This window comes from Lemur catta, chromosome 1 (assembly GCF_020740605.2).
Source record: "Lemur catta isolate mLemCat1 chromosome 1, mLemCat1.pri, whole genome shotgun sequence".
In the NCBI taxonomy this organism is placed as follows: Eukaryota; Metazoa; Chordata; class Mammalia; order Primates; family Lemuridae; genus Lemur; species Lemur catta.
In genome coordinates, this window is record NC_059128.1 from 115,583,086 (window position 1) to 115,655,174 (window position 72,089).

Genomic DNA, 72,089 nt, shown 5'->3' on the forward strand with positions numbered 1-72,089 from the left:
AAGCAACAACTTTTAACTTTCGAGCACTGAGCCCATTTCTCTAAAGTCTGTGTTTTTCCAAATGGCCATTCTTAACTTTTCCTTTGAATAAACTCTTTAAAACTGCCTTTATTTGAAAGTTAAAAAACAAAAACAAAAAAACTGCATTCTGATCCTCTCCACTATTTCAGGTTGTCAGGACACATACAACAAACATGCCTACTGCAGCCCCTTAACTCCTGCCCCTGGTCCTGAGCCAAGCACATCTCCTGCCTCCAACTCTTCCCTCTGAACCCTCCTAACTCCCTCACTGGCCTCAGTCACTCTGGGACCCCTCAACGTACTCAAACTGGCCCCAAAAACTCTCTAGCCTGTCCCCACTATGTGGTCTGAGCCTAACCCCCTCCAGGGCGTCCCCTCACCCTCAGCCTGAACTGTCTTGGCCACGCTCTCAACTTCTTCCCGTGCCTCTCCACGCCTCCTTCCCCTCCCCCCCCACCGACGCCCCTCCCCCACATCTTCTCTAGCTGCACCCCGACCTCTCAACATCTATGTCCTCCTAAAAGAGCCACCACTCCTGGCTGCATTATGTTCCCCAACCCCGAGCCCCATCAGTGCCACGCGAAGCTCTGGAGTCATCGCGCGATCAGTCCGGAGTCCTCACCTCCGCCGGGACCCAGGCCACAGAGCCGCTTCTGCGGCGGGGCCTAGACCGCCGCTCCACGCAGTAAGAGGGGCTGCAGAGGCTGTGGCTAGAACCTGTCAATCAGGCTCCGCGTGTTCCTGTGTCCCATCGCTTCGCCTGTCACTCAGGCGTCAGGGGGCGGTGCTTGGATCCCCATCCAATGAGGGACGCAGAGGCGGGGCCTGCGAACCGTCCATTCCAACGTGCCGCGCGACTTTTAAACTCTTTACTGCGGTGTGGGCCGGTTACGCTGCGGTTCAGGTCGGGTGTTCGCTGCTCTGATAGTCCCCAAGTGCCTCCACCACAGCTTCTGTCGCGAGGTCACTTGCGCTGTGACCTGCGCTGGTCGCGAGAGCCGTAGAGAGGACGCCAGGTCACCCCGAGAGCTGGGAAATGGTGAGTGTGCGGGCCGGGGGTCCCCAGGTGCGGAGCAGGGACTGGTTGGAACCGGCCGGAACCGGCTGTGGCGGGACCCGGGCCTCCCCGCGGTCCGCTCCGGAGTCTGCAGACACGAGTCGCCGCTGGCGCAGCTCGGCCCTCGGTACCTCCGGCCAGTGGGGTGGGGCTGGGCAGGCAGCCGGGCCCCCGAACGTCCTGTCCTGTCTCTGCGCTGCGACCTCGGCTCCGACTCCGGAGCCCTGTCTGGGCAGCTCCGTCCGCAGCCCCGTGTGTCCCCAGATTGTGCGGTGACGGCGGGAGGGTCCTTGGGGGAGGGTCCCGACTCGGTGTGTGGGGGTCGTGCGTTGCGGGGCTGCGGTCTGTGAGGTCCTCAGGCCCACCCTTCTCTTGTTAAAAACTAAATTAAGGCTTTGTGGCTTGTTAACGGAAAAAGCCCAAACTCTAAAATAAATACGTTTATTCTGAGCAGAAAATGAGGGCAGAAACCTAAGAACCCAGGTGGTGAGCTTACAGATTGGTTTTGTACATTTCAGGGAGTCAGAAAGTGCAGGTAGAATCATAAATCAGTACATGGACGGTATGCATTGGTTCGGTTTAAAGCCTGGACATCTGGAAGCTGGGATTTACAAGCTATAGGTGGGTTGAGGGATTTTTTAGTTGACAATTGGTTGAGGGTGTTAAGCTTTATCTGAAAATTTGGACACCCTAGGAAATAATGCTTAAAATAAGGGATCTGTTCTCTCTCCTGTGATAGCATGCCGGCAAAAAACAAAAAGTAGTTTAACTAGGTTTTATGGCTTCTCATGCATGACTGCCACTGCCTTGCATGCCCTAGGTCTTGTTTATAATTCCATATCTTATTGCCACAGAGGATCTTTGTATTGCCAGTCTTGTGATCACTGTTTAGACATTAATGTTGGTCAATTGTATCTAAGCTCCTAAAAGGAGGGTGTATAACAAGACATGCCTGACAACCTTTCCCAATAGGTCAGGGAGCTCAGTGTTAAGGTTTTCCTGGGGTCCCCTCTTACAGCAAGGGCACGGAGAGTCGTGGCACAAGGTTTATTTGCCTGCGGGCTCAGAGAGGTCTTGCCACCAAATTCTGAGCCTCGTCTACCCGATTTTTCCCACTTTTATTAAGTTGGGGTGATCCGAGGGGTGGGGTCTCAGGTGGGTAAGGTAATAGGTTAGTTGATATGTCAAGTAATGGGTTAATATTATATTGATGCGCCAGGTAATAGATTAGTTGATGGGCCTGGTAATAAGTTAGTATTATGCTGATGCAGGTCTTCCGCGAGGGATGGCTGATGTTCCAAGTAATAGATGGGGGTTTTCCTTATCACCCCTAGGACAAGAGGGGGTCTGTTCACCCAGTTGCAGGGCTTAGGACATTTTTTTGTTTACAGGTTAAAGGAAAGGCTTTTATAAAGTGTGTGAGGAACAAATCCAAATCAAACACTTGATTGGTTACAGTTGAGCAGTCGCCTTGTTTCTACTTGTCAACCAGAAGTGAACAGATCACGATCCAATTTTAAAGACTTTATTCAAGTGAAAGACCAGGAATCACCATTTGGGAAAACACAGACTCCAGAAAAATGGATTCAGTTCTCCAAAGTCAAAAGTGAAATTCTTGCCCATATAGGCAAAACCCCCCAAAATGTAACAGGATCACAACATTTTGTATACAAGCCTCATTTATTAGGGACAAGAGTTTAATTCATTACAGTTTATGTTTTTTTTTTTTCCTGTAGCATTAAGTTTTCTAGCTGCCCAAGTTTCCCTTGGGCACTTCCTTTGGAATGAGCCACCCACAGTCAGGGTGGGTCTCAAACTTGGGAATGTCCCTGACCTATGGAAGTGATGCATGCTTGCCTGCCTGAACTGCTTCCTTTTGGTTTCCTTTGTAGAATCTTGCTGCCATATATTTGCTCTTTAGCCAGGCATTTAAGAATTGTCTTCCATAATTTGTGTATAAGAATTTTATTTACTTGTTTGAACCTGAGTGGACTGTGTGATAAGGTCTGAAGAAGCAAATAGAGTTCTTGAAATCAATTGTTTGATGCTAAGTTGAAACAATAAGAATGTAAATATCCAAGGACACACCACTCAGGGAAATCAGTAGAGCTTAAGCAGTTCTGTTGCATCTCCCTGATCTCATCTCAGTTTGGCAACCACAGATAACCAAAGTTGTGATTTGTTCTGATATTCTTTATAGCTTTATCATCTCTTATGAAGATGCAGGGTTTTACCTCTTTTGGGTTTTCAGCAACTTAATATTGCCATTTATATGCCATTAATATGCTGATACAGTTTATTTCTGTTGCAAACATGCTGCAGTCTGAAGTGGCTGGTTACCCAGTTTACTCACCCATTGCAGTGCTCATGGAACTTGGGTTGTTTCAAGTTTATTATTTGATCTTGTTGACAATGGCATTCTTGTTTCTGTCCCCAAGTGGAAATACAAAATGAATTTATTACCCATTGAGAAAAATGTGCTGTGTTGTAGGATGATGGATAAATTCAAATGTAGTAGGAATTGACCACAAAGTGTGTATGTATGAATTAACCATCTCATCTTTTATGCACATGTGTTCATTCTTGTGATTTACCAACACTTGAAATTATGGAACTCATTTCTTTTTGCCTGTCAAATGTTAAACAGGATTTCTTTGTGAATATTTATTTCTTTTTACTGGTTGCCATTCCTTCAGCATTTTTCCTATGTGATTATTCATCTTCTATGAAATAATTTACAGTCATTTTCTCACTACCAATTTGTAGATTTAGGCCTTTTTTTTAAACATACTCTGAACACTTTCATTTCTATAGTCAGAAAACATTTTCTTTCATATTGTGGTTATCTTTTCATTCCATTGTATCTTTTGGTGAACTTTCTTAATTTAAATACAGGGTGTCCAAAAAGTCACCATGTATGGGGAAAATGGGTAACTGTAGCTAAATCTATCTTTATTTCCAAAATATTCATTACAAAATTTTTTCTTTATATGGAGACTACAAAGTGGATCTATAGGCCGATAACACCTCAAGTAGTTTTTCCTAATTTCATTGAAAAACAAAAGAAAATTATTTGTCAATTTCATGGAATTTAATACATACAATACTAGATATATTTCAGAAAGGCTACATCATGGGGATATTAAGTCTCCTTTCTAAGGACATATTGTAAGGCTGGTGGCAGACACCCCTCCCCTCCCTAATGGAAAAAGAGGAAGCCCCTCCTATTCCTCAGTACCCACCTTAAAGCTGAAACAAAGAAATTCTTCATTCTTCCCCGCGGAAACCTTCCCTCCAGAGAAACTCCCATCCCCCAGCCCTAACAACGTATATAAACCCACGCAGACTTCTGGGCAGGGCAGCGTCTCTGATTCCACTCGTGGGACCATAAGGCTCACCCGGGCCCCTCTCTTGGGACCCGTTACCCCCACCCGGGAGCGTCCCAATAAAGCCTCTTTACTTATCCCTTTTAACTCTGCTCTTCTTTCTTTCTCTGGCGCCGGCCACTCCCAAAAACCTTACATTTGGTGCCGACACCTGGGAGGGTACTTTAACTTTCAGCTGCGCTGCCCCCCTCCTGTAGACTCCGGTCTTAAAACCTTACACATATGTTCATCCTTTATTTTATGAAGCATTCATTCAATGTGCACTCTTTGAATTATGATCACTTTATATCCTTCATTAGACTTTTGAGACTTTAAGAAAATTGCTTTTAATGTAAATTAGTTTGGTTTCTTTTTATAGACACTGGGTCTCGCTCTGTTACCTGGGCACAAGCTCACCAAAACCTCAAACTCCTGGGCTCAAACAATCCTCCCACCTATGCCTCCTGAATAGCTAGAACTCCAGGCAGGCCACCCTGCCTGGGTAATTCTTTTCATTTTTTTGTAGAGACAGAGACTTGAATTTTGCATTTAGGTTAATGATGAGTTAATTTTATGAATGTTTTATGTTCTATGTCTAATTCATGTCTTTGAATGGTGTAGTCCAGGTAGTCCAGGTATTCCAGTACCATTTGTTGAAAAGAATTTGCACAGAGCAAATAAGGACTCTATTAAAATTTTTATATTTTGTTTTTATGAATATTTTTCGTTAAAGGAAATCACCAATTCACTGTCTGAAATTACATTTGGTAAAATACTTATATCTTATGATTGGTGATGTTAAGTATCTTTTCCTGTGTTTTTTGACTATTTGCATATATCTCAGAGAAATGTCATTGAAATTTTTCTCCATCCTTTAATCAATTTGTTTAGTTCTTTGGAACATAATTTAAAATTGTTAATTCTCATTTAAAAAAACACTGATAAATTTACAAACTTAAGTAATTTTAAGTGTATAGATAAGTGAGTAGTGTTAACTATACTCATTTTGTTGTGTGACTGATCTCCAGAAATTTTTCATCTTGTAACGATCACATTTTATACCCATTGAACACCACTCCCCATTTCCCCTTCCTCTCAGCCATTGGCAACTACCATTCCACTTCCTGGTTTTTGAATTTAATGACTTTACACAATTTATCTAAGATGATTGATAGGCATTTTGCCTTTTGTCAATGGCTTTTCCTACTTGGCATCCCATTCTGAAGTTTTATGCATGTTATAGTATGTGCCAGGATGTTATTTTGTAAGACTCTGATTATTTCTCATTGTATGTAAATGCATAGCCATATTTTGTTTAATCATTCTTCCGTCAGTGCACATTGGGGTTGATCCACCTCTTGTCTATGTGAACAGTGGTTTTCAAATATCTTTCTTTAAGATTCTGCTTTCAATTCTTTTGAATTGAATATAAATATACTGGGAAGTAGCTTGCTGGAATACATCGTAATTTTATCATTAATTTTTGAGGAACCATCATATTGTTTTCCACAGGGCCTGAGCCATTTTACATTCCTTTGGACAGTGACATGAATCCAATTTCTTTACATCCTCATCAAAATTTTTATGTGGGGTGTTTGATTTTTTTCATAGTTGAGTTTTTGTTTTTTGGTTTTTTTGAGACAGAGTCTCATTCTGTTGCCCAGGTAGAGTACAATAAGGTGATCATAGCTCACTGCAACCTCTAACTCCTGGACTCAGGCAATCCTCCTGCATCAGCCTCCCCAGTAGCTGGGACTACAGGTATAGACCACGACATCCAACTAATTGTTTTGTTTTGTTTCGTTTTGTTTTGTTTTTTGATGTAGTTGACATTTAGGAGTTTTAAAATCAGTTCTTAATATTAAGACCTTGCCAGATATATTATTCACCAGTATTTTCTCCAATTTCATGAATTGCCTATTACCTCTGTTGATAATTTCCTCTAAATAAGAAATCTTTTGATTTTCATGAATCATATTTTCTTTTTTGTTAAGACTAGGCTCCCTAGACTTTTTTAACCTGTCAACCTTGTCCCCATTGAGCTTTCAGCAATTCAAATAGCACGATGGAGGTTTTTCTACCCCGTACCCTGTCCCACAAAAGTTTCTGCTCATGGGTTTCTCTTTAAGTTGTGACTGTCTTAGTAGTCAAGACAGTGGGGTATTGTCCAAAGTACCATCAAAGGTTAAACTTTCTGAATAATCATTATCAAAGATGCAAAGTCTCAGGATTGCTAATGCTAACTTTTCTGTACACTAACTAGTAGGGCTTTGTTATGACAGGTGCTACAGATCCACTGAACAAGGGGACATTAGGGCAACACAACTTTCTCCCTTGGGTTCACCAACAAGACACATTTTTCTATTCTGCTGTTGGTTAACTACATAGTACCATTATACTAATAGCATTAGAATTGTTGTGTAGGAAGAAGTGAGTATGGACAGATAGTTAAGAGTCTTACCACCAAGTCATGGAGAAATATTTAGAGTCCAAAACATCATGTTAACTTCTTAGCATAGAGCACAGGTCCCCAGGGCTGTGAGTCTCACCCATCCTCCTCTACACATGTGAGATGTTTCAGGACTCTGTGACCTTTGAGGATGTGGCTGTGAACTTCACCGTGGAGGAGTGGGCTTTGCTGGATCCTTCTCAGAAGAATCTGTACAGAGATGTGATGCAGGAAACCTTGAGGAACCTGGCAGCTATAGGTAAGGGTGACAATATTCCCTCACTCAGTGATTTAGAGACCAAGAGTTTCTTGCTCATAAGTGCTTTCAGTGATTTGTAACATGGACAGGGGATACTTTGGTGCATAAATGAAATATGGCTGTGTGAACCATGAACATAGAATCTAATTGTTTTTTCATAATTGTAATAATTCAGGACTGTATTTCTGGGTCTGTATTTTAGGAAAAAAGTGGAAAGGACAGAATATTGAAGATGAGTATAAAAATCCCAGGATAAATCTAAGGTAATTTGTACTCTGAAGACAAATAAATATCTCTGGAGAGAATTTTAAAATGTCTAGAAATGTTTAAAAAAAAAAACACTAATAATCCCATTATTTTAATTTACTCTTAGAAAAATTGCTCTGAAAATACATACTTAAATTTGACACAGATATTTGATATTTTTTAAATAGTTTACTTGGAGATAGTATTAAGAAACCCTACATAAATGTCATTTCACTACAATTGGTATGGACTAGCTGTCTTACAGAGCAGGTGGTCCATGTTGGAACAATTCAGACAAGACCCAAAAGCCTACCCTTTCCTTGAGAAAGTTAAAAATGCAAGTACAATGCTTATTAATAAATAAAAAATCATTTATAAACAAAGACTTAATAATGTGCTTCTTATTTTCCACAGAAGTGTTGTCGGAGAGAGACTATTTACAAGTAAAGAAGGTAGTCAGCATGGAGAAATGTTGAATCAGATTTCAGATCACACGCTGAAAAAGAAAACTGGATTAAAATCCTGTCAAAGCAGTGTGTGCCAAAAAGTCTCCATTGGTCATTCAACTTTTAATAGTCCCATCAGAGCTGACACAGGACACAAACCATCTGAGTATGATGAGTGTAGACAAAGGCCATATACACATAAGCAATGTGAGAAAGCCTTCAGTTATCAGCTATCCTTTGGAACATGTGAAAGATCTCCCAGTGGAAAGAAACTCTATGATTGTGAGGAATGTGGGAAAACCTTCAGTTCTCTCAAAGGCTTTCAAGGACACATGGGAATGCACAGTAGAGATGGACCTCATAAATGTATGTTTTGTGGAAAAGCATTTGCTTTTCTTAGTTTATGTCGTAAACATGAAAGAATTCACACTGGAAAGAAACCATATGAATGTAAGCAATATGGGAAAGCATTCATTCATTTCAGTTCCTTTCATAAACATGAAAGGACACACGGTGGAGAAAAACCTTATGAATGTGAGCAATGTGGGAAAGCATTTGCTCAGCGGAGGAGCATTCAGTGGCACATGAGAATGCACACTGGAGACAGACCTCATGAATGTAAGATATGTGGGAAAGCCTTTTACTCTCCTGGTTCACTTCAAAGACATGAAAGAAGTCACACTAGAGAGAAACTGTATGAATGTCAACAATGTGGTAAAGCCTTAAGTTCTTCCACTTGCTTGCGGTATCATGAAAGGATTCACACTGGAGAAAAACCCTATGAATGTAAGCACTGTGGTAAAGCCTTCAGGACTGCCAAGAGCATTCGAATACATGAAAGGACTCACACTGGAGAGAAGCCCTATGAATGTAAGCAATGTGGAAATGCCTTCCATTGTGTCCGCTCCTTTCGTAGACATGAAAGGATTCACACTGGAGAGAAACCCTATGAATGTAAGCAATGCGGTAAAGCCTTTACTTCTTCCACTTCCTTTCAAATACATGAAAGAATTCACACTGGAGAGAAACCCTATGAATGTAAGCATTGTGGAAAAGCCTTCAGGTCTGCCAGGCGCATTCGAATACATGAAAGGACTCACACTGGTGAGAAGCCCTATGAATGTAAACAATGTGGGAAAGCCTTCCATTGTGACAGTTCCTTTCGATATCATAAAAGGACTCACACTAGCAAGAAACACTATGAATGTAAACAATGCGGTAAAGTCTTCAGTTCTACTTGCTTTCAAATACATGAAAGAATTCACACTGGAGAGAAATCCTATGAATGTAAGGGATGTGGTAAAGTATTCCCTTCTGTTAGGTCCTTTCTCAGACATGAAAGGACTCATACTGAGAGAAACCCTATAAATGTAAGCAGTATGGTGATGCCTTTAAGTCTGCCAAGAGCCTTTAAATACAATACATGAGAAAATTCACACTGGAGAGAAACCCTGTAAACGTAAGGAATGGGGGAAGGCCTTCTTTCATCCTAGTTTCCATCAAAGACATGAGAGGACTCCTTAATATATGAGACAAATCCCATTACTGTGTTGAACTGGGACAGCATTCAGTTGTCCTTGTTGCTATTGAATGCAGTAAGATAGAGTGGACAAAGAGCCTATGAAATAATTGACTTTTAATTTCAGAAGAGAGACCTGCACTACAACAATAAAATCTAGAGTTGGAGTTGTATGATTCTGTGATAACATTCACCAATAGGCTATCTTACATGAGATTTCAAAGACAGAAATGAAGATATTCATTAGTTTTAGGGGTACCATACAGTGCTACAGCCTGATTCATAAAGGCTGTGTGGACCCCTGCTTCAAGCCCATTTTCCTGATTCCTTCCCCTTCCAAGCAAGCATAGCTTCAGAATCACTTGACATTTATTTTCATAGAGTTTTGCATTTCCAAAGATGTTCCTAGCAGCTGTATATTAAAGATCCATCTATGGTAGAAAGGAAGTTTAGGAGAATTAAATGAATAGGAGAAATAACAACAATGTGCAGTTTGGTCTTTCTTCGGTCATTATGTCTTTGCAAACTATCATGGGTGAGAATATTCTCTAGTCTATTGCTTGAAGTGGTGTTAGTGATAATTTGTATTGCAAAGACCTTTGTTGTTGTTGTTGTTTTTTTTTTTGGTTGTTTTTGTTTGTTTGTTTTGAGACAGAGTAGCACTCTGTTGCCCAGGCTAGAGTGCCATAGTGTCAGACTAGCTCACAGCAACCTCAAAATCCCAGGCTCAAGCGATCCTCCTGCCTCAGCCTCCCAAGTAGCTAAGACTACAGGCATGTGCCACCAAAGATCTTTGTTCTTACTGGTAGTGACTTGAATCAACATGAACCCTACATTGCCATCATCAAAGCCAACTGGATGGGAACTTGTTCTCCTGCTGTATTGTGCAGTGGCTGGTCTCCTCCAGAACTTTTATATGAGAATAAGCACCTTCCTCTTGTCAGGAAATTTCAGGTGTTTCCTGATATTCCCAGCTGAATATAAGGCCTCAGTTCATTTCAAATTATGTTTGATTTTATGTGAATAAAATCATTATGTATTTTTGTTTGTTTGCTTTTTTGCACAGTTCCTGGTACATTTATGTATTTTTTAAGCCACCAAGATTTCTGTACATGTTTCTTAAAAATAGATTCTTAACCATTTTTAACAACTTGTATAATAACAAATGTTATGCTTTTTTTTTTTTTTTTTTTAGACAGTCTCACTCTGTGGCCCAGGCTAGAGTGCTGTGTCATCACCCTAGCTCACAGCAACCTCAAACTCCTGGGCTCAAGTGATCCTCCTGCCTCAGCCTCCTGAGTAGCTGGGAGTACAGGCGTGCACCACCACACCTGGGTAATTTTTCTATTTTTAGTGGAGAGAGGGTCTTGCTCTTGCTCGGGCTGGTCTTAAACTTCTGATCTCAAGCAATCCTCCAGCCTTGGCCTCCCAGAGTACTAGGATTACAGGGATAAGCCACTGCATTCAGCCTATGCTCTTTTTTAATTACTGAGATGATATATTAAAATGTATTCCTATCATGGATTAGATCAAGTTATAGTGGTGCCAAGTTATTCAAATTATCATGTGCTTCAGTCATTTTTTATCTTCTAAATTTTACTTTTCATGTTAATATACTTAAATTTTTATCATGTCCTAATTTTCCTTCACTCATAATCCCAGCATCTAAGCCATGCTATTGTCAAACATCACAAGCACCACACCTGTTGTCAAAGAGGTATAATAAATTGTACCAGTAAATATGACTGTGAACCATAAATGACTGGATGACTGGGATATATCAGTAAGCGTGTTCTCAGTAGAATTTCTTACAGGATTTGTGTTTTAGGAGCACTGGTTGCTATTCAGGGAATTGAGTCATTTCCATCTATTGAATGCTGTCAGGACTTGTACTTAATTCTAGCCTTGCTATTCATAATAATTCTTCCTTAGAAGGCAGATAAATGGAGTGGAGGTAATCCTAACTGATTAGTATTCCCAGTCATGTCACCTCATGAGAACAGGGTAATTATCATTTGTATGATTTGGAATGTTCTCTCTTATTAAATTTCAAGACATACTTACAGAATGTCCTTGTTTTTGTCTTGATCCATCTTGGTCACTGAGGAGGGTTGTCTCGTGGCAGGTACATAATGTGCTTCTCTCCAACAGCAGGTAATATTTCCAAAAATGTATTGACATTTTTGCATAAAATATCTCAGTTGAAATATACAAATTCACTTTCTCCTTAGGACAGTATATAATTCTTTCTAAAAATCTCCTGTTGAGTCAAATGAGTCCAACATGTATATGTAATGGTCTGGTGAATGGAAGCCTTGGTAGGAAAAAAAAAATCAGTATCGCTATTCCAAGCAAGGCTTTCTTGCATATGTAATATGCTCCTGATGTAATTTCTACACAGCCCTCTTAATGCCAGCACTGCAGAGTAAAATGCAACATGGAAAAGTTAGTTTTGTATAATATACAGTGGCCTGCAACAATCCACTCATGTCCTTGAAGGTGTCAGACAAGCTCCTCTTCAGAAAAGCCTGTTTGAGGCCGGGCACGGTGGCTCACGCCTGTAATCCCAGCACTCTGGGAGGCCGAGGCGGGCGGATTGTTTGAGCTCAGGAGTTCGAGACCAGCCTGAGCAAGAGTGAGACCCCGTCTCTACTAAAAATAGAAAGAAATTATCTGGCCAACTAAAATATATATAGAAAAAATTAGCCGGGCATGGTGGCGCATGCCTGTAGTCCCAGCTACCCGGGAGGCTGAGGCAGGAGGATCGCTTAAGCCCAGGAGTTTGAGGTTGCTGTGAGCTAGGCTGACGCCACGGCACTCACTCTAGCCCGGGCAACAGAGCAAGACTCTGTCTAAAAAAAAAAAAAAAAAAAAGAAAAGAAAAGCCTGTTTGAAACAACCTAGAGTTAAAACCCAGGTACCACAGGACAGAGCAGCAATCAGTGACCAAACCTTCAATGTGTATACAGATGACAAGTCCAGCCCCCGATGATGTATCCTCATGAATGAAGGGTTGAGGCATTGACTGTAAGATCCTAGAGAGTATATAACTTGGATCCATGAAGAGATGGCAGTAGAGACTTAGGTGCTCCAGAACCTAACCACATCCTCATCCTTCTCACTCGAAGGCCGAATTTACAGGGGTAGTTTTGGCTAAAGAGGAGAAACATCAGCATCAACATGACTCTAAGTGTGATTTTTCCGAAGCATGCACTGTGTTGGGATGGCTGATGTGGGTAAAGGACACTGGAAGGACAGGGTGAGGGAGGTGAACAGGACAAAGCTGATCAGGCCTGGTTATTGGCCTTGAGCACGGAAGTTTCTTGATGCTTCACAAAGAGCCAATGATCACCCCAGAGAGGAAATAGTAGCATAGTTCCAAAAGCTGTTGATGAACCAGCAAGGCCACTGCTTCTGGAAAGCAGAAGGTGTTGTCCTGTCTGGTTCCTGATGCTTTGTCTATGATGACATACAGTTTTGTGCATCTGATTAGAAATGGAAAGTTGCCATTTGTGAGTTTCAGCAATTTAGAAATAACAGCTACTTAACTATCTAGGACTCACTGTTCATTCTGGAACTACCTTTAGACACAGAGGTACAGATAGTGAATATCAATATTTTCAAGGTTGCACTGCCCCATGTTTAATGGAGAAAACAAAATGTATATCTATATTCCTTATTCCCATAGGAGGAAGTCTTTTACCTTTCACAATTCAATTTTATACAATTAATGAGTGGTTTTGTTTTGTTTTGTTTTTTGTGACAGAGTCTTGCTCTGTCACTCTGGCTGGAGTGCAGTGGTGGCATCATAGGTCACTGCAGCATCAAACTCCTGGGCTCAAGCATCAGCCTTCCAAGTAGCTGAGACTACAGACATGTGCCCGCATGCCCGGCTAATTTTTTCTGTTTTTAGTAGTGATGGGGTCTCGCTCTTGCCCAGGCTGCTCTTAAACTCCTGACCTCGAGCGATCCTCCTCCCTCGGTGTCCCAGAGTGCTAGGATTACAGGTATGAGCCACCTCGCCTGGCCAATTAGTTTTCAGTATCACTCAATTGATATTAGGGAATTTTTAGTTATAGATATGATACTCTGATTATACAGGGAAAACACCTTGATTTTCACGATATGAAAACTTTTAGTTATGGCATGTTTTATATTTGCACTTTTTCATAAAGCAAGGTTGAAAAAGAAGAAAAGACATTCCCTTTTAGGATAAATGACCTTAAACTGAGAAACTATTTCTTTTTTTTTTTTTTTTTTTGAGACAGAGTCTCACTCTGTTGCCCGGGCTAGAGTGAGTGCCGTGGCGTCAGCCTAGCTCACAGCAACCTCAGACTCCTGGGCTTAAGCGATCCTCCTGCCTCAGCCTCTCGAGTAGCTGGGACTACAGGCATGCGCCACCATGCCCGGCTAATTTTTTCTATATATACTTTTAGTTGTCCAGATAATTTCTTTCTTTCTTTCTTTTTTTTTTTTAAGTAGAGACGGGGTCTCGCTCAGGCTGGTCTCGAACTCCTGACCTCGAGCGATCCACCCGCCTTGGCCTCCCAGAGTGCTAGGATTACAGGCGTGAGCCACCGCGCCTGGCCGAGAAACTATTTCTGATCCAAAAAATTATCACCCAATTCGTTTGAAATTGCATGAAGTGTTATTTAAAATACTTAGAAATTTCAAATGTGAACATAAATTATATTCTTTCCCATTTACTGTCTCTGTCCTGAGCCAGAAGCCTTTTAAATCTTTTACACACTGTATTTGTCAGACCACGTTCAAATAAAATAAAGCATACACAAAAATCTTTTCAACACCATTTTTAACTTTTCAATAAAAATCAAATTTAATTCTAAAGAACCGTTGTAATAATAATAAGGAACTGAGGTGTACACAGTAAAGAGAAGTATGGCAACTTGTGAATAACTGAATGGCAAAAAAGATGAAATAATGGCTTCTGTTGTGATACTCTATGGAGAGCAGCAGAAACTCTAATGAGGCCATAATATGATGCATGAAGCTGCCTTGGAAGTCACGTGGCCATATATCTTGGTTTGCCAATGATAGTTTTTTATTATTTCTTTTTCTCAGCACAATGTTTGCTAGGAGGCACTCTGTTTTTCATGGCTGTGTGTAAACAAATATATATGAACATCATTACATATAACCTAATTTTAAGGTTTTTATTTTTATTTGTTTTTTTTTTTTTTGAGACAGAGCCTCCCTCTATTGCCCAGGCTAGAGTGAGTGCCGTGGCGTCAGCCTAGCTCACAGCAACCTCAAACTCCCGGGCTCAAGCAATCCTCCTGCCTCAGCCTCCCGAGTAGCTGGGACCACAGGCATGCGCCACCATGCCTGGCTAATTTTTCCCATTTTTAGTAGAGATGGGGTCTCGCTCTTGCTCAGGCTGGTCTCGAACTCCTGACCTCGAGCGATCCTCCTGCCTGGGCCTCCCAGAGTGCTAGGATTACAGGCGTGAGCCACCATGCCCAGCCAAGTTTTAATTTTTTTAAATGATATTATGATGGAAGTTCACAATTCACAGCATCTCTGTCATCAAAAGATTGGGCCATGCTCATTTCTCCAGCCAGCGTTCACTGAACATCTTTTGTAAGGGGTGGAGTAATAAAGATGCCCAAGATGTAATTTCTTTTTTTTTTTTTTTGAGACAGAGTCTCACTCTGTTGCCCCGGCTAGAGTGCCGTGGCATCAGCCTTGCCCACAGCAACCTCAAACTCTTGGGCTCGAGCAATCCTCCTGCCTCAGCCTCCTGAGTAGCTGGGACTACAGGCATGTGCCACCATGCCCGGCTAATTTTTTCTATATATTTTTAGTTGTCCAGCTAATTTCTTTCTATTTTTAGTAGAGACGGGGTCTCGCTCTTGCTCAGGCTGGTCTCGAACTCCTGAGCTCAAACGATCTGCCCACCTCGGCCTCCCAGAGTGCTAGGATTACAGGCACGAGCCACCGTGCCCGGCCCAAGAAGTAATTTCTGTCATGATAGAATTTCTTAATTTTCCAGGAAAGTAACGTTGCTTTCATGTCTTAAAATCCACTCATGCAATCCACCAAGGTAACAGAATCAACATCAAAAACAAGTACATCCTGTGGTCGCTTTGGCAGCACATGTACTAAAATTGGAACAATACAGAGATTAGCATGGCCCCTGCGCAAGGATGACATGCAAATTCGTGAAGTGTTCCATATTAAAAAAAAAAAAACCTAGATTTGGGGATATTAGATAACAATCTGTATGAAGGATTATCTATGCTACTGGTATTGTTTAAACACTTGGCTGCAGAACACTTATACACAGGAGTCAAGTATGTGTCATCATGGTGGTTTCACTTCAAGATGGTGTCACTCTTGCCATGCACCAGGCTGTTTTCCTACACTCCACTCCTGGAAATGAGCTCTTACAATCTCTCCTGCTCACCTCTTCCACAGTCGTCTGTCCCTGGGCTTAGAGGGAGGGTGCTTGATATTGTATAGCTTTAAGAGCAGTGTGTTGGCTCCACTGGAGACAGATGCTGCAACAATAGTTAAAATGAAAACAAATTTGCCTCCCTGAGAAGCTCTGGGCTAGGGGTTTTAAGGGAAATCTGGCCAGCAGGGGGCTTAGGGAATTGGTGGCATTGCTGATTGGTTGGGTCAGGGGGTGAAATCATAGGCATGTAGAAACTTCATCTTGTGCTGAGTCACTATCTTGATAAGGGGAATAGGACCTATTGAGTCTTTTCCAAGGTATGGATCGCTGATCTGGTCTGTGTCACAAGGCCCACAGGAACACAGGGTCTGGGAAACCTCTTTAAAGGAAGTCTCAGGTTTTACAGTCTCAGGTTTTATGGGTAGAAGCGATTAAGGGAAGTTATAAATCTTGTGACCAAACTCCTAAGCAGTAAGCAGTTACAGGGAAGGAGGCTAGGGGCAGAAGCTGGTCAGTTCTTAACTATAGCTGTCCCTTGTCAAGCTTTACCTCTAGCAAAGTTTTAGCCCCTTGGTTGCAGTAGATTTTACAGGGACAGTTTCAGACCCCATGGTCTTGATTACTCCTCAATCCTGAGGTGTGGACTAAGGTGGGAGACAGCTTATGGCTGATCTCGCTTCTTCCTTCTGACAAGGGACGTAGCTGGGTTTGAGCTCAGGATGGGAGTAATGAAACTATTTTGCAATTGTTTGCAAGTATTCAGCAGTGCCTGGTTAGGGACCTAGAAGTTACTTGATAGAAACATTAGTACTTTTATCCATAGTTTCTACATAATATTTAAGTGAACAGTGAATTATGAGGTAAGTAATGATTCCCACTTTGAATAGTGAAAGCCCTAATTTTAGGAGTCCCTACAGAGCTAATGGGAAACCCTGAAGCCAAGTGAATAACCCCAAAACCCAGTCAGACATGAGATCACCAACGGGGACCTTTTGTAGCCAAACAGCTTGCTGGGAAGTTTGTTTGTTTTTAATCTGGGTTTCCATATCTTCTAGGGTATTTATACAGATGCAGCAAGTAGTATTTAAGACCACACAAGTTCTCCTTTGTTTTCCAAACAGGAAATCTAGTGCAGCTTGATTATTTAAATCTACTTGAGCTAACGAGTTAAGGGATGATTGCTCGGCCTTAAGGCTCTTTGCAATATTCTCTGCAATCAGTCCTAAAGTGGCAGGTTCTTTCTTTCTTTTCTTTCTTTCTTTCTTTCTTTTTCTTTCTTTCTTTCTTTCTTTCTTCCTTTCTTCCTTTCTTCCTTTCTTTCTTTTCTTTCCTTTCTTTCCTTTCTTTGCTTTCTTTCTTCTTTCTTTCTTTCTTTCTTTTTTTTTTGAGACCGGGTCTTGCTCTGATGCCCTGGATAGAGTGCAGTGGTGTCATCATAGCTCACAGCAACCACAACTCCTGGGCTCAAGCAATCCTCCGTCCTTAGCCTCCCAAGTAGCTGGGACTACAGCCATGTGCCACTATGCCCGGCTGATTTTTCTATTTTTTGTAGAGACGGGGGTCTCACTCTTGCTCAGGTGGGTCTTGAACTCCTGAGCTCAAGCGATCCTCCTGCCTCAGCCTCCCAGAGTGCTAGAATTACAGGTGGGAGCCACCGTGCCTGGCCACAGATTTCTAATTATGTCCCTGTTGGCATATACCTCATAACTAAGGACTAGCACTCCTAGCAGACTGCCACCAAGTGTCCTGGTATCCTCCTGGTAACCTCCTCTCTTAAGTTGATGAGAGAAAGGTTTGAGCCTCTCATTATTGGGGAGGATAGAAAAAGGAGTTATAAAGTGGTGTAACAGGCAGGAACCCTCTGTGTGCAGGCTGTCTATACAACGGTAGATTGTCTTCTAAGCCAGTGAACCAGTCTCTCAGTCCTGAAAATAGGCCAGTCCAGCTAAAGAGTTAATAATTGTGTCAAGCAGTGGTGTTGCAGATGGGCTTTCACCAAGGTCAGGCCTCTATGATTTAAGCAATCCAGTATTTAATAAGATGTATTTCTACGGAAACAAAAGGAAAACAAAGGTTAGAACAAACTATAAACTCAGTCTTTGAGTCCAGAAGAGAGCCAGTAGAGTAGATTTTTAGATAATAGGACTTGAAGCATCTTTAGATAAATTAAGAGCAGATAGATAGTGGCAATTTGTCAGATTTTTTCCTGGTTTGCAGTTTTCAGCAGGTGTTCCAGCGAATTTTCTGTGAAGTCCATATATCAGCAGGCATGAGGGCTGTTTATATATAAGTTGCTGGTTTTTTCTCCCAAAGTCTTAGCTGTTCAGCTTCAGTTTGTAGAGCTTAAGGAAAACACAGTTTTTTACTACTAGTGATTTTAAGTCAGAAAAATGAAAGAAAAATTTGAAAATGCTAGTTTGGAGACTTGTAGCCAGGGAAGGATTCAAGACTCAGTCCAAATTGTAGGTAAATCATAAAACCTTAAAAGCAGTGAACAAAGATAGAATCTTATAACAGGTGTATTGTATTTTCTTTTCAAACATAATTTTCTATCTCTGGACGCCCATTTTTACTGAAGACAAACCATTGTAGGACTAATTCATTTACACAATAAATTTTAGTCTCATTATACTTGGCCTGAGTATTTGCATAAAGTACAGTAAGAATAATTATTGGCTATATAGGTTTTCTTTTTTTAATTGACTTTGCTCCTTTGCTGGAACCTTTTTTTTTTAATTTTTTGTAAGGACAAGATCTCACTCTATCGCCCAGGCTGGAGTGCAGTAGTGCAATCATAGCTCAGTGTAAACTGGAACTCCTGGACTCAAGTGATCCTCCTGCCTCAGCCTCCTGAGTAGCTGGAACTACAGGCACATGCCACCACACCCACCTAAGTTTTTGAAAATTTTTTGTAGAGATGGAATGCCACTATGTTACCCAGGCTATTCTTGAACTCCTGTCCACAAGTGATCCTCTCACCTTGGCCTCCCAATATGCTGGGAGTACAGACATCAGCCACCATGCCTGGCCAGCTGGAACCTTTTTATAAGGAATCTCAGATTAGACTTTTAAAAAGCTTTTCAAGGCTAGCAAAGCCAAAGATTGGCCAGACTGTCTCCATTACCTATATGAATTGGGTAAATTCCTGTCCTCTGAGGGTCCCAAAATAGCAAGTTTCTTTAATGTGCTGGAAAGTGACATTCTTTACCTATTAGAACCTTGTAAAGATGAGGTACCAGGCAAGTCTTTCCATAAGGCTTTTTATCAGCTCTGTAAAGTCAACCTTAATTCCTGAAAGCAATCTGGGCATATCTGAAAATATGCCATTCCAGTCAAAGCCTTGGTAAATAACTGGTGTCTCCAATTGTGTACTGTTATAAAAGAAAGCAGATTCCTATTGACCTTATGCAAATAACTATATTACCATAAATGAAGAAGACTCACAAATAGTTTCTAAATTCTGGAGATACCAAGTAGAGAGAAAAATAAATGGTTCAAATTCTGCTCACAAGAAATATACTTTAATAATTTGTTGTAAGCTATAAATAGCCCAAAAGAAGAAAAAAAATTCATGACTTCTGGAAAACAAAACACAAAAAGAATAAAAATTATTTCAACCTATTATAAGTTTAGTTCCATGTAATTAATTTTTTGCTCTCTTTGAGGATGTATTAGCAATCCTCATGAACACATCAGCTTTTTGATTAAGTCTTGGAAGTTTTCCTAGTTCAAATTGCATAATGTCCAAAATTATCAGAAACCTGTACTCCAGAGTACCCATCAGAATACTTTTTGTAAATTTTCTTGAAGAAGCAAATTTTGGACTGTAGCCAGTTAAAAAATTCTTTAACATAAAACAGTAATTATCAATGAGAAAAAGTCTTAGAATCACCATGGTTAAAGAGACAATTGACAAAAAACTTGGTTATTCCTGTAGCATACAACAATTTAACATAGTGATAATCATTACTGATAACATATATCAAGACATATCAGAAGTTTTAGGAATTTCATGCAATTTTGGAGCACATACTTACATAAATATAACCTAAATAACGTTAAACTTCATTTCATTTTTGACAATGCTTTCTGTAACTTTGCATATCAAATAAGCCAACTATGTTTCTCTTGGACTTCTAGAGGCCCTAATATAATTTGAGCTTTTGATTTTGGAATGTTTGTGAAATACCAAAGGTTTAAAACACTCCATATCACAAAATAGAATCACAAGTCATCGTAAAACAAGTCATTCATTTAACCAAAACAATAATTCAAAGATTTTAAAAAACAAAAATCTTTATTCTTTAGTAAAGAAGAGATTCAGTTTCCCAAACAATCATAAGACCTAATAAAGACAAACTGAAACGGAAAGCTAATGAAAAGGTAAACTGAATCTCTTTCCCCTTCTTTTTACAGTTTATTCAAAAGGCGAACAAAAATCTTTTACCACCTGTATTAATATTATATGAAAGTCTTTTTCAATTCAAATTGTACCTTTGTGTTAGTGTATTATTACTGTTAAAAGCTATTTTTTTTTTTTGAGACAGTCTTACTCTGTCACCCTGGCTAGCGTGCAGCGGCGTCATTGTAGCTCACTGCAACCTCCAGCTCCTGACCTCAAGCAATCCTCCCACCATGGCCTCCCAGAGTGCTAGGTTTATGACAATTTTTTTTACCATATTTTTCTTTCCCAACTTTTTATATCTATTTAGTTTCATTTGTCATTTTTTATTCCTTTAATTTAAAACAATTCTGAAAACCTCTTAACTGAGCAAAATTTAACCAAAATTACATCCTTTTGTCTTTTTATAACCTTTTTAAAGGTTGTATATAAAGTTATTTTATTTATATCTAGTAGTTTTTAATTACACATATTAGTTATAATAAATCTTACTAACCCTTATTTTAGGGAAAAACCTAGGAAGTTCAGGTAACTTTGAACTATTGTCACTCTCCAATTTTTTATTAGAAATCTGAATATAGTTACATTTCGTTTTTTTTTTTTTTTTTTTTGAGACAGAGTCTCACTCTGTTCCCCCAGCTAGAGTGCTGTGGTGTCAGCCTAGCTCACAGCAACCTCAAACTCCTGGGCTCAAGCAATCCTTCTGCCTCAGCCTCCCAAGTAGCTGGGACTACAGGCATGTGCCACCATGCCCAGGTAATTTTTTATACATATTTTTAGTTGCCCAGCTAATTTCTTTCTATTTTTAGTAGAGATGGGGCGGGGGGGGGGGTCTCTCACTCTTGCTCAGGCTGGTCTCGAACTCCTGAGCTCAAATGATCCACCTGCCTCGGCCTCCCAGAGTGCTAGGATTACAGGTGTGAGCCACCATACCCAGCCTAGTTACATTTCTGTAAAAGATGCCAAAGTATACTAACTTAAACTTGCGTGTCTGAAGTATACGAAGTTAAACTTACACTTAATAGTTATTTCAGTATTTTAATTTGCCTAAAAATGATTCATCTTATGATTATCTATTACTTACTTTAACATGAGTTTAAGATTTCAAACTACTGCAGAAAACAATTTTGAAACTGACCTACATACCCTCACTACTGTCTTCATCAGTCATGCTGGGTTCCAAGTAGGCACATGCACCCAGGGAATGGTATGAAGGGCTCATCTGGGTCCTGAATTTATATGTCACTGTTGATTTCAAGACTAAGGACAAAGCCATGGAGATAATGTCTAACCCTTCCCAGCCTAGCCATGAGGAACAACTGGGCCAGGGAGAATTTCACATGACCCCAGGCCTTACCCCAGCCATTTGTTTAGAGCCTAGAATCTAATGACTCTAAGACTAATCAACCAAGTATCAAAAATATCACAGAAGCAGCAGTTCTATGACCTTAAAACACCTAGCAGATATTGTCTAAATTTACCTGACCGGACATAATGTCTAAATTAAAATTCAAAGATATTTTTATTTTACCAACAATTTTAAAACTATATTTACCAATGATTACCAAAATCACATGAACTTGAAAAGCATAGTTTATGAGTACTCATATTTTTAAGTTAATTTGGTACCACGTGTAGGCAATATTTAAACATATATAGACATATACATCTATGTAGATACAGCATAAAATATTCACATGTACACACAAAGACTTTATAGTTTTGGGTTTAGAATTTTAGCCATAAGACAGATAGAACTTACCAGTTTAAAAGAACAGTTAAATTCAAACTACGCTTTTGTGAATGAAAAAAAATAGCTTTTATGTGTTTCACTTGGCCTGAAACCCTCGTGGAGTTTTAGAGAAAACAAGATAACAATTTACATCTCAAAGCACAGAGAGAGAATCTAAACCTTCTTTTTCTTTTTACAACTGTAAATTTTCTTTTTACTCAAAAACAGGTTTGAATGTGTCAGTTAAAGCTGTGGTCCCCAACCTTTTTGGCACCAGGGACCGGTTTCATGGAAGACAATTTTTCCACGGATAGAGGGGGGGTGGGGCAAAAATCAGGTGGTGATGCGAGTGATGGGGAGGGGAGCAGCTGTAAATAGGGATGAAGCTATGCTTGACCCACCGCTCACTTCCTGCTGTGGTGGGGGGAACCCCCTTCCTAAATTTCATGGAAGGCCAGTTTTTCCACTGGGGAGGAGTGGGGGACAGGGGAAGGAATTCTGCTGCCAGGTCCCTAACAGGCTGGTAGGTCCGAGGGGGACCAGGGTTGGGGACCGCAGAGTTAAAGAAAGATTAAAAATGGATATGAAGGCCAAGCACAGTGACGTAATCCTAGCACTTGGGGAGGCGGAGGCTGCAGGATCACTTGAGCTTAGGAGTTCGAGACCAGCCTGAGCAAAAGGAGACCCCCGTCTGTACAAAATATGGAAAAATCAGCTAGGTGTGGTAGTGCACACCTGTAGTCCCAGCTACTTGGGAGGCTGAAGAAGGAGGATCCCTTGACCCAGGATTGTGAAGTTGCAATGAGCTATCGTGTTGCCACTGCACTCTAGCCAGGGTGACAGAATGAGACTTTGTCTCAAAAATAATGATAATAATAAATGAGTACCTCAAAAAGTCAAATGTTATATAAATATAAAACTGAAACAGATTCATTGCCTGACTAGGAATCAAACCCAGGATGTTAGGATGAAAGCACAGACTTTTAACCACTAGGAGAGGGGGCAAGCCATGCTTTGAACTTCACCCAGTGTCTGGCCACGCACCCTACCCCCAACTGACCCTCCTGCCCCCATACACACCTTCCCCTCCTTCCTCCCCAACTACTCAGCCTGTACATGCTCCTTGAGGCCTCTCTGCTCCAGGCTCACATCAGCTCCCCCTGCCCTGGCCACATTCATGCCACTGCCCCTCCCTCCCCCAGCCCACAGTGAGTGGGGAGTTTTCTCAGGAGCTGCCTGTCTCAGGAGCGCCCACCTCCTTCGTTCTGGGGACCCTGGCCATAGAGCCAGATCTGCTGCAGAGCCCCCCGCCCCACCAAACTAGTTCTTTCCCCCTCACACACACACCCTGCCTGGCACTGCCCCTGTGTCACTCCTGGGTTCCTCAGCTGCCCCCTTATCAGAGGTATGGTTGGAAAAAGGGCAATGGAATGCTTTATGAGTTGTCTCTCGTAAAACACCCTTTTTGGGAATTAAAACTTGCATTCCATCCTAAGGCCAGTGATCAAAGGGGCAGAAAAATGTTCTTTGTTGTTTGTTCTTTATTATCTTAAAATTATGTTATAATTCACAACACTGAGTAAATTCCAGATGACTGGAGGACATCGGGCCCTCTGTCCTGTTCCAGTCTTGCTTGGCCTGGTCTGGGCTCCCCTCCTGCTCTGAGGTGACCAGATCCCTCCACTGGACACTGAGTCTGTGAATGGTTGGTTCCTAAGCAGCGGGAGGAGGAGGAGGAGGCGGCGACTTTAACTTCTGTGCCCTCCCCTGTGGATGGTGCCCCTGTGCTCTGGGTCCAGTCTTGGCTCCTCCGAGAGGCCCCAGGTGCCTCTGCCGCGGCTTCTGTCGTGCAGTCTCCTGTTCTGTGACCTCTACTTGTGACAGGAGCCGTAGGGAGGACGCCGGGAGACCCGAAAGTCGAGAAATGGTGAATGTGCGGGGTCTGGGGTCCCCAGATACGGAGCAGGGGCCGTTTGGGACCGGCCGGAACCGACTGTCGCTCCGGAGTCTGCGGACCCGAGTCGCCGCTGGGGCAGCTTGGCCCTCGGTCCCTCCGGCCCGCCGGGTGGCGCTGGGCCGGCAGCTGGGCCCCCGGGCGTCCTGTCCGGTCCCCGGACTGTGTGGTGACGGCGGGAGGGTCATCAGGAGAAGATCCCAACTCCTGGGGTTGTGCGTGGGAGGGGCTGCGGTCTGTGGGGTCCCCGGTCCCTTCTTTCTCCTGTTAAAAACTAAATTAAGGGCGGGCGCGGTGGCTCACGCCTGTAATCCTAGCACCCTGGGAGGCCGAGGCGGGTGGATCGCTCGAGGTCAGGAGTTCGAGACCAGCCTCAGCAAGAGCGAGACCCCGTCTCTACTAAAAATAGAAAGAAATTATCTGGCCAACTAAAATATATATATATATAGAAAAAATTAGCCGGGCACGGTGGCGCATGCCTGTAGTCCCAGCTACTCGGGAGGCGGAGGCAGTAGGATCGCTTGAGTTTGAGGTTGCTGTGAGCTAGGCTGATGCCACGTCACTCACTCTAGCCCGGGCAACAAAGTGAGACTCTGTCTCAAAAAAAAAAAAAAAAAACTAAATTAAGTCCTTGTGGTTTGTTAATGGAAAAAACCCAACTATCTAAAATAAATGGGCTTATTCTGGGCAGAATATGAGTGACAGGAACCCAAGAAGCTTTGAGTAAGGGGTCCCGAGGCAGTCAGATTACAGTTTGGTTTGATACATTTCAGGGAAACAGAAAGTGCAGATAAAGTCATAAACCAATAGTGGACGGCACATTGTTTGGCCCCAAAAGGCGGGACAGCTAGAAGCAGGGACTTGCACGTTATAGGTGGGTTTAGGGATTCTTTAGTTGGCAATTGGTTGAGAGTGCACCTCTGTGTAAAAAATTGGAGTCAGTAGAAAGGAATTCGTAAATTAAAATAAGGGTGGATTTGCTACGTGTCATGTGATCACACTCGGGCATTAAAAAAAACAAACCTGTTTAACTAGGTTTTGTGGCTTGTGGAGCCTGACTTGCATGTCTGTCCTTAGATCTTGTTTATAATTTGGTATCTTATTGCCACAGAGAATTTTTGTTTTGTCAGTCTTGTGATCTGTATTTTAATATTATTTTTGGTCAGTTGTGTCTAAACTCAGGAGGGGTTATAACATGTCGTCTCCCTTGCCATCAAGATGGAGAACTCATTTTTAAAGTTTTTCTGCGGTCCCTTTGGCCAAGAGGGGGTTCCGCTAAGTCAGTTGGGTGGCTTAGGATTTTATTCTTAGTTTACATCTTGAAGGAAAGGCTTTATAAGGTTCGTGATGAGACAATCCAGATTAAATGATTGATTACGTTATGTAGTTGTCTTATTTGGACTTGTCAAGTATCACAGTCCCCTTTAAAGACTTTATTCAGTCAAGAGGCTGTGAATGGCCATTTGGGAAAACACAGACTCCAGGCAACAGAGAGAGGCTCTGTCTCAAAAAAAAAAAAAAAAAAAGATAAATAAAAAACCAAAACAAAACATTTTTTTTAAATAAAGAAAGAAAAGGCTCTTCTTTGTTGATTCCAGTTTTTGCCCATTATGAATAAGACTGCTAAAAGTGTTGGTCTGAAGACTTTGGTGGGGAAATCAGATTGAAACTTATTTTACCTCAGAGTGCAATTGCTGTATCAACTGTTAAGACCATGCTTACCTTAAGAGCATGCCAGACTATCTCCCCAAGTCACTGTAATGTTTTCTATTCACATCAACAGTGAATGAGAGTTCCTGTTGCTTCCCATTTTTGCCAGCATTGAGTGGTGTCAGATTTTTGGGTTTTAGTCACTCTACTGGGTTGGGTAGGACCTCATTGTGGTTTTAATTTGCCCTTCACTAATGACATGCAATGTTGAACATGTTGTCTTGTTGGTTTGCTATACCTATGTCTTCTTTGCGGAGGTATATTTTCAGAGCTTTTGCTCATTTTTAACACGGGTTGATCACCCTGTCATTCTATTAACAATGTATTTTTTGCCAAACAAAGTTTTCATTTGAATGAAGTTCAATTTCTCAGTTTTCTCATTCACAGATCTTGCTTTTGCTGTTGTTTAGGAAAACGTCTTGCCAAATCCAAGGTCATCTTTTTTTTGAGACAAAGTCTCGTTCTGTTGCCCTAGCTAGAGTGCCGTGGCATCCACCTAGCTCACAGCAACCTCAAACTCCTGGGCTTAAGCGATCCTTCTGCCTCAGCCTCCTGGGTAGCTGGGATTACAGGCATGCGCCACCATGCCCAGCTAATTTTTTCTATATATATTTTTAGTTGTCCAGGTAATTTCTTTCTATTTTTAGTAGAGATGGGGTCTCGCTCTTGCTCAGGCTGGTCTCAAACTCTTGACCTTGAGCAATCCTCCTGCCTAGGCCTCCTAGAGTGCTAAAACAAGGTCATCTTGATATTCACCTGTGTTATCTTCTGGAAGTTTTGAATTTTGCATTTTCCATTTTTTGAAACTTTTATGTTCTGTGTCTACTTCATATCTTTGCATATTGTATTCCAGTTATTCCAGTACTATATTTTGAAAAGGCTTTCCACAGAGCAAATAATGGCTCTATTTGAAAATTTTATACTTTGTTTATATAAATATTTTTCATAACAGGAAAGCACTGAATAACTACTTGAAAGTACAATGTGTGAAATACTCATTGCCTAATGATTCATAATAATTCATAATATTGAGCATCTTTTCATGTGCTTATTGACCATTTATGTATATCTCTGAGAAATGTTATTCATATTTTTTCTCTATCCTTTAATCAATTTGCTTGCTTTTTGGGAACAATAACTTATTATGTTAATTGTTGTAAAAAAAAAAAAAAACACTGATAGGGCCAGGCACGGTGACTCACACCTATAATCCTAGCACTCTGGGAGGCCAAGGTGGGAGGATTGCTTGAGTCCAGGAGTTGAAGACCAGCCCAATCAAGAGTGAGACCCCATCTCCACTAAAAGAAAAATTGGCAGGGCTTTGTGGTGAGCACGTGTAGTCCCAGCTACTCTGGAGGCTGAGGCAAGAGGATCTAAGAGGATCCTTGAGCCCAGGAGTTTGAGGTTGTAGTGAGCTACAATGACACCACTGCAAACCACCCAGGGCAACAAAATGAGACTGTCTCAAAAAAACCGACTGATAAATTCACCAACTTAAGCATTTTTAAGTGTACAGTGAGTTTTGCTAACCATACTCATTTTGTTGTGGGACTGATCTGCAACTTTTCACCTTGTAACGTTCAAATTTTATACCCATTGAACACCACTCCCCATTTCCCCTTCCTCTCAGGCTTTGGCAACTACCATTCCACTTCCTGTTTTTTGCATTTAATGACTTTTATATAAATTATCTAAGATGAATGATATTGTATTTTTCTTTTGCTATATGGCTTTTTATAGTTACTGTCACATTCTGAAGTGTCATGCGTGTTGTAGCATGGGACAGGATGTTTGTAAGACTCAAGAACTTCTCACTGTATGTATATGCACACCACAGTTTGTTTATCAATTCTTCCATCAATGGACACTTGGATTGATCCACCTCTTGCCTATGTGAACAATGGTTTTCAAATATTTTTCTTCAAGATTCTGCTTTCAATTCTTTTGAGTTGAACATAAATGTACCAGGAAGTGGGTTGCTGGAATATATGATAATTTTCTTATTGATTTTTGAGGAGCCATCATATTTTATTCTATAGGGGCTGAGCCATTTTACATTCTGTTGAGTTCCAATTTCTCAACATCCTCACCAAAACTTTTTATTATTATTACTTCCTTTTTTTGAAGACTGGACCCTCTAAAATTATTCACTTTAAACCTAGTTTGTGCCTGGATTGACAGTATATGACAAAAGAAAATAAATAAATAAATAAACCTAGTCTGCATTCTGCCTTCAGCAATTTTTCAAGTACAGTTTTGGTTTTCCTACCTCAATACTGTTTCCCACAACAGTTTGTACTCCTGGGTTTCTGTTTCAGTAAGAAATGACTCTCTTATTTGATAGATTGGTGGAGTCCTGTCCAACGTACCACCAAAGGTTAAAACTCTATGAGTGGCCAGGCGCGGTGGCTCTCACGCCTGTAATCCTAGCACTCTGGGAGGCCGAGGTGAGAGGATCACTCAAGGTCAGGAGTTTGAGACCAGCCTGAACAAGAGTGAGACCCTGTCTCTACTAAAAATACAGAAAGAAATGATCTGGACAGCTAAAAATATATATAGAAAAAAATTAGCCAGGCATGGTGGCACATGCCTATAGTCCCAGCTACTTGGGAGGCTGAGGCAGAAGGATTGCTTAAGCCCAGGAGTTTGAGGTTGCTGTGAGCTTGATGCCACAGCACTCTAGTCCAGGCAACAGAGACTCTGTCTCAGGAAGAAAAAAAAAACTCTATGAGTAAGCATTTTCAAAGTTATGAGGTCTCAGGATTGCTAATGCTAACCTTTTTCTGTACACTAATTATTCATAGATCTTTGTTACAACAGGAGCTTCAGATTCACTGTACAAAGAGACATTAAAGGTGACCCAGGCAGCACATCTTTCTCCCTGGATTCACCAGGACATGATTTCCTGTTCTGCTATTGATTTACCAAATAGTTCAATTGTAGCATCAGAATTGGTGTGTGGGAGGAAGTGAGTGTAGACAGAGAATAGGAGTCTCGTGACCAAGTCATGGAATAAATGTTTGAAGTCCACAGCATCATGTGAACTTCTTAGCAACAGAGTATAGGTCCCCAGGGCTGTAAGTCTCACCTGCCCTCCTCTACCTGTGGGATGTTTCAGGACTCAGTGGTCTTTGAGGATGTGGCTGTGAACTTCACTCTGGGGAAGTGGGTTTTGCTGGATCCTTCCCAGAAGAATCTCTACAGAGATGTGATGCAGGAAACCTTGAGAAACCTGGCCTCTGCAGGTAAGGGCGACAGTATTACTTCACTCAGTGAATTAGACAATAAGCATTTCTTGCTATTCAGTGCTGTTCCATGATTTGGAATATGGACCGGCATACTGTGGTAAGTAAATCAGGCATGGCTGCAGTGTACAGTGAATATAGAATAATTTTTTCATAATTTTGTAATAATTCAGAACTATATTTCTGAGTCTGTATTTTAGGAAAAAAATGGAAAGACTAGAACATTGAAGATCAGTACAAAATCCAGGGAGAAATCTAAGGTAATTTGTATTCACAAGGCAAAGCAATGTCTCTCGAATCTTAGAATGTTAGGAAATGTTAAAAACAAGCAAACAAAGTAAGTCAAGCATCAAATTTATTTATTCCTAGAAAATTTTCTCTAAAATACTATACTTAAATTTGACACAGGTTTTTGGCATTTGTAAAATAGTTTACTTTGAGAAAGTATTAATAAACCTCATGTGAATATTTTTTTATGATTGATATGGACTAGCCATCTTGCAGAACAAGTGGTCCATTCACATTGGAAAAATTCAGACAGGACAGAAAGCCTACAATTTCAGTAACAATGTTAAAAATGCAAGTATAATACTTATTAATAAATAAAAAGTCATTTATAAACAAAGTCTTAATGATGAGCTTCTCATTTTTTTACAGAAGTCTTATGGGAAAGAGACTGTTTGAAAGTAAAGAAGGTAGTTTGTGTGGAGAACCTTTGAGTCAGAGTTCAGATCACATGCTGAATAGGAAGAGTCCTCCTGGAGTAAAACCATGTGAAAGCAGTGTGTGTGTAGAAGTTTCTATTGGTCATTCAATCCTTCACCGGCACATCGGAGCTAGAATGGGACACAAACCGTTTCACTATGAGGAATTTGGAAATAAGCTATGTACATATCAGCAATGTGAGAAAACCCTCGGTTATCATGACCCCTTTCGAACAAATGACTTCTTTCCACCCACTGGAAAGAAACCCTATGATTGTACAAAATGTGGAAAAACCTTCATTTCTCTCACATGCTTTAGAAGACACATGGTAATGCACAATGGAGATGGACCTTATAAATGTAGGTTTTGTGGAAAAGCCTTTTCATTTCTCAGTTTATATCATAAACATGAAAGAATTCACACTGGAGAGAAGCCATATAAATGTAAACAATGTGGGAAAGCTTTCCATTGCTCCAGTTCCCTTCAACCACATGAATGAACTCACAATGGAGAAAAGCCATATGAATGTAAGAAATGTCAGAAAGCATTCAATTTTTTCACTTCTTTTCGTAGACATGAAAGGACTCACACAGGAGAGAAGCCATATGAATGTAAGGAATGTGGGAAAACATTCCGTTCTCCCAGTTCTGCTCATAGACATGAAAGGACACACACTGGAGAAAAACCCTATGAATGCAAGCAATGTGGGAAAGCTTTTTCTCAGTGGAGGAGCATTCAGTGTCACATGAGAATACACAGTGCAGACAGACCTCACAAACGTAGAGTATGTAGGAAAGCCTTTTATTCTCCCAGTTCATTTCAAAGACATGAAAGAAGTCACACTGAAGAGAAGCCCTATGAATGTAAGCAATGTGGTAAAGCCTTCCATTGTCTCAATTCATTGCAATATCATAAAAGGACTCACACTAGAGAGAAAAACTATGAATGTAACCATTGTGGTAAAGCCTTCACATGTTCCACATACCTTCATATATATGAAAGAGTTCATGCTGGAGAGAAACCCTATGAATGTAAAGAATGTGGGAAAGCCTTCATTTATTCCAGTGCCTATCGAAGACATTAAAGAAGCCATACTATAAATATATGAGAGAAATCTGAGTTATGTAAGGAATTGGGAAAGCATTTGATTGTCATAGTTCCTTTCAAGCACAGGAAAGGGGAGTGGAGAAAGACCCTATGAGGTAATTGCCTTTGGAGTTGAGGGGAGAGACCTGTGATAGCACAATAAAATGTAGAGTTTGAGTTGCATGATTCCATGATACATTTGTCCAATAGTTTATATTCTAGAGATTTTGAAGGCAAATGTGAGGAAGGCATTAGTCATGTTTTGGAGGCACCATACAGGGAGACATACAGATTCAAATCGGCTATGGGGACACCTGCTTCCAGCCCATTTTCCTGATTCCTTAGCTTGCCCTTCAACAATATCCTCACAATCACTTGATTGTTATTTTTCTCAGAGGTGTAGATTTCCAAAGATGTCTCCAGAAGCTCCACATTAAAGATTCATTAGCTGTTTGACTTTCTTTCAGGCATTGTAATGTCTTCAGCAGAGAATTCCAACTATCATAGATGGGGTATTCTCTGATGCTCAGTTCTCCTAATCTATCGATGTAGTGGTATATGGTCTAATTTGTATTGCAAGCGCCTTTTTTCTACTGGTTATGACTCTGTTCCTGATTCAGCATGACAGCTACCATGCTGCCCTCAAAATCAACTGGATGGGAACTTGTTCCTCTGCTGCATTGAGCAGTGACTAGTCTCACCCAGAACTTTCATGTGAGAATGAGCACCTTTCTCTTTTCAGGAAATTTTTAGTGTTTCCTGTTATTCACAGCTGAATCTACTGACTCCATTCATATTCAATTATGTTTCATTATATGTGATTAAAAACAGTACATACTTTTTTTGGCCACCAAGATTTCTATACATGTTTCTTAGGAAGTTTCTTAACAGTTTTTAACAAATTTTTAACAACTTTTATACTAATAAATGTTATTCTCTTTTTCAAGATATATTAAAATACCCTCTTGCCATCATGGATGAGATCAAGTTTACAATGATACTAAGTTATTCTTTTGATATCATGAGTTAATATTATGATGTGTATGGCTGGGCATGGTGGCTCATGCCTGTACTCCTAGCACTCTGGGAGGCCCAAGGAGGAGTATTGCTTGAGGCTAAGAGTTTGAGACCATCCTGGGCAATAGTGAGAACCCCATCTCTACAAAAAATAGAAAAATTAACTGGGTATGGTGGCATGTGCCTCTAGTTCCAGCTACTAGGGAGAGTGAGGTGGGAAGCTGAAGCAGGAGGATTGCTTGAGCCCAGGAATTTGAGGTTGCAGTGAATGATGATGATGCCACTGTACCACAGCCTTCGAAACAGAGAGAGACCTTGCCACACACACAAAGATTGATTACTAAATATACTCTTTTAAATTCGGAAGGAAATGAAAGCAGCTGAAATGAAATAAAATGAGCACCACAGAAAAGGAAAAAAACTTTAAATAGTTACAACTCATAAACCAGTCTTGTATAGAAAAAAAAAATTTTTTTTTTTTTTTTGAGACAGAGTCTCACTCTGTTGCCTTGGCTAGAATGCCATGGCATAAGCCTAGCTCACAGCAAACTCAAATTCTTGGGCTCAAGCAATCCTCCTGCCTCAGCCTCCCAAGTAGCTGGGACTATAGGCATGTGCCACCATGCCCAGCTAATTCTAATATATAGAATATTTTTAGCTGTTCAGATCATTTCTTTCTATTTTTAGTAGAGACGGGGTCTCGCTCTTGCTCAGGCTGGTCTCAAACTCCTGAGCTCAAACAATCTGCCCACCTCAGCCTCCCAGAGTGCTAGGATTACAGGCATGAGCCACTGCACCCGGCCCTTAGAAAAGTTTTTGATCCTCTTAAATTTCTTTGTTTTTGCTTATATAACAAATAATTTAACTTTTAACTTTGGGGCATTGAGGCCATTTCTCTGGAGTCTGTTTTCCTAAATCACCATTGCCAGCCTTTCTCTTGAATAAACTCTTTAAAACTGGATTCTGATCATCTCTGTTATTTCTGGATGACAGGGCACACACCCACAACATATCTACTGCAGTCCCTTAACTCTTGGCTCTCCCTTCTGGGCTGAGCACCCACCCTGCTTCCAATTCTTCCCTCCAAATCCTCCCCAACTCCATGACTAGCCCCAGTAGCCCTGGGCCCCCCAACACACCCAGATTTGCCTCACAAACTCTGTGGCCTGTCCCCATAACCTAGCCAGGCCCCAATGTAAGCACACTCTCAAGACCCTTCAGACTAACTCTCAGCTAGCTAAAGGGAAGCCATTTTACTTCCAGTAGGCATGCTTTCAGCTTGTTCTGTCTTAAAAGTTTAGCAAAAACCTGCTTACACAGCTGCTGGACACAAGATTAGAAAACTATATTGTAGGAAAACTGATCCAGAGTCTGGAACTGATGACCACAGACTGCTGATGACAAGATCCACCAGACCACCTACTGTTTGCTGATAACCATTGAGCAAGTCATGATAACTTGCACAGAGCTTGCTTTCTGTCACCAACCCCCTTTACCCCTTCTCTTTACAAGAGACTCAGTAAGCAAAGAAAGATGAGATGGCCTTTAGCCTGTCAAAGGAAAAAAAAACCCAAACTCTGTAAAATAATTTAAAGAGATTTATTGTGAGGCAAATAGGCGTGACCATGGTCCAGAGAGCCATGCTCAAGAAGCCTTGCACAAGTGATCACTCCATAGCTGGGTTACAGTTTGGTTTTATACATTTTAGGGAGACACAAATTATTAATACAAGTAAAGTTATAAGTCAATACAGGGAAGGAGTACATTGGTCTGGCCCAAAAGGCAGGACATTCAAAGCAAGGGATGATAGGTGATAAGTGAGTTTAAAGATTCTTTGATTTGTAATTGGTTAAAGAAATGAAGCTTTGGCTAGGCTAAAGGCTTGGATTTTTTTTTTTTTTTTTTTTTTGAGACAGAGTGTCACTATGTTGCCACAGGTAGAGTGCAGTGGCTTTATCATAGCTCACTGCAACCTCAAACTCCTGGGCTCAAGTGATCCTCCTGCCTCAGCCTCCCAAGTAACTGGGACTAGAGGCACACGCCTCCACACCCAGCTATATTTTTCTTTTTTTTTCTATTTTTGGTAGAGACGGAGTCTTGTTCTTGCTCAGGTTGGTCTTGAACTCCTGACCTGAAGCAATCCTCCCGCCTTGGCCTCCCAGAGTGCTAGAATTACAGGCATGAGCCACCGTGCCCATCCAAGGATTTGAATGTTTTAAGATAAGGAAGTCTGTTGATCAGGGACAAGCCACTGCATATATACAGGACATATACCCAAGGGATATCTCCAAGAAGGAAAGGGGGCATGACCAGGCATGTCTGACCTCCCTCCTCATGGCCAGAAGTTAACTCAGCTTTAGGGTATTTCTGGGGTTCCTTTAGACAAGAGGGGATCAATTCAGTCAGCTCTGGGGGGGGTGCTTAAGATATTATTTTAGTTCACAGTGTAATTTCTATATATGAAGAATATCTGTGAAAGTCAGGCTCAGATAAAGAATTGTTTGGCTTGTATCCTGGAGAAAGGGTTTATGAATGTGACAGTCTATTTAGGTCAGAAGCTTAAACTAACCCCAGGTGAGTTTTCCTATAGGTGAAAATGAAGGACTTGAAGGAGGGAGTGTTTCCACTAGGTTAGAGGAGTATATGAGGAAGCCTTTGCTATGCCTACTCCCAAATTCGTGACCCCTGGAGGACATCAGGCCCTCTCTGCAGTTCCCTTTTTGCTTAGCCTGGTCTGGGCTCTTCTGCTCTGAGGTGACAGGATCGCTCGACTGGACGCTGAGTCGGGAATTCCTGCTCACACTTGTGACCCCATCCAGGAAGAAGAAGCAGGAACAGCCCATTGAGTGTGGAAGACGACAGAGCCCCTTTCAGCAATGTGGAGCCGGTTGGGCTGAAATGGAAATATCCTATGAGCAGGGCGCAGGGAGGGAGCTGGGTTTGAGGGAGGCTGGGGGTAGCACTTGTCAGGTCTGGCTCCTCAGGTCCACTGTTCCCTTCGCTTCACCTGTCACTCAGGCCTCAGGGGGCGGGGCCTGAAGCCACATCCAATCAGGGGCCATGGGGCGGGCCCTGGCTCAAGGTCTTTTCAAACACGCCGCGGGAAGGAGGCGACCTTTAACCTCTCTCCACTCCCCTGTGGGTCGTGCCGGCAGCGCTCGGGGTAGCCTCTTCGCTCTGTCGCGCCGTCACCTACACTGGGACCTGTACTCTTCTCTAGAGCCGTGGGGAGGAACACTGGGGAGCCGGGAAATGGTGAGTGTGCGGGGCCCAGCGTCTCCAGACGCGGAGCAGAGGCTGTTTGGAACCAGCTGTGGCGGGACCCGGGCCTTCCCGCGATCCGCTCCCGAGTCTGCGGACCCGAGTCGCCGCTGGCGCAGCTCGGCCCTCGGCCCCTCCGGCCCGCGGGGTGGGGCTGGGCCGGCAGCCGGGCCCCCGTGGCCTTCGGTCCCGTCCCTGCGCGGCGACCTCGGCCTGGAGCCCTCTCCGGGCAGCTGTGCGGTCGCAGCCACGCGTGTCCCCAGATTGTGCGGTGACGGCGGGAGAGTCATCGGGGGAGGGTCCCGAGTCAGTGTGTGAGGTCCCCAGTCTCTCCCTTCTGTTTAAAATTAAAGTGAGGCCTTGTGGATTTTTAAAGGAGAAAACCTAAACTCTCTAAAATAAAGAAGTTTATTCTGAGCAGAAAATGAGTGACAGAAACCCAAGAACCCTTGAATGAATGCTCCGGAGGCGGTGGATTACAGTCTGCTCATACACATTTCAGAGAGACAGAAAGTGCAGATAAAATAAAAAAATCAATGCATAGAAGGTATACATTGGTTGGGCTGAACAGGCAGGACATCCCAAAGTGGGGGCTTACTAGTAATAGGTGGGTTTAGAGATTCTTTAATTGCCAATTGGTTGGGAGTGCTAATCTTTGTCTAAAAATTTGGACTCTAGGAAGGAATGCTTAAGTTAAAATCAGGGGGTATGTTGTCTGTGACGTGATATCAAAAAAAAAAAAAGCTTGTTTAGGTTTTATGGCTTGTAATGCCTGACTTAAACCTTGCCTTGCTGGCCTTAGGTCTTGTTTATAATTTGGTATTTTATTACCAGAACTTTGCTTTGTCAGTCGTGTTATCTCTATTTTAAGATTAATAATGGAAATTGTGTCTAAATTCCATAAGGAAGGGGGAGGGGCTTGTCTAACAAGGTGTGTGCTACTTCCCTTCCTATTAGGAAATGAAACTCACTTGTAAGGTTTTTCATAGTGTCCCAAGAGGGGTGCATTAGGACAGTTGGGGGAGCTTAGGATTTTATTTGTAGTTTACAGCTTGAAGGAAAGACTTTATAAGGTGCATGAGGAGCCAAACCAGGTTAAATACTTGATTGGTTACAGTTCTGTAGTTGCCTTATTTGGACTTGTCAACCTCAAATAGTCCAAAGGATCAGATTCCAGTTTTAAAGACTTTATTCAAGTGAAAAGCTGGGAATGGCCATTTGGGAAAATACAGTCTCCAGAGAAATGGGCTCAGTGCTCTGAAGTTAAGAGTTCTTGCTTATATAGCCAAAAAACAAAGAAATGTGACAGGTTTACATTTTGTATGCATGGCTGGTTTATGGGGTACAATTTGTGGTTTTTCCTTGGAATTCAGTTTTCTGGCTGCTCAGATTTCCCTGAGGCACTGCTTTGGAGTTAGCCACCCTGGGCTCCATCTGCAGGGTGGGGTGGGTCCCAAGCTTGGGAATGTGCTGACCTATGGGAGTGTGGGGTCCCTTGTGAACTGGGGGTGATGCCTGCTGCCTGCCTGAGCTGCATCCCTTTGCTTTCCTTTGTAGAATCTTGCTGCCATATAATTGCTCTTTCCTCGAGCATTTAAGAATTGTGTTCCATGATTTCAGTGTAAGAATTTTATTTATTACGTTGGAACCTGAGTAGATTGTGTGTTAAGGTCTGAAGAACAAAATAGAGTTCTTGCAATCATAAATTGTTTGATGCTAACTAAGTTGAAATAATGAGAATGTAAACACCCAGGTTCATACCACCCAGGGAAATCAATAGACCTTGGCAGTTCTGGTGTGCCTCTCTGGTATCCTTCCCTCTGGCACCCAGAGGTGACCAAAGTAGTGATTCATTTTTTTGTTTGTTTTTTAAGCAAAACATCTTACTAGTGGAATACGCTGTTATCCTTTACAGCTTTATTATCTCTTTATCACCATGTAGAGTTTTGCCTCTTTTGAGTTTTCAGTGACAATGTTACTATTTATATGCCATTAATATTATCCAGATACAGTTTATTTCTGGTTTCCTTGGGTCAGTTTGTTGCAAACATGCTGCCATCTGAAGTCCCAGGTCACCCAGTTTACTCACCCATTGCACTGCTCATGGGACTTGGGTTGTTTCAACTTTAATTTTTTGATTTTGTTGACAATGTCATTCTTGTTTTTGTCCCCAAGTGTGAATGCAACATGAATTTTTTTCCCCATTGGGATAAAACTGCTATGTTGATAAATTCAAATTTAGTGGGAAGTGCCAATAAAGTATGTATACATTAACATTCTCTCCTTTCACGCATGTGTGTTCATTCTTGTGATTTACCAACACTTGAAATTATCAAACTCATTTCTTTCTGCCCAGCTGGTGTTAAACAGAATATCTTTGTGAATACTTTTTGCTTTATACTGTGGTTGCTATTGTTTGAGCATTTTTCCTATGTGATCATTCATCTTCTGTGAAATAGTTTCCAGTCATTTTCTCACATTTAACTCATTTGTAGGGTTTTTTTTTTAAACATATTCTGCACACTATTTCTTTTTCATTACTAGGGTCAGTAAATATTTTCTTTCAGAAATATTTTCTTGCAGTTTATCTTTTAATATCATTCTACCTTTTGATGGATTCTTCTTCATTTCAATAGAATTGAGTTTGTCCATCTTTTCCTTGGAGCCTTTTTTATTTTCCTAGATAAGAAAACATTCCTTCCTGTGAAGTCACAACACTTGCCTGCAACTTCTGAAAATGTTCTGATTTTGTCTTACACAAGGTATTTTTTTTCTGATTTGTTCACAGGGATTGCATTGAACCTGTAGATTGCTTTGGGCAGTACGATCATTCTCATTATATTATTTCTTCCAGCCCATGAACATGGGATGTTTTTCCTTTTGTTTGTGTCATCTACAATTTCTTTCATCAGTGCTTCATAGTTTTCCTTGTAGAGATCTTTAACTCCTTGGCTAAATATATTCCTAGAGACTTTTTTTTTTATTGTAAATAGGATTGCCTTCTTGACTTGGTTCTTGGCTAAGTTATGCATATATAGAAATGCTAGTGATTTCTGTACATTGATTTTGCATCCTGAAACTTTACTGAAATTGTTTTTCAAATATAACATCATATTGAGTCCCAGACCTGCTGCAACTGGAGCTGGGGGAGCAGAGCATGGTGGGGAGGGGAGCTGGGCAGGTGACCCAGGAGACAGTGGCACCACAGCCTCTCTCCACCAGGTGGCCCCAGATCCCACTGGACACCCAGTGGGCAAACCAACCACGCCTCTGGAGGCACCAATCCCTCCCTTCTTCTCTAGATCTCTTTCCATCCTTCTCGCCTTTACCCTCCCCACCCTTCCCTGGGCTCCGGACTGCATCCTCTCCTCCCTGCAGGACCAGCCCTTCTCACCATCCCTCTTCTCCAAGAAGACGCGATTGAGCCACTGTTCCTATGTCCTCATCACTGCCCTGGGCACGGTGCCCATCTAATGCCCATGGTGGGGAGGAAGCACCCCAATGTCCCTCTGTGATGCCCCTTACTTGGGCCCTGCCCCAGCTGGCATCCAGGCCATGCCTCAGGGGACCCAGGTAGGCGGTGGTCTGTAGAGCAAGGAGGGTGGAGAGGAGAAAGGGGCCTTGGGTGCCTCTGAGATGCTCCTAAGCACCAGAGGGTGCCGAATGACTCTCAGGCAACCTGGGCAGCAGGCATGGTGCCCTCACCTGGTGACTTCAGCTGCTATCTGACCTGCCGGCCCAGCACCCGGGGCCTTACCCATCTCCTCCTCCACAGACCCTGGCTGCAGGCCCTGCTCAGGCTGGGGCTGGCCCAGCACCTGGGCATCCTGGTGATCACCTTCAGCAGGGTGGCCTCCTCCGTCACCACCCCCGAGAGTGTGAAGAGGTCTTGCCCATCTTTAGGGGGTTGGCACTGTGTCCTGGAAGCAGCCATTCACTCTAGTGACTTCCTTTTCCTTATTTTTGGTGCCCTGTGTCACGCTTAGTATGGCTGGCTCTGTTCTCTCCTGTAAGAATGCTCAGCTGGCCTGAGACTCTTGAGAATGTTCCATGGAAGGAGAGGTCTGTGTGTGCTGCTCCTCTGTTCCCCTGCTCCAGCCCTATCCAGAGTCAGGGCAGGAACTGAAAGTTGCCCCTAACTCCCCCTATGATGAAGCCGAGGGGCCCTCAAGAACCTGTTGTTGAGCGTCTGCAGGCTCACCACATGTGCCGCCATAATCTGTCCCCTCTCTGCTGTCGTCTGCCGCATCCAAATCTTCTCTTGGGACCTCATGCATACACTGGCTCCTGAGCCTCGGTCTCAGGCCCCCTGGGGCCTCTGGGCTGCACGTCCTCGCCCTGGCCCTTCTCCTCTACTGCTACCCAGCTCCTAGTTGCTAGACCTGGAAGAATTTGTACTGCCTGTGTGGCCAGTACCCTACTGTCCCCCAGAGTACACCTGCAGCTCAGAATCAGATACACAGAGCATCACGTGCAATGGCTCCGTGGACAGCCCAGTGCCCTCGCACCCTACTGACTGCCCCTCTTCTTATGAGGCTGTCCTGGGGCAATGAGGACACAGCCAGGCCACTCTCTTTGATCCTCAGCTTCATGATGGCTCTTGCATCTGTGAGCCAGTGGCCTCCACTGTAGATGTGTCTGTGGACAGTGGGTCTCTGGTGCTGTCAGCTAAGGGCAACATCCCAGGGACTCTAGCCTGTTGAAGGACTCGCACCTGCTGGAGCTGCAGGGCTCTGTTTGCTTCTGTTGACTACATGCTCTTCCGCTCTATCCAACATAGCAGCCCGGGCTACTGCCTCAGCCTGGACTGTGGCCTACAGGCCCCTTTGAGGACAGCCCCCTGCCACAACAGCCCCCACAGGCTGCCCACTCCTATTCCTGCTCTGCCCCAGGGGCCCCACCCTCCCTGGGTGCCCCCACAGCTTCCTGCAGCTGCCACCAGCTGGAGGGCTGGCCACCCTGGGTGGGACCCTACTCCCCTGAGCCAAGGAGGGTCCCCCCCATGGAGGCAGCCGCCCAGGTGTGGCCCATGCCCAGCTGTGATCCCTCCCACCCGAGCCCCTCAGTATCATGTTGAATGAGAGTGCTAAAAGTGGGCATCATTGTCTTATTCCCATTCTTGAGGGGAATGCTTTTAACTTTTCCCTTTAAGTGTGATGTTGGCTGTGGGTTTGTCATATGTGGTCTTTATTATTTTGAGGTATGTTGCTAATATGCCTAATTTGTTGAGGATCATTATCATGAAAGGGTGCTGAATTGTTTATCGAATGCATTTTCTGCATCTATTGAAATGATGGTATGGTTTTCATCCTTAATTCTGTTTCTATGATTTATCTCATTTATTGATTTACTTATGTTGAACCATCCTTGCATCCCTGTTGTAAAACCCACTTCATCATGGTGTATCATCTTTGTAATGTGTTGTGCATTCCATCTTCTACCATTTTGTTGTGGGTATTTGTGTCAATGTTCATCAAGGATATTGGTCTGTAGTATTTTTTTTTTTGTTATGTCCTTCTCTGGTTTTGGTATTGGGGTGATACTGGCCTTGTAACTCCAGTAAGGCCTTAGGTAGTTCTGTCATCAAAAAATATATAGGTTAAGCAGGAAGCAGTGACTCACACCTCTAATTCCAGCACTCTGTGAGGCCAAGGTGGGAGGTTCACTTGAGGACAGGAGTTCGAGACCAACCTGGGCAGCATAGCAAGGCCCCATCTCTATAAAAACTAAAAAAAAATAGCCAGGCATGGTTGCTTTCCCCTGTAGTCTCAGGTACTTGGGAGGCTATGGTGGGCAGATTATTTGAGCCCATGAGTTAAAGGTTACAGTGAGCTTTAATGAAGCCACTATACTCCAGCCTGGGCAACAGAGCAAGACACTGTTGCTTAATTAAAAAAAAAAAACAAACACTGGTTAGGCCGGGCTTGGTGTCTCATGCCTGCAATCCTAGCATTCTGGGAGGCTGAGGTGGGAGGACCGCTGGAGCCCAGGAGTTTGAGGTTGCAGTGAGCTATGATGATGCCACTGCACTCTACCTGGTGTGACAGAATGAGACTCTGTCTCAAAAAAAAAAAAAAAATACTGGTTAGCTGAAAAAGGTAGTTCCAGCTACTCAAGAGGCTGAGGTGAGGTGAAATCATGAGTTTGAGTCCAACCTGGACAGTGTAATGAGACACCCTCTCTAAAAATATGAAATAAATATATGTATATATGTCAGAACAACCTGTTTTCTAATAAATAAAAGCCCAACACCTAAATGGCAGGCCATCATTTTAAGAAACTGAAATAGAGGAGTAAAGGGGACAGTATAGTCAGATTCACTGCTTCAGAAAGACCTTTATTAAAACCCAAAGCTAAAGTTCCTATTCAATAATACCCCATGGTATTGGCTGTTGTATACACAGTGTTTTGTATACAATTCCCTCTCTCAGTATTATGTCTGATCTCTTTATTTTTATTTTTGAGATAGAGTCTCTGTTGCCCTGAGTAGAGTACAGTGGTATCATCATAGCTTACTGCTTGCTCGAACCCCTGGGCTCAAGTGATCCTCCTGCATTAGCCTGTCAAGTAGCTGGGACTACAGACACAGACCAAGATGCCTGGCTAATTTTTCTATTTTTAGTAGAGAGAAGGTCTTGCTCTTGCTCAGGCTTGTCTTGAACTCCTGACCTCAAGTGATCCTCCTCCCTCGCTCTCCCAGAGTGCTAGGATTGTGGGCTACCACACCTGGCCTGATCTCTTTTAATAGAAAATTTTCTTTAATGTCCTAAGATAGAAACTTCCAGCCTCAAAGCCTCAAATTTTATTTATTTAATTTAATTTAATTTTTTCAAGCACGCAAGTTCTCCCTATGTTGCCCAGGTTAGCTCCTATGTTTAGGGCCAGAGCAATTCTCCTGCCTCACCCTCCTGAGTAGGTGGGACAACAGCTGGGCAGCACCACACCTGGCTAAGTTTTTACACAACTAATAGTACCTAAATATTATTTGTGTATTTCTCTTAGATGCATATGATAGGACGTCTAGTTTGTTCTTATCCTCCTCTCATTAGGAATCCCCAATCATTAAATGATTTTTTAATGTTCCTTTTTTTGGCAAACTTCTCCCTAATAGAAAGGCAGATATGATGAAATGAGCAAGTCATCTCCTTTCATTATAATTAAACTAAATATTAAAAGAAAAGTTGTTTTTTTCCCACAGGCTTGCACAGATAGGAAAAATTTATGACTTTATTGTTGTGCAATGATTATTGAGCAGGAAGTCACCATTAAACAGGTACTTGTTCCTCGGTTCCCTATCTTAACCCTGGACAGGTTTGTAGTGGTATTCCTGAACACACAAAAATCATTGCATGAGTGTCCCATCTCTATAAAAAAAAAATTAAATATGATGGTTCAAGTGACCATAGAAACCTCCCCTTGGACTCTTCCTCCTTAACATGACACAAACATCATGGCTTAATCTCCCGGACGTGATTCTTCCACAATGCAGTACAGGCTACCCAAAGAGGCAGGCACAACCCGCTGGCATCCCCAATTCTCCTGAAAAATGTGTGCCAATGAGCTCTGCAGTGTTCCTCACTCAAAAAAGAGGAGCCTTTCTGTCTGGCCTCCTCCAATGGTAGCCCCAGTCTGGAAAAGCAAGAAAATGGCACTAAGAAGCATGGGAGGTGGAGGGAATGCACAGTTCTCAGACAAGACTTGGACCTATGACCCCACTGTGTACACATCAGGTGGGGGAGAGGGACAGGTTTATCTCTGCTGCAGCAGTTCTCAGCCCAGGGTCAGCACTCCTGATGTGTTAGTTGCAGAACAGTCAGGTCACAATGACCTAAGCCCAACACTCCCTCCCCCAAGACAAAGCAACATGGGTGAAATTAACTGAAATTAACTCAAGGCTGCAGAGCAAAGCCCAGTACAGAAAGGAGAGGCCTCTGGGTCTTGGGGCTTTGCACACTGGCTGGAAGCAGATAGCTTTCTCCCCTTTCTTTCCCACTCTGTTAGGTAGGAGCCTGCTGCTTTTTCTTCAATCAAGACTGTTTTATTACAAGGGTATATAGGTAGGTGGACAACATAAAATTAACCTTTCAAAATATTTTTGTCATCGTGAATTGGTAATGACAGTATCCTTTGAAAAAGAAAAGTCTCAAAATTTAACTTCCCTTGCTAAACGAGCTAAAGTGCTACACTATTCATTAAGCATTAACTAAAGAACAGCAGGGTAACTACTAAGGTCATAAATATTACAAGAAGCATTAGATTGCTGGAGGACGGAAGAATTTAAACAGAAACACATAAATTTTCTCAAGTAGGAAAGCAGTTTCTTTCAGGTAATTCAATAATCTATGATTTGTTAGAAAATATTCCCTCCAAAGGCCTCTGATCTCCCTGTGTAAGCCTAATGCCTAGAAACCAAAATATCTATTTGCTGTTGCTTGTTTCACAAACACACATGAATAGGTCAGATGTGTTTTCTACTCAATCCCAGAGGGAGGAAGGAGAATCTGTGGCAAGCACGGAGATGACGCAACCCTAATTACACAGCAAGTGGAAAGAGAGCAGGATGGGTTTTCCAAACAGGACAGGGTCTCAAACTCTTCTGTGTGTATGGGTGCGGGGGTGGGTTTTGCAGTTAAGGTCCTGGCCCAGGGATCCCTTCATCTTGAAGAAAAAGACGGAAGGAAATGCGACCTGAAGACTGTTAGGGGCTGTGAAAATGAGTAATTCAAAATCTAAGCTCTTGGAACTCTAAATTATTAATATTTTGAGTCTTAAATCAATGGGATTAGGGGGTCTGAGTCAGTGACTGACAGCTGTAACCTAGAGGGCCCTAACCTTGGGTTCCCTGGCTAGAGATTAGCCTTCTTCCCTGCTTACAGTTTTGTAAAATGCTGTAAATGACTAAAGCCAGCCAGCGGAGACCAGTTCCTCGTTCACTGCAGATCTTTATAGATTAACTTCCCTCTTCTCTTCCTCACACAAAGGCTTGCATTGTCTTAAAACGGAATGTTGAATACACTCTTGTAAATTGCAAAGGAAATAAAATCAGCTTTAAAGAAAAGAAAATAAGCAGCAGGGAAAAGAAAACAAACTGTTAACTAAAGTGTTGTAACTTATACAGCAGCCTTATGTAGAAAATGTTGTACCAAACCAGATCCACCAGGCTTTGAACTTCACCCCGCACCTGGCCACGCCCCTCCCCCCACGTATCCACTACCATCCCCCAAAACGCACCTTCCTTCCCTCTGACCTGGCCCCCTCCAATCCCTACTTTCTCAGTCCTGAGCCGTAACCCGCAGCCCCTGGCCCATATCAGCTCCCCAGCCCCGGGCCCCAGCGCACCGCAGCGTTCCCCTGCCCCAGCCCCGGCTCCACGCGGAGCTCGGGACTCACCGCGCGGCGGGTCCGGGAGCCCCCACCTCCGCTCCCTCTAGGTTGGGAGGTAGAACCGGTTCTGCCGCCGGGCCCGGGTTGTCGTCTGATCTAGCCGACTCTGCCCCCATCCTGCTCTGCGCCCCCTCCCCACACCCCAAGCCGGCCCCACGGTGCCAATGTGTCCCTCGCAGGGTTCCTCACCCGCCACCACAATCTGGAAGTCTTTTAATGCAGTTAAATTATCTTAAAAATTTCCTTCTCTACTTTATACACAAATGCAAGAAGAAATCAGGGGCCCTGCTGGTGTCTTATTCTAACACTGGGATTGCGGGTCTTTGTCCCATTTAACTGATCAGTGTTGGAGAGAAGCAGGTGAGAACCGTGCACTGGGCAGCAGAGCCTGAGGCCAGTGGCTCCAAGCTGAGCCCAGTCTGGAGGCTGCAAAGGGAGGGACACGGGGCTCCCCTCGGGCTTCTCAGGCAGCCTGCCCTCCCTGCAGGGTCCTCCTCCATCTGCTCAGAAAAGTCACAGGAGTGTGGATTCTGAGAACCTGGACTGTGTCTTGGTTGTGGCATGCATAGGGTCGCTGCAGTCAGGCTGTAATTTCTATGTATGGAGGAAATCTGGGAAGGTCAGGCTCAAAGAAAGAACAGTTTGGAGTGTCTCCTGGAGAAAGCATTTATGAATTGGACAATTTATTTAGGTCAGAACCTTAAACTTACACAAGATGAAAGCTTCCTGCTGGTGAAAATGAAGGACTTGGAGGGAGTGTTTTCACATTGTGAGGAAGGGTTAGAGGGGTATGTCATACTTTATCCCAAATTCCCAACACCTGGAGGACATCAGGCCCTCTGTCCTGTTCCAGTGTGGCCTGGCCTGGTCTGGGCTCTCCTCCTGCTCTGAGACAACCGGATCGCTGCACTGGACACCTAGTCTGGAATTCCCTGCGCACACTTGTTAGGCTCTCCAGGAAGAAGGAACAGGGACAGCCCCTTGAGTGAGTTAGACGCCAGTGCTCCTTCTAGCAATCTGGCTCAGCTAGGGCTGAAATCCAAATCTACGTTGACCAGGCTGGGAGGGAGCTGAGCCCCAGAAGCTGTGGGTAGAACCTGTCACGTCAGCCTGGCTCCGGGCGTCCACGGTTCCCATCAATTCCCCTGTCACTCAGGCTCAAGGGGGCGGGGCTTGGAGCAATATCCAATCAGGAGTGCTGGGGCGGGGCCTGTGCACTGTCAGTTCAAACGGGTCGCGGGAAGGAGGCGGCGACCTTCAGCCTCTTTCCAGTCCTGGTTGGGTTACTCCCGCCGCACTGGCGGTGCCGTGTTCGTTGCTCCGAGAGGCTCCAAATTCCTCCGCCACGGCTTCTGTCGCGCGCTAGTCGCGGGAGCCTAGAAAGGACCCCGGGACACCCAGAAGCCGGGAAATGGTGAGTGTGCTGGGTCCGACGTCCCGGGACTGTGGAGAGGGGCTGGTTCGAACCGGCCGAACCGGCTGTGGCAGGACCCGGGCCTCCCTGCGGTCCGCTCCCGAGTCTGCGGACCCGAGTTGCCGCTGGCGCAGCTCGGCCCTCGGTCCCTCCAGCACGCGGGGTGGGGCTGGGCCGGCAGCCGAGCCCCCGGGCGTCCTGTCCCGTCCCTGCGCGGCGACCTCGGCCACCTCTCTGGGCAGCTCCGCCTGCAGCCCTGCGTGTCCGCAGATGTGCGGTGACGGCTGGAGGGTTGTCGGGGGAGGGTCCTGACTCCGTGTGTGGCAGTCGCGTGTGTGTAGGGGTCACGCGTGTGCGGGGCTGCGGCCTGTGGGGTCCCAAGTCCCTTTCTGCTGTTAAAAATTAAACTGAGGCACTTCTAAAACTTAAAGAGCGATTCGTGAATGAGAAACACCCAGTCATGGTTTGTGATTGGTTAACGGAAAAAAGCAACCTCTCTGAAATAATTTTAAAAAGTTTATTCTGGGCCGGGCGCGGTGGCTCACGCCTGTAATCCTAGCACTCTGGGAGGCCGAGATGGGTGGATCGTTTGAGCTCAGGAGTTCGAGACCAGCCTGAGCAAGAGCGAGACAGACCCCCGTCTCTACTAAAAAACAGAAAGAAATAATATGGACGCTAAAAATATATACAGAAAAAATTAGCCGGGCATGGTGGCGCATGCCTGTAGTCTCAGCTACTCGGGAGGCTGAGGCAGTAGGATCGCTTGATCCCAAGAGTTTGAGGTTGCTGTGAGCTAGGCTGACGCCAGGGCACTCACTCTAGCCCGGGCAACAGAGTAAGACTGTGTTTCAAAAAAAAAAAAAAAGTTTATCCTGATCCCAATATGAGTGAAACAAACCTAGCAAGCCTTGGGTAAGTGGTCCCGAGCCGTTGGGATTACAGTTTGGATTCATACATTTCAAGAAAACAGGAATTGGAGGTAAAATCCTAAATCACTACTTGTATACTTCGGTTTGGCCTCAAAAGGCAGGACATTTCTAAGAGCGCTGTGAGAGTAGGGGGCGGGGGAAGAGGCTTAGAAATCGGGGTCAGTTTAGGGATCTTTACTTGGCAATTGGTTGAGCGGTGTTAACCTTTGTCTAAAAATGTAGAGTCACCGTGAAGGCATGCTTAAGATACGGGGGGAGGGGGGGGGTCTATTATCTGTCATGTGATACCCTTCCAGCAAAAAGAGACCTGTTTAACTAGGTTTTATGGCTTGTAAGGCTGACTTAACCCTTGCCTTGCTTGGCCTTAAGTCGTGTTTATAACTTGGTATCTTATTGCTACACAAGGCCTGTGTTTTGTCAGTCTTGTGATCTCTATTTTAATGTTAAAGTTGGTTAGTTGTGTCTAAACTCGAGAAGAAAGGGGTATAAAAAGGCATGTCTGACCTCCCTTCCCATCAAGGATACAAACTCAATTTTAAGGTTTTTCTGGGGTTCCCTTGGCCAAGGGGGTGGTCTGTTCAGTCCCTTGGAGGGTTTAGATTTATTTTTAGCTTACAGGTTGAAGGAAGGCTTTGATAACCTGCAGAAGGCGCCAACCCAGATTAAGTACTCCATTGGTGACAGTTATGTAGTCGCTTTATTTGGACTTGTGAACCCGAAATAAGCAAAAGGATTAGAGTCCACTTTAAAAGAGTTTATTCAGGTGAAACGCTGGGAACAGGTATTCCAGAAAACACAGACTCCAGAGATATGGGCTCAGTGGTCCGAAGTTAAAAGTTAAGTGCTTGCTTCTATAGGCAAAAAACCAGGATTACAACGTTTTGTATACAAGGCTGGTTTATGAAGTACAGGAGTTTAATTAGTTACAGATTGTCTTTTTTGCCTACAATTCAGTTTTCTGGCTGCTCAGCCTCAAGCACTGCCTTGGAGTGAGCCACCCTGGGCTCCATTTGCACGGTCAGGGTGGGTCCCAAGTTTGGGAATTTGCTGACCTGTGGAAGTGTGGGGTCCCTTGTGAACAGGGGTGATGCAGGCTGTCTGCCTGAGCTGCTTGATGGCCTCTTCTTAATTTTAATAAAGTTGAATTTGTCAATATTTTCTATTGGGGCCTACTTTACTTTCTTAGAGACAAAAACATTCCCTACTGTGAACTCATACAGTTTGCTTGTAACTTCTGAAAGTGTTCTGCTTTTTTCTTACACAGATGGTTTCCTTTTTTGTGATTTGGCCTTGTCTTGTCTCTCTTAGGAGAGTTGCTATAACCTGTAGCTTCACCCTGACCGAGCTGCAGTGGATTTGGTTGTGGATATTTACAATATGGCTTTTAGGGAGACTTCTTATCTTTAAATTTTTTTAGAGCTGGGATCTGGCTATATTGCTCAGGCTGGCCTTGAACTCCCAGCCTCATGAGCTCTCACCTCACCTTGCTGAGTAGCTGGGACTACAAGCCCACAACACCTGGAGTAGTTTTTCTAAATTTCAATGAAAAACAAGAGAAACCTGTTTGTGGATTTTATGGAATTTAATATAACACTAGATCTATCTCATAGAGGTTATCAGGGGGCAATTCAGTCTCCTTTCTAAGGACATATGACATCTTTCCCTTTATTGCATTGATGTCTTTCCACATATACTTCTTGCATTATAATCATTTTATATCCTTTCACTGCCCTTTTTGGGACTTTAAGAAAATTAATTTTAATAGAAATTACCTTAATAGGCTATGTTATCTTTTAAAAATGATTCAATATGTTACTAGTCATTCGAAATGCACTGAGATTTAATTTATTTATAGGGTTTGCATTCTAGAAACTTTCTAAAAACATTACATATGGAGAAAATGCATAAAACAATTGCACAATGAACAGAAATATTGCTGGAACCAGTATTGTGAAAGATAATTTCCTCACTTCTTAGTTTTACAAACTGTGTATACATGCCTATGTCAGTGTATTTTATTTTTGTGTTTTTTTATGTAAATGATATGTGTGATATTGTATGTCAGGTTTTTTTGTGTGTTTTTTTACTCAGTGATGCATCTTCCACAGAATGGTAGTTAATTCACTTTTTATTGAATAGACCTTATTATTTAGAGCAGGGGGGATTTGACCAAAAAAATTGAGCAGAGTTTCCACCTTGCCCTTCCCAGCTCATAGTTTTCCCTATTTTTTTTAACATCTTGACTTTCTGTAGTGTGTGAGATAGCTGGTGAAGCAATATATTACATTTTTGATGATGGTGAGAATTCTTTTTTTTTTTTTTTTTTTGAGACAGAGTCTCACTTTGTTGCCCGGGCTAGAGTGAGTGCCGTGGCATCAGCCTAGCTCACAGCAACCTCAAACTCCTGGGCTTAAGCGATCCTACTGCCTCAGCCTCCTGAGTAGCTGGGACTACAGGCATGCACCACCATGCCCGGCTAATTTTTTCTATGTATATTTTTTTAGCTGTCCAGATAATTTATTTCTATTTTTAGTAGAGACGGGGTCTCGCTCAGGCTGGTCTTGAACTCCTGACCTCGAGCAATCCACCCGCCTTGGCCTCCCAGAGGGCTAGGATTACAGGCGTGAGCCACTGCACCCGGCCTATGGTGAGAATTCTTGAACCAATACTTTATTATTAACTAAAGCCAGTCTTTTACATTAGAGTTCACTCTTGATGTTCCGTAATTCTGTGGGTTTTGACAAGTACGTGTGTCATGTATCCACCCCCAGAGTCTTATACAAAGACTTTCACTGCCCTAAATTCCCCTGTAATCCACCGAGTCATCACCCTCCTCTCCCTCTAATCCTCCACTCCTTCCCTGGTTAACACTTGTTACTGCCTCTGGAGTTTTGCTTTTCTGTAAGTAGCCATTTCAGACTTGCTTCTTTCAGATTTGGTTTAACTGACTCAGATTTGGTCAAAGAGGGAGTCCTTGAACCCCAGCCCAGTTCTTCCCAGGGCTGACAATAAATCCCTAAATTTCTTTCTTTATTTCTTTTCTTTTTTTTTTTTTTTTTTGAGACAGAGTCTGGCTCGTGGTGTCACCCTAGCTCACAGCAACCTCAAACTCCTGGGCTCAAGCAATCCTCCTGCCTCAGCCTCCCAAGTAGCTGGGACTACAGGCATGCACCACCATGCCTGGCTAATTTTTTCTATATATATTTTTAGTTGTCCAGATAATTTCTTTCTATTTTTTAATAGAGACGGGATCTCACTCTTGCTCAGGCTGGTCTCGAACTCCTGACCTCAAGCGATCCTCCGGCCTCGGCCTCCCACAGTGCTAGGATTACAGGCATGACCCACTGCACCCAGCTGAAATCCCTAAATTTCTGGTTCCAATCCTCACGTTCCAAGATGCCAACTTCTTCTCTCCAATTGTCATCATTGTCAACTATGTGTCCCCCATGCTACATTTGAAACAATTGCAGTATTGTTTATCATATTTTCAAAGAGCAGTAAATGGCTGTATTTTAAAATGTTTATCATTTATCTATCTGAATATTTGTCATGAGAGGAAAGCACTTGAGTATCTACCTGAAGCTACAATGTGTAAAATACTTATACGTAATAATTTGTGATGTTGACCAATGTTTAGACAAACAAAATTATTAGGCCAGGCACGGTGGCTCATGCCTGTAATCCTAGCACCCTGGGAGGCCGAGGCGGGTGGATCGCTCGATGTCAGGAGTTCGAGACCAGCCTGAGCAAGAGTGAGACCCCGTCTCTACTAAAAATAGAAAGATTATCTGGCCAACTAAAAAATGTATATATAGAAAAAATTAGCGGGGCATGGTGGCACATGCCTATAGTCCCAGCTACTCGGGAGGCTGAGGCAGTAGGATCGCTTAAGCCCAGGAGTTTGAGGTTGCTGTGAACTAGGCTGACGCCACGGCACTCATTCTAGCCTGGGCAACAGAGCGAGACTCTTTCTCAAAAAAAAAAAAAAAAAAAAGAAAGAAACAAAATTATTAAATGAGTCCTAATGTCACTGAACATAGGCCTGGTTCTTTGCCTCATGAAAGCAGTTCATTTGGATTGTTGTCTTCTCTTCAGTCTAAAAATGAGGCTTTGGTTAACTTGAGTTTAATGTTAGATACCCAGGAGCCATGGCCCTGTGACTTAATAGCACAAGGGTTAGTTAACATATTTGATATAGCTTTGATTTGATCTTGAGAACGTTTGTCAAAGATGTTAAAAGGCTGAAAACATTTGATCAAAACAGAATCACAGGTCATTGTAAAATAACAATAATTCACTTAACCAAGAGTGATAATCAAGACTTTAAAGGCAATGCAGAAAGTTACACGGATTTAAAAACCATCACTTTCTAAAGCTCAGTTTTCTTCAAGTAATCAAAAGCCTAATGAAGATAACATAGGAGGCCAGGCAAGATGGCTCCCGCCTGTAATCCTAGCACTCTGGGAAGCTGAGGCCGGAGAATTGCTTGAGGTAAAGAGTTTCAGACCAGCCTGAGCAAGAGTGAGACCCCATCTCTACAAAAAATAGAAAAATTAGCTAGATGTGTTGATGCATGCCTGTAGTCCCAGCTATTTGGGAGGCTGAGGCAGGAGGATCACTTGAGCCCAGGAGCTTGAGGTTGCAGTGAGGTATGTTGATGCCACTATACTCTAGACTGGGTGGCAGAGCGAGACCTTGTCTCAAAAAAAGAAAAAAAAAAAGATAACATAGGGATTATTCTAAAACATAGTCTTTGTTTCTTAGGCCAGTTACCAAAAGGTAAAGAGAAACCTTCTGCAGTGTGATTTTTTTTTTTTTCTTACAGGAAACTTGGAAGTCAAACCTGGTGAAAAGGGTACTTGAATTAATCAGACATAAGAATACTGTGTCCAGGGTGATGAGTCAACATTATGTTCTAAAGGAAATAAGAAACTAGAAAACTAGTACCTTGAGAAGGGGGATATGAGACTCTTAGTAACAGACCAAAAACCTTTCTGTGACCATATTAAATAATTCAGACATACCAAGAAAAGCCAAGTATAGAATAAAGTTGTGCTGGAGAAAAACACTGCTTTTCTAAACCTTTAAAATAAAACATTTTGGGGTCAGGCCACAACAACAGACTTAGACTTAGAACCAGAGGAGAAACAGGAACTAATGAAAAGTTGAAGGTGAGAATTAACATTTCGCCTTCAGCCTTCTCAAGGGGAGAAAGAGCTGAAAGCAGTGAGACATGGCATAAGTTGAACTTCTGGGATATAAATCTTGAGAAGTTTCAAAAGCACCAGTTTATAGAATTAGAATCAAACTTTTTTGCAATATTATTAGAAGCAAATCGGTATTTTAAGAAAACCTTGTTGTTTTAACCAAAAAATTTCCTTTTTACTTATAGCCAACTTGATCACATATACAATTTATGATTTTCTGGGTTTTTTTGAGACAGAGTCTGGCTCTGTTGCTGGGGCTAGAGTGCCGTGGCGTCAGCCCAGCTCACTGAAACCTCAAACTCCTGGGCTCCAGCGATCCTTCTGCCACAGCCTCCGGAATAGCTGGGACTACAGGCATGCACCACCATGCCCAGCTAATTTTATCTATATAGATTTTTAGTTGTCCGGTTAATTTCTTTCTGTTTTTAGTAGAGACGGGGTCTGGCTCTTGCTCAGGCTGGTCTCCAATGCCTGAGCTCAAACAATCCTCCTGCCTCGGCCTCCCGGAGTGCTAGGATTACAGGCAGGAGCCACCGCGCCTGGCCAAATTTATGAATTTTTTATGAGCCTTATGATAACTTACACAGACCATCTAATTTTCCCTTTCTTAAATAACCATTTTATTTTAGGAAAGAAACTTGTTAGACAAGATCCTTTCTCGTATGTGATTATTCTCTTTTCTATTTAAATTTTTTACCAAAAATATATTTTTATATCCATAAATTTCTACACATCTTTTTCCTGCTTCACTGGTTCCTTTTTATCTTGTTTTTACTTTCTTGCTAAATCTATATTTTGAATCAACCTTTAAATAACCTTCAAATAAGACAAAATTATTCTTTTAAATAAAGAACATCTTTTTCTTTATAAAAAGTATATCTTATGTAATTATTTTTGGCTCATTATATGTATAAAAGCATGCCCATTAACCAGGAATTTTAACTCTGAGTAATATAAACCTTAACAAAAACCCAGGAAGAAATCTTGAATTGTCTGTCATAAGCATTTATCACACATATATTTACCTAATTTATTTATTTTAGCAATTTATGTAGATTCTAGTTGTCATTTCAAGTTATTTTGCTGTTAACCATTTTTATAGCCTGTGAATATTAGATATACAATGTGATTAATTGTGCCTTCAACTAAGTCATTTAATATATAAACAAATGGAATATCTAAACACAATTTGGGAAAAGGAAAAGAATTTCAAAACACAGACCAATAAACAATCAAATTATAGTTTTAATTGCTACTTTTAAACTTTAAAAACCTACCAAGAAAACATACATAAGTATTCTAGTAAGACTTGCTATTCTGAATAACGTAACATGTTTTCTAAATTTTACAAATATAGAAGTTTTTCAACACATTTTATTTAGATATTAACTAATTATCTCTATTTCAAATACCAACATCCCAAAATAAAATTTATTGACATGACATAACCCAACTGTAGAATGAGTAAACCCTTCAACACCAATCCTTAGCATCTCATGACGACAGAAAGTCATAGTGTGATTTACATAGGATCAAGATCAAACTATTTTAAAGATAATCTGACTGGTCTCAAGACATTTTCCAACTTAAATGCAAATTTGAGTACATGTAATACTTTCAAAGAGTAAGATTGTTTTGAGATTCTCTTTGGATTCTAAAAATAACCATTTTGTTTATTTTAAAATTTATTAACATACAAAAATTAAAAGTTCAGGGATTTTTTCAAATTTTTAAAGACAAAGGCCTTTGCTGTGGCAATACAATGTACATATATCAAGCAACCTTGCAACCCACACTCACAAAACAAATTAAGAGTGAGCAGGACCAAAGGGAAAACTAAAGCCTCCCAATTTCATTTAAGTTCTCGGAATCCCAGCTCCTAGGGCAGCTTTAAATCCCTACCAGTACTATTAATATCAGATGATAGAGTGAGTCTGAACCAGATTTTATGTACATCTTTCCACAGACAGTAAAGGCAATGGAAGAAATTTTATTTACAACTAGGATTAAGAGACCAAGACCAAAATACCTTTGACTATAAGTTTCTGTTTTTGTGAACCTACTTACATAATGTTTTACTTATTCTAATTTACTGACCTTTATTTTTGTTTAGCCATGCCTACATTATTACCTAAGGAAGAACCTTAAACACATGGATATTTTTGTTCAAACTCAAGAGATTTAGCTGTTATCATTATACCAATAATATTAAATTAGTTTTATCAGAAATAGTACAAACACAGATCATTTTGTTTTGGCTGGGTTTATAGTTTTGTAACCTTTGTATTAACCCCTGACATATTAAAACATCTAGGAGGGACAAGTCATAAAAATGACCACTAAACTCAGGCAAAATTTTATGCTGACAGTTTGAGATATTTTTATTTTTTTAATCAATAATTTTAAAACTATATATATTAAAGATTATTAAGGTAATAAGAACATAAAAAGCATTTAGATTTGTTTACTTAATTTATGAGCAAGCATTTATTTATAAGCCAATTTGGTACTATGTAAACACAACATATAATACATACACATACACATAAACACATCTAAAGTTCTTTTCCCTTTTTTATTTTCAGTTTCAAATGAGCTTTTCAGTGTTTATATTAATCTCTAAGTAGCCTTGAATTAGCAGTTTTATCTCAACACTGATAGCTTAGCAACTGTGGATTCAAAGTAGAAAAGAAAATAGAATAACATACTCTACATTTTTTTTTTTTTTTTTTTGAGACAGAGTCTCGCTCTGTTGCCTGGGCTAGAGTGCCATGGTGTCAGCCTAGCTCACAGCAACCTCAAATTCCTGGGCTTAAGCAATCCTGCTGCCTCAGCCTCCCAAGTAGCTAGGACTACAGACATGTGCCACCATGCCCGGCCAATTTTTTTCTATATGTGTTTTTAGTTGTTTGGCTAATTTCTTTCTATTTTTAGTAGAGACAGGGTCTCACTCTTACTCAGGCTGGTCTCAAACTCCTGATCTCGAGCGATCCTCCCACCTTGGCCTCCCAGAATGTTAGGATTACAGGTGTGAGCCACCACACCGGGCCCCATACTCTACATTTTAACTGTATTGTGGCAGAGCGATCACTTGACCTCTGAATTTTCATTGATATAATGTGGCCATCAGTTTAAACATGTACACAAGAACAGGCCATAATATGTAACTAGCAGGAGTCCTAGAAAACTTGGCATCACTTTGACCTTTCTCATAGTCAGCACATTTACATGCCACACACCAATAAATACAAGAAGTTTCAAACAGAAGCCCAGGGAACACCAAATCAGACAAGTGCAAATGAACTAGTTCACAAATTGGGTTAAAGTCCAAAAACTATTCCCCTGACCAACAGGGTACCCCAAAAGAAATAAGAACAGAGTGGCTTATTCTGAGGAAAAACCCCAAATGGAAGGGAAGGGAGTTCCCAGTTGTATACATGGGAGCGACTTCCCTACAAATTCCAAATTGAGTCTGTCGACTGGCCAATTACCCTTTTCATTTCACCAATAAAGCATTGCAGACAGCTGATTTTGTGAAGGGGACAGAAAGAATTACCCCAAGATGAAAAGATTCTTGGGAGCTGCTGGGACATCCTTGGGTTCCCATCCTCCAGGTCAGTTAGCCATGAGCAGCTGGTGCGGACAGGTGACTGTTGCTCTGCTGCAGCCAACTTCTCTGTCCTTTGTAAATCAGGTGAGCTAAAACCATCCAAAACACACAATCTCACTTTGTGGATCCAGAAATTTGTAACCCAGTGCAGAATCAGCTGCTCATCACTCGAAAGCCAAACTTGAGAGAGGAGGGCTGGTGAAAGGAAAAGCACCTTTTATTCAAGAGCTGGCAACCTGAGAAGATGATGGACTAATGTTGCAAAAGCTGGGTCAAGTTTCTCAGGCTGACTAAAGGGTTTATAAAGGGAACAGAGGCCTGGGAGGGGCTGGCTATGTGCAGGTCAGTATGTCTTATTCTGATGGTTAACGTAATAGAATTGAAGATTAACTGCTCAGCATTTTTCTCCAGCGGGGAGGGGAGGAGTCCCACAACATTGGTTCTATAGTTAGTTGCTCAAGGCCAGTTTCTGGACTTACTAAGCAAGCACACAATTAGGCTTTGTAAAAGAAAGAATTACTAGTTAGCATTAAGATGGAGCAACTGTTACTGTTATAGTTTGAACAGTGAGATTGGTTCCAAGATAAGACATCCTTGATTTTTATTTTTTTGTAGTTGTCATGGGTGTTATTTATGTGTTCTTCATATTAAGACCTTGCTAGAGACATGATTTGTCAGTATTTTCTGCACTTTCATGGCTTGCCTTTTTCCCTCTGTCCATACTATACTCTGATGCACAAACATTTTTCAACATTATTTGTTTTTTTTCTTTCAAGAGACTTAATATCACTCTGATGCCCAGGCTGGAGTGCAGTGCTTTTATCATAGCTCACTGCAGCCTTGAACTCTTGGGACTCAAGTGATTCTCCTGCCTCAGCCTCCCCAGTAGCGGGCAATACAGGTGTGCATCACCATGCCTGGATAATCTTAAGACTGGGCCTGATGCAATTTTTACCTTCTCTCCATTTGGCCCTCAGCAATTCATCAATTAAAATTTAGGGTTTCTAACCTCGGTACTGTTTCCCACAAAAGGTTCTACTCATGGGATTCTGTCTCAGTTAAGTTATGGAATCTTCTCAGTTGGGTAGGAAAGTCCCATCCAAAATACCATGAAAGGTTTAACTTTGTAACAAGCATTTTTTTTTCTTTTCTTTTCTTGTTTTTAAATGTCTATGTGCTAATGCTAACATTTTTCTGCACACTAATTAGTGGGACTTTGTTATAACATGTGCTGCAGATTCATTGTACAAAGAGGCATTAGGGGTGACCTGGGGAGCACATCTTTCTCCCTGGATTCACCAATAAGACATGATTTCCTGTTCACTGTTGCTCTACCCAGCAGTTATATACTAGCACCAGAATTGCAGTATGAGAGGACACGGGTATAGAAAGAGATTAACAGTCTGAGAAAATCATGGAATAAATGCTTAGAGTCACCACCATCATGTAAACTTCTTACCAATAGAGTATATGTCCCCAATGCTGTCAGTCTCCACTATCTTCTACACATATGGGATGTTTCAGGACTCAGTGGCCTTTGAGGATGTGGCTGTCAACTTCACCCTGGAGGAGTGGGCTTTGCTGGATCCTTCCCAGAAGAATCTGTACAGAGATGTGATGCAGGAAACCTTGAAGAACCTGGCCTCTGTAGGTAAGGGTGATGATATTCCTTCACTCAGTGAATTAGAGAACAAGAGTTTCTTGTTTATCAATGCTGTTTTGTGATTTGGAATATGGACATGAAATACTTTGAATAAGTCAGGCATTGTTGCAGTGTACCATGAACATAAAATCTAATAATTTTTTCATAATTTTATAATAATTCATGACTATTTTTCTGGGTCTGCAATTTAGGGACAAAATGGAAAGACCAGAACATTGAAGATCAGTACAAAAATCCCAGGAGAAATCGAAGGTAATTTGCACTCACAGGACAAAGCAATGTCTTTAAAGAAAATTTTAGAATATCAGAAAATGTTAAAAACATGCACACAAAACAAATAACCCCAGGGTCAAATTATTTTATTCTCAGAAAATTTTCTCTAAAAATGCATATTTAAATGTGACAAAGATGTTTAATGTCTGAATTTATTTGATAATATTATGCAATCCCATATGATTATTATTTTTTGATAATAAGTATGGCTAGGCCATCTTGCAGAGCTTATTGTCCATTCATGTTCAAATAATCCAGAAAGAGAAGAAAGCCTATGCTGTCCTTGATAATGTTAAAAATGCAAGTGCCACTTATTAACAAATGCAAAATCATTTATAAATAAACCAGTAATAATGTGCTTCTCATTCTGTACAGAAGTCTTAGGGGAGAGAGACGCATTGAAAGTCAACAAAGTAGTCAGTATGGAGAAAGCTTCGGCCAGGTTCCAGATCATATCCTAAACAAGAAAACTCCCAGAGTAAAACCCTGTGAAAAGAGTGTGTGTGGAGAAGTCTCCACTGGTCATTCATCTTTGAATACACACATCAGAGCTGACACTGGACACAAACCGTATGAGTATCAGAAATATAGAAAAAAGCCATACACACATAAGCAACGTGAGAAACCCTTCAGTTATCGCTACTCCTTTCGAACACGTGAAGGGCCTCCCACTGGAGAGAAACCCTATGATTGTAAGGAATGTGGACAAACCTTCATTTCTCTCATAGACTTTCGAAGACACATGGTAAAGCATAGTGGAGATGGACCTCATAAATGTAAGTTTTGTGGAAAACACTTTGCTTCTCTCAGTTTATATCTTATACATGAAATAATTCACACTGGAGAGAAACCATATAAATGTAAACAATGTGGTAAAGCTTTTGGTTGGTACAGTTCTGTTCGAGCACATGAAAGAACTCACACTGGAGAGAAGCCCTATCAATGTAAGCAATGTGGGAAAGAATTCATTCATTACAGTTCCTTTCATAGACATGAAAGGATTCACACAGGACAGAAGCCGTATGAATGTAAGGAATGTAGGAAAGCCTTCAACTGTCCTAGTTCCCTTCGCAGTCATGAAATGACTCACACTGGAGAAAAACCCTATGAATGTAAGGAATGTGGGAAAGCATTTATTCATCGTGTAAGCTTTGAATGTCACATGAGAATACACACTGGAGATAGACCTTATAAGTGTGAGATATGTGGGAAAGCCTTTTATTCTCTACGATCATTACAAAAGCATGACAAAACTCACACTGGAGAGAAACCGTATGAATGCAAGCAATGTGGGAAAGCCTTCAGTTGTTCCACTTCCTTTCGGATACATGAAAGGACGCACACTGGAGAGAAACCCTATGAGTGTAAGCACTGTGGTAAAGCCTTCAGCTGTTCCAAGTACATTCAAATACATGAAAGAATGCACACTGGAGAGAAACCCTATGAATGTCAGCAATGTGGGAAAGCCTTCCATTATGTCAGTTCCTTTCGTAGACATGAAAGGGCTCACACTGAAGGGAAACCCTATAAATGTAAGTATTGTGATAAAGCCTTTACATCTTCAACAAACTTTCAAATACATGAAATAATTCACACTGGAGAGAAGCCCTATGAATGTAAGGAATGTGGAAAAACCTTCATTCGTTCCAGTTCCTGTCAAAAACATGAAAGAACTCATACTATTAATATATGAGAAAATCCAATTAACATAAGGAATTAGGAAAATATTTAGTTGTCCCAGTTCCTTTTTTTTTTTTTTGGAGACAGAGTCTTGCTCTGTTGCCCTGGGTAGAGTGGTGCAGTGGTGTCAATCATAGCTCACTGCAGCCTCAAATCCAAGGCTCAAACAATCCTCTTGCCTCAGCCTCCCAAGTATCTGGGACTATCGGAGTGTACCATGACACCTGGCTAATTTTTCTATTTTTTGTAGAGATGGGGTCCCATTCTTGCTCAAGCTGGTCTCAAACTCCTGAGCTCAAGCAATCCTCCCACCTTGGCCTCCCAGAGTGCTAGGATTACAGGTGTGAGCCACTGTACCCGGCTGTCCCAGTTCCTTTCAAGCACAGCACAGAAGAGTAGAGAAAGACCTCATGACATAGTTTACTTTTCAGTTGAGAAAAGAGATGATCTGTGATAGGACAATAAAAGCTAGAGTTGATTAATTCCATGATGCAATTCAACAACAGCTCATCTTACATGAGGAAGGCATTAATCACATTTTAGTCACCATACTGGGTGACAGCCAGGTTAATATGGGTTGTGTGGACACTTGCTTGCAGCCCAGTTTCTTGATTCCTTGCCTTGGCAATCGAGAGTATCTTCAAAATTACTTGACTTTTATTTGCTCAAGAGGTGTAGGTTTCCAGAGATGTCCCCAGAAACCTCACATTAAAGACTTATATGTGGTAAAAAAAAATGAAATTGAGCTGAAATGAACAAAGGAAAAAAATTGTTTTAAGACTAATAAATGAATCTGCAGTTTGGTTTTCCTTCAGGTATATTAATGTCTTTACCAGCAAGCTAATTTAGACTGTCACAGCTGTGAATATTCTCTCATGCTTTACTCCCCTACTCAATAGATTGAATTTACGTAAGGTGTGATTTGTATTAGAGGCATCTTTGTTCTACTGGTAGTGACTCTGGTTCAGCATCACAGCTATAATGCCACCACCGAAACCAACTAGATGGGAACTTGTTTCTCTTCTGCATTGTGTAGTGACCAGTCTCACCCGGAACTTTCATGTGGGAATAAGCACCGTCATTTTATCAGGAATTTTAGTATGTATCCTGTCATTCACAGCTGAATATAATATCTCAGCTGATTTTTAATTATGTTTGATTTTGTGTGAATAAAAATAATATATGTTTTTATGGCTACCAAGATTTCTGTACATATTTCTTAGAAATAATTAACTATTTTTTAACAACTTTATACTACCAAATGTTATTCTCATTTTCATTTCCTGACAAGGCATATTAAAATGTCTCATTGCCTGAGACTGCAAACTGGTACAACCTCTGTGGAAAGTAATGTGGAGATACCTCAAAGAGATACAAGTAGAACTACCATTTGATCCAGCACTCTACCCAAAAGAACAAAAGACATTCTATAAAAAAGACAACTGCACTAGAATGTTTATAGCAGCACAATTCACAATTGCAAAGATGTGGCAACAACCCAAGTGCCCACCAATACATGGATTAATAAAATGTGGTATATGTATACCATGGAGTTCTACTGGGCCACAAAAAACAACGGTGATCTAGCACTTCTTTTATTATCCTAGATGGAGCTGGAGCCCATTGTACTAAGTGAAATAACAAAAATGGAAAAACAAGCACCACATGTACTCACCATTAAATTGGTATTAACTGATCAACACTTAAGTGCACATATAGTGATAACATTCATTGGGTGTCGGGCAGATGGGAGGAGGAGGGGATGGGTATATACACATGTAATGGGTGTGGTGCGCACCCTCTCAGGGATGGACATGCTTGAAGCTCTGCCTCAGGTGGGGCCAATTCAATATGTAATGTAAATATCTGTACCCCCATAATATGCTGAAATAAAAAAAAAAATTAAGAAAACAATGTCCCATTGCCATCATGGATCAGATCAGGTTTATATCATGTGAGTTGGTATTGCCATGGGCGTAAAGCTTCAGACTTTTTTTTCCTCCTGGGAATTTTACTTTTCATGCTTATATGCTGACAATTTTTATCTTGATCCCAATCTTACTTTGACTCATAAATACCAAAGGTTAAATCATGCTGTTGTGAGTGCACTATTGTCAAAGATCAGCAGTACCATACTTGCTGTCAAACAGGGTATAATAAATTATAGTAACAAATATGACTGCAGTCCTAACTGATTTGACTGTGGGATATATCAATAAGAGGTTCCTCATTTTTTTTTTTTTTTTAAGAGACAGGGTAAGACCTCTGTCAGTACAGTAGCAGGATAATAGATAATAGTTCACTACAGCCTTGACTTACTGGGCTTAAATGATCTTCCTTCCTCAGCCTCCCAAGTAGCTTAGATTATAGACACATACCACCATGTGCAGCTATTTTTTTTTTTTTTTTGAGCTGGGGTCTGACAGTGTTGGCCAGGTTGGTCTCAGCTAATTCAGAAGTTGAGGCAGGAGGATTGCTTGAGCCCAGGAGTTCAAAGTTATATATATTGAGCTATGATTGTGCCATTGCACTCTAGCCTAGGCGACAGGGCAATACCCTGTCAGACCCTAGAGAAGTAATATATGGCATATACAAAATCTTTTGAACACCTACTTTTATGTTTTTAATAAAAATTAAGCTTAGTTCTCAAGAACTACTGTAATCAGTAAACAATTCAGATGGACACAGAAAGGAGAACTATGGCAACTTGTGAATAAGTGAATGGCAAAAAAGAATCTTTTTGTGATACTCTATATGTAAAAATAAGCTCTCTAATAAGTCTGTTACATAATTTATATAATGTGACCATATATCATGGTTTACCAAAGATAGTTCTTTAAAATGCCTTTATTCCAGTATGTTTTCTAGCAGCCACTTCACCATGGGTATTTATGATTAATAAATATATATATATATGGATATCATTACACATTCAAATTAAGTTTTAAATTTAGTGAGATTTTTAGGAAAGTTCCAATCTCAGCATGTTATTACAATTTTAAGCTGTGCTCATTTCTCCAGTCAGTGTTCACTGAACACCTTTTGTAAAATGAGGTGCAATAAAGATGTCAAAGGTATAATTTGTCATGACAGAATTTCTAATCTATAACATCTATGGAGTCTGTACTTCCTAAAATTCATTCTGTTTTCCATTTTCAATGATACTTTTTTGTAATTCTATTTTTCCTAATTTCAATAATTTTCCTTTATATTTCTTAAATCAGTTTTTGTTCCTTCATGCAATCATTCAGGTACCTCAGTGTCCCTTCTATCTGGCATTCTGAAATTAGACCTCTCTCCTGTTCAGTCTTCCTCACCATCTTCTACTTGAAAAAGTCCTATGCAATTACAGTGGCCAAAGGCCTCTTTAATGGACCTTCCTTATATTTACTCCTTGCCCTGTCCTGAATTTAGTCCCTCCAAAATTTATACTTAGAAACCTTAAACCCCAGTGTGATGGTATTTGGACATGAGGCCTTTAGGAGGTGACATAAGGTAATGGGGGAGGATCCCCATGTTGTGATTGTCACTCTGTTTCTGTGCCACTTGAGGACTCAACTGAGAAGTCATCCACTCACAAGCCAGGAGGGAGGCCTTCATCAAGAACCAACTCGGCTAGATCTTGGACTTCCCAGGCTCCAGATCTATGAGAAATAAATATCTGCTGTTTGAGACACTCATGGTATTTTGTTGTGGAAGCCAGAGCTAAGATGCCCCTGTAGTCTCATTTCCATCATTAATCACGGTGTTCTATGATCACTGCATATGGATCTACCTGAAATGGCCCCAAATCCTCCACTTTTGCTCACCACTCTATCTTTACATGTTATTGATTCTAACTTAAGTACTCTAATATTTGACATGGTACATACAAGCAGGAAATGGGTAACACACTCACTGTAGTAAGAGAAGTTGATGGAGCTAATATTTACCAAAGTACTGATAGTACTATAGGAAGCCCACATGGCTTGGGGAAAATGACCAGGGCAGCAACAGCAGGGAGCTAAAAGCATCACTACTCCTGAAGGAACAACAGGAAGGAGCAGTCACCAGGCCCCAGGGAGACCCTAAGCTTCAGCAGAGGCCAATTCAGCAGGAGCTGTGCCCTGTAGCAGAGGAAAGCAGGACTGCCAACCCCTCAGGACAGCAGGGTGGCAGCCAGGGGAATAAAAACCCTCACTTTTCTCTCTCCCATTTACTCATTTTCTGCTGGCACTTCCTATGAGCTGAACCAATCAGAATCCAGAGGCTGTGGAAGCCTGACTGCTGGGCTATTTGCAGGTCAGCTCTGTGGGGCACAGAGCCAGCTGCAAAAACAGTGGACCTAACCTGTAAATAGGTATCTTGAGCACATGGGTTACTTTATAATTTTTCTCAGAGACCCAGATCAAGTACTGTGTCATTGGAAAATTATGGTATAACTTTTGAAAACTGCCAAGATCCTCAGCTCCCTCCTGTTCCTAGGTGAGGAGACACACGCAAACCTTACCCCAAACCCGAGGTAGGAAAGAGGCCAAAGAGAAAATGACAAATCTAGTTCCTCAGAAATACTTAATAGAGAATTCACAATGGAATTTACATCTTGGGTGCCCACATGATGTATTCCTGTGTCAGTCCTGCAGAAAGTATCCTGTATATAGCAAGCCTTTAGAATACAGAATGTGCACCTAGTCACATCTTGGGACTTTCTGAAACTCGTGACCACTGGGGAGCATAGATACACTTCTTTATGAGGGATTTATCTATGCTACCAGTGTTGCTGCAGAACACTTTGATATGCAGGAGTGAAACATCAGTCATCATGGCAGTTTCACTTTAAGATGGTATCACTTTTATCGTCCAACAGGCTGTTTTCCTACACTCAGCCCCTGGAAACAGGCCCTTCCGATCTCTCATGCCCACCTTTTCTGCAGTAGTCCCTGGGCCTACAGGGAGGGTGCTGAGATTGTATAGTTTTAGTAGTATGTTGGCTCCATTGGATGTAGGTGCTGCAGCCATAGTTAAGATGAAAACAGAACAGTAAATAACATGTAAGGGTTACCTCTCAAATGGAGAGGTTTCATTCACTTGGTGGGTATCAGGGCAATAGACACAGCCAAGTTGGTTATAGCAAGGCAGTATTATTACTTGGCCCAAGTAAGGATCATACTGCAGATAGTTCCCAAAGCAGTGTGTCCCCAAACAAGGGAAGGGGGGTAGCCTGGTTTTCTACTCAAAGGGTAGTGAGATCTGACTGGATCTTGCAATGAGGTGATGTGAGGACACGTGGTCTTACTGGGTCCTGCCTTGGGGTGATGCCAGGCCTGGATCTGATTGGATGCTGGATCATGCCACGCATGTCTGCTTCTCAATTCAGTCCCTGCTCCTCAATCTAAGTACTTAAGTTGTGCCCATAGATGCAGGTTTGGTTCATCTGGACATGACCAGGTCATGTGACCTTCAATCTGGAGGTCCATGGCAACTGAAAAACAGCTCACAACTTTGTTACATAAAAGTTGAGCCAGATTGGTCTGGTGTGGGTACATGAGTATAAAACCTAAACCAAGCAGCAGCTTCTGCCACCAGGTTGCCCAGGACCCCCACAAACTATAAGATCAATCAATCACGTGGAAGGTTCAGTCTGAGAGACTAGGCATGTGGTGTTTTCTGTGATTGGATATGGTTTGTTTAGCCCTCCCAAGTCCCATTCAGGTGATTTTCCTACACCCTTTAATAACCAAGTACTAGAAACACTGAATAACCACTATTTCTTCCCATTCAATGGTCATAAAGCAAGGACTCCCAGAATACCATGGGGTTGTGTACAACCATGTCTTTTCTAAAAACATGCAGGAGGATCATTTGGGCCCACAAGTTCAAGGTTAAAGCGAGCTATGGTTACGTTACTGCACTCTATCCTGGGTGACAGCAAGATACTGTCTCTCTATATAGATGTTATACAGGAAAGGTTGTGGGCACCTTTAGTCCCAGCTACTCAAGAGATTGTGGTGGGTAGATTGGGTAAGCCCAGGAGGTTGAGTCCTACTCGGGCAATATATGTAGTGAGATACCTCTAAATATATGAAATTTATATATATGTCAGAACAACCTGTTCCTTCCTACTAAAAACCAAATACCTCCCTGGTGTGCTGCCTCACACCTGTAATCCTAGCACTCCGGGAGGCTGAGGTGGGAGGATCACTTGAGGTCAGGAGTTTGAGACCAGCAAGAGTGAGACCTTGTCTCTACTGAAAATAGAAAAACTTAGCCAGGCGTGCTGGTGCACTCCTGTAGTCCCAGCTATTCAGGAAGCTGAGGCGGGAGGATTGCTTGAGCCCATGAGTTTGAGGCTGCTGTGAGCTAGGCTGACACCAGGGCACTCTAGGCCGGGTGACAGAGCAAGACTGTCTCAAAAACCAAACAAGCCCTTAAGTTCCTATTCAACAACACCTTATGAGAGATGGCAACACTACATATTTTATGCAATTCACGTGCACAATGAATTTTATCTCTAATCTCTTTTCACTGCCTCAGTCTCCTGAATAGGTAGGACTACAAGTATGCGCCACATTTTCACACAACATCTTGGATTACATAAAGTGACCAAACTTATGAATTATCGGTATTCCTGAGGGGGAAGAGATATCAAAAATGTTAGAATACCTATTTAAGGAAATAATTAGTGAAAAGTTCCTAGGACTAGCAAGAGACTTAGACATTCAGATACCGGAGACCTAATGATCCCTAGGCAAAAATATTGCAAAAAGGACTTCACCACAGCATACACAGCATATTATCACCAGAATGACTAAAGTTGAAGTGAAAGCAAGAATATTAAAATTAGCAAGAGAAAAGCGTCTAGTCACCTATAAAGGAAACACTATGAGAGTGACAGCAAATTTCACACCAGAAGCCTTACAGGCCAGAAGAGAATGGGATGGCAATTTCAAAGTGTGAAAGAAAAAACTCTCAGTCAAGAATTTTTTTTTTTTTTTGAGACAGAGTCTCACTCTGTTGCCCAGGTAGAGGGCCGTGGCGTCAGCCTAGCTCACAGCAACCTCAAACTCCTGGGCTCAAGCAATCCTACTGCCTCATCCTCCTGAGTAGCTGGGACTATAGGCATGTGCCACCATGCCTGGCTAATTTTTTCTATATATTTTTAGTTGTCCAGTTAATTTCTTTCTATTTTTAGTAGAGACGGGGTCTCACTCTTGCTCAGGCTGGTCTTGAACTCCTGACCTCGAGCAATCCTCCCGCCTCGGCCTCCCAGAGTGCTATGATTACAGGCATGAGCCACCGTGCCCGGCCTCAGCCAAGAATTTTATATCCTGCCAGAATAAGCTTCATAATTGAAAGCGTAATAAAGTCTTTCCCAGACAAGCATATGCTGAGGGAATTTATTACAACTACACAGGCCCTACTAGAAATGTTCAAAGGAGTGTATACTTGCAGTGTTTTAGGAGAGGAAAAAGGAAAGAAAAAAAAAAAAGGAGTGTGAAACATGGAAATAAAAGGTCAATATTTACCATCACAAAAGCACACAAAAATATACAATTCACAGGTCTTATCGAACAATCACACAAAGGAGGAGGAGAAATGAATTAAATGACAACATGACAGAAATTCAGCAAACTAATAAAGACAAAAAAAGAAAAAGAAACAATTCATAAAACTAAAAATCAACTCACAATGACAAGGACAAAGCCTCACATATCATTAACCTTGAATGTAAATGGATTAAATGCTTTGTTTAACATATATAGATTGGTAGAGTGGATTTTAAAAATGATCCAATTATATTCTACTTAGAAGAAATTCACCTTACCCACAAAGATACATATAGACTGAAAATAAACAGGTAGAAAAAGATACACCACACTCCAACACAAACATTAATACATTTAGAAGGACTTAGAGGAAAATTTACCTGAGGCTTCCCTATCTCTGCTTCTATACTGCGATATAACTCTAAACCTATAACTTGCACTTTTTACTGTTTACGTGAATTAGAAGATATTACAGGAATCGATCTGAGTCCAAAACTTTTTATCCTATGGTGGCCTACTAAAAAACTAAAGGAACTAAAATTCTCTAACCTAGCACAAATTAAAATGAAATCCATAACACCGTCTACATCATACCAGGCTATGTGCACTAAACCATACCCATTAAAGGGAGGTCATAAAGAACTGCAAAGATTCTAGAACTCCTCAAGGAAGATACTAATACAATTGGCATTTCAAATAACTTTAATAGTTCAGTATTGCCTGTCCCAAAACCAAACAGGAGATATAGTTGAACTATTGATTATAGAAATTTAAATAAAGCCTCACTTAAAATGCCAGGAGCATTACCAGATGTGGAAGTCATTAATAAGATCACTAAATATAATGGCAAATACTATGTGACTATGTTCTTTGCCATATCAATAAAGAAAGCCAAGAATATACCACCTTTATGTGGGAAAGCAAGCAATACCAATTTAAAACGTTACCACAAGGATATTTAAATATTCCAGTAATAGCTCACTCTATTTCGTCATCACACATAGACCAATCAAAATACACATCACTAATGATATTATACATAGATGACATTATAATGGTAAACAATGACCAGCAAAAACTTAAACAAGGAAATTCCAATTAATAACACACTTAAGATTGCTGGGACAGACTATTAATATAGACAAAACCACAGGCCCACACACCAATTGCAAATTTGTAGGAGTACAATGAGCACCAGAAGAGAGAGAAATCCTGAACACAGTAATAGATGAAATAAAAGCCCTTAAGGCATTAAAGAAACAGAAAGATTAATAGGTTTATTTGGATACTAGAGGTAGCATATGCCTTAGTTAAACAACATCCTGAAACCATTATATAACTAGGAAATCACAAAACTTCACACAGGGACAAGAAGAAATACAAGCACTTGCAATGCAAAGGCTACACTGTCACATTCCAAACTTGACATTACCCATCTCCAGATCTGCAACCTACGTTGGAAATTCTGATGAGTGATGAATATGGAATTTGGTCATTATGGTGGGGAACCTGTGGCCTCAAGGCCACATGTGGCTCTCCAGATCTCCAAGTGTGGCCCTCCACTGAACCCAAACTTCACAGAACAAAGCCCTTTATTAAAAGGATTTGGTCTATAAAATTTGGATTCAGTCAAAAGGCCAAAACCTGCCCCAAAACCGCAGGTTCCCCTCCCCAGTGGGAACAACAAAATTTCCATACTCTAATAACAAATAGAGCCCACTTGAAAAACACGTGTGGCTTACATATGAAGCCCTCAAACACACTGAGCCTCTGACTGGCAACAATAACATTATAATTAAATGCCATATGCCTCTCCTTCCCTGGATAAAATCGAGTCCTGAACAACTGCCAGGTATCCAAATTGATCCAAAGCTACTCACACGGAAATGGTACATACAAGGTCAAGACTCCAGCTTTTAAGGGCCAACCAGGTCTCCTCACTAAGGAGATTCACAAGACTGTAATAGGCTTGCTGGAATTTATTCCAAAGACAGGGACAATCCATACCAACATAGGAAAATGGGGCCTTCACTGGTCTAATGTCTTGCCTAACATCTAATTTACAGATGGATCAGCCTCTGTGACCCAAGGCCAGACCCAATAGACAGCAGCAGCACTCAGGCCCCAGGACAAAATGACCCTGAAGGAGTCAGGTAAATCACTCTCTGCACAACACACAGAACTGATTGCAGTTGTTCTAGCAGTCACACACTCAGAAAATCAACAGAAAATATATATATTTACAGATTCATGGGCAGCTGCAAACAGCATAGCCCTGTGGTCACACAAATGGAAACAAAATAATTTTATTTATTTTTTGAGACAGGGTCTCTCTCTGTCATCTAGGCTGGAGTGCATTGGCACGATCATAGCTCGCTGCAACCTCAAACTCCTGGGCTTGTAGTAATCCTCCTGCTTCAGCTTCCCAAGTAGCTGGGACAACAAGTGCATGCCATCACACCCGGCTAATTTTCTATTTTTTGTACAGATGGGGGTCTCACTCTTGCTCAGACTGGTCTCAAACTCCTGAACTCAAGCAATCCTCCCGCCTCGGCCTCCCAAAATGCTAGAATTACAGGCATGAGCCACCCAGTCCAGCTGTTAGCACATTCTTTACACAAAATGAACAAAGAAAAATGACTATATTAGACAAGTTTACCAATAAAACATATACAAAACCAAGTTATTTTTCCAATGTGGCCACTTGAAACACCCGAAGACCTTCTAAACTTTTATTTTGAAGATGTAGATAGAGAGCACAACATATAGTTTAAATCAACTGACTGGTGGGAAAAACTAGGAATGAAAATAAATGTGGATAAAGCCACAACAAAGTAAGTAGTCCAAAATCTAGTCTCATTTGACACTCAAGGCAAGTTTCTGCCACCTATGAGCCTATAAAGGATCAAAAACAAATTATTGACTTTTAAGATGTAATGGTGGTACAGGCATTGGTTAAATATTCCCATTTCCAAAGGGAGAAATTGGCCAAAAGAACTGGCAAAAGACCCCATGAAAGTCTGAAACCCAGCAGGAAAGACATTAAATCTTAAAGGATCAAAAATGATCTCCTCTGACTCCATGTTTTGCATCCCAGGCAAGCTGGTACAAGGGGAGGGCCCTGAAGCCTTGGGCAGCACTGTCCCTGTGGATTTGCTGGGCACCATCCACACAGCTGCTCTCACAGGTTGGAGCTTTGAATCTGTGACTTTTCCAGGCTGAGGATGCACAACGCCAGTGGCTCTACTATTCTGGGGTCTAGAGGGTGGCGGCCCCCTTCCCACAGTTCCACTAGGCAGTACCCCAGTGGGGACGCCACGTGGGGCTTCTAATGCTACATTCCCCACCAAACCCCGCACTGCCCTGGTAGAGGCTCTCTGCAGGGGGTCCACTCCTGCAGCAGGCTTCTGCCTGGGTACACTGGCTTTCCTATATATCCTTGGAAATCTCAGTGGAAGCTGCCAAGTCTCTATCACTCTTGCAATAATGGGGATCCAATTTCGACATGAGATTCGGAGGGGCCAAACATCCAAACCCTATCACCTAGATTACCAAAGTAACTTTTACTTCTAAATTGCTGAAACTCACAAATTGTAGCTTTCCTTTTCTACTCAGATGCAGAAAAGCATCCGGACTCAAATAGGATGCAACATCACTGCCTTCCAAAAGTGGTGGCCTTGCTGGATCGTGCACACCCTGGATACGGACTCCTGTATCCTCTTGATGCTGCTCCTTGGGCTCTTTGTAAACTTCCATAGTCAAGGATAACAATGTCGAAGTTTTCAGCCATGTCCTGTTCATCTCCCTCATCCTGTGCTTCCAGTGTCCCTTACCTTCCCTGGCCATCCCAACAGTGCCTGCTCACTTTGGGAAATCACATTTGGCGTCAAGTTGATGGCCGTGTTTCTCCTCTGTAGCCAGAACTATCCCTGTGCATTTGGCCTTCAAGGGAGAAGGATGTTGCTGTGGCTGGATTCAGGAGCACCTACCTCTGTATTGCCATCTCCCTCTTCATCCAGGTGATGCTCTAGAAGGTCTGACAGCCAACGATGGCATCTTCACTCATGTAGATACATCATCTGAGTCTGGACATGTCATCTCTACACACAGTGAGGGTTTGGTCACTGATTGCTGCTCTGTCCTGTGGTACCTGGGTTTTGAGTGTAGGGAATTTCAAACAGGCTTTTCTGAAGAGGAGCTTGGTTGGCACCTTCAAGGAAGTGATTGTTCAATGCCACTGTATAATATGTGAAACTAACTTCTGCATGTTCCATTTTATTATACAGTGCTGGTAATAGGACTGTTGACAAATTAGCATCAACAGGATATTATCTGAGCAATAATGTGACTGGACTGGAAATTGTCATCATTTAGGTTTACCTACACACTCCACTTTTTCTGCCTCTTACCGAATAACTATCATATTAGGATGAGTAAGGGAGAATTAAGTTCATATCCTAACAGCATTCAATACACACAAATAACTCATTTCCTTGAATAGCAACCAAAGCACTGGAAACAAACACAAATCCTATATAAAAGTTTTACTGAAAACCCTCTTACTGATACATCCCACAGTCACTTAGGGCTTGTGGTCATATTTATTAATAGAATTTATTACAGCCTCTTTGGCAACATGTGTGGTACTGGTAGTCTTTGGCAACAGGACACCCATAACAGCATGATTTAACTTTTGGGACCATGAAAGAATAAAAAATAATGATCAAGATAAAAATTATAAGGCTATGAGCATGAAAAGTAAAGTTTCCAATAAGAAAAAGATGCCTAAAGTTATATGCGCATGGTAATATTAACTCACATTGTCAAATGAATAACTTGATAACATTATAAACTCAACCTCATCCATGATGGCAATGGAACATTTTAATATATATGCTCAGCAAACGAAAAAGAGAATAACATTTGTTAATATACAAGTGTTTAAAGTTAATAAAGCCAATTATTACAGGCATAACTGACTCATGCCTCTAATCCCCAAGGTTCAGGAGGCTGAGACGTGAGGATCTCTTGAGTCTTGAGGCCAGGAGTTCGAAAACAGCCTGGGCAATATAGTAAAACCCCATCTATATAAACGTGAAAAACATTAGCCTGGCATGGTGTTGTGTACTTGTAGTACCAGGTACTGAGAAGGCTGAGATAAGAGGATTGTTGAACCCAGAAGTTCAAGTCAACCCTGGGCAACACAGTCAGACCCTATCTCTCAAAAAATAAGTAAAAATATGTGACAAAAAAACTAGATATTGATTTTAATCTCATATAATAAAACAAAATTGAAAATGAACTGAGACATTATATTCAGCTGTGAATAATAGGATACACTCCAAATTTCCTGTGAAGAGGAAGGTGCTTATTCTCACATTAAAGTACTGGGTGAAACAAGTCATTGCACAGTGCAAAGGAACAAGGTCCCATCCAGTTGGTACTGCTGGAGGCATTGTAGCTGTCATGCTGACTCAAGAACAGAGTACAAAAGTTCTTGTAATACAAATT

General features: G+C 41.8%; 1 protein-coding gene, 1 long non-coding RNA gene, 1 other non-coding gene and 1 pseudogene across 6 annotated transcripts; all 4 read left to right on the forward strand.

The window, feature by feature from the left end:
- The first annotated feature begins 15,460 nt into the window (after nucleotides 1-15,460).
- On the forward strand, nucleotides 15,461-15,564 carry LOC123631145. Its single transcript, XR_006733017.1, has one exon. It is a non-coding gene; the product is annotated as a U6 spliceosomal RNA (small nuclear RNA).
- An 8,138-nt stretch (nucleotides 15,565-23,702) lies between these two features.
- LOC123637003 lies at nucleotides 23,703-31,473 on the forward strand. Its single transcript, XR_006734730.1, has 3 exons — nucleotides 23,703-23,841; nucleotides 28,697-28,823; nucleotides 29,481-31,473. It is a non-coding gene; the product is annotated as an uncharacterized LOC123637003 (long non-coding RNA).
- A 3,308-nt stretch (nucleotides 31,474-34,781) lies between these two features.
- LOC123637035 (zinc finger protein 491-like) lies at nucleotides 34,782-59,085 on the forward strand. Of its 4 annotated transcripts, none has more exons than XM_045549867.1 (4): nucleotides 34,782-34,886; nucleotides 56,961-57,087; nucleotides 57,291-57,351; nucleotides 57,748-59,085. In XM_045549867.1, exons 1-4 carry the CDS (start codon nucleotides 34,884-34,886, stop codon nucleotides 59,063-59,065), a joined length of 1,509 nt encoding a protein of 502 aa, XP_045405823.1. In that variant the 5' UTR covers nucleotides 34,782-34,883; the 3' UTR covers nucleotides 59,066-59,085. The 4 variants fall into 4 exon arrangements, with proteins under 4 accessions (XP_045405823.1, XP_045405808.1, XP_045405816.1 ...); XM_045549852.1 differs by lacking the exon at nucleotides 34,782-34,886 and adding an exon at nucleotides 45,533-45,690; XM_045549860.1 differs by lacking the exon at nucleotides 34,782-34,886 and adding an exon at nucleotides 49,244-49,266.
- On the forward strand, nucleotides 38,585-44,376 carry LOC123643076 (annotated as a pseudogene).
- Nucleotides 59,086-72,089: the final 13,004 nt, after the last annotated feature.

What these genes read in the sequence shown, in the direction of transcription:
- LOC123637035 (XM_045549845.1), top strand. Translation starts at nt 56,907, where the DNA reads ATGTCCCCAATGCTGTCAGTCTCCACTATCTTCTACACATATGGGATG. An exon ending in GAAGAACCTGGCCTCTGTAG is followed by an intron (nt 57,088 to 57,290) that starts GTAAGGGTGATG and finishes TCTGCAATTTAG; the next exon opens with GGACAAAATGGAAAGACCAG. An exon ending in AATCCCAGGAGAAATCGAAG is followed by an intron (nt 57,352 to 57,747) that starts GTAATTTGCACT and finishes CATTCTGTACAG; the next exon opens with AAGTCTTAGGGGAGAGAGAC.